Source organism: Halichondria panicea, chromosome 14 (assembly GCF_963675165.1).
Source record: "Halichondria panicea chromosome 14, odHalPani1.1, whole genome shotgun sequence".
NCBI lineage: Eukaryota > Metazoa > Porifera > Demospongiae > Suberitida > Halichondriidae > Halichondria > Halichondria panicea.
In genome coordinates, this window is record NC_087390.1 from 3,993,264 (window position 1) to 4,065,352 (window position 72,089).

Here is a 72,089-nt window from a genome sequence, read left to right on the forward strand (position 1 = left end):
GGCCCCTTCCACACACACACACACCCCCACACAACACACACCCCACACACACACCCCCTCCCTCACACACGGCGTGCACACCCCCAAACACACACACACACCACACACGCATACCACACACAAACAGCGTGCACACCCCCCCACCCACACACATACCACACACAAACACCCCCCCACACACACACGGCACCCACATACCACACACACACACACACACACACCACACACACACACAAACATGGCGTGCACACCCCCTCCCACACACACACAACACACTCACACCCCACACACACACACACACAACACACACCCCCAAACACACACCACAAACACAAACACGGCGTGCAAACCCCCTCCCACACACACACACCCAGCGTGCACACCCCAACCAACACGCGAATGCTCCCACACACACGGACCCCCATACACACACACGGCACACACACACACCACACACACACACACACACACAAACACGGCGTGCACATCCCCCACACACACATACACACAACACACACACACACGCACAACACACACACCCAGTGTGCACACAACACACGCATGCTCCCACACACACGGACACACACACGGCACACACACACACCACACACACACACACACGGCGTGCACATCCCCCCCCACACACACACACAACACACACACACACACACGCACAACACACACACCCAGCGTTCACACAACACACGCATGCTCCCACACACACGGACACACACACACGGCACACACACACACCACACACACACACACACAAACACGGCGTGCACACCCCACACAACAACACACACACCCCCACACACACCCCCATACACTCACACACACAAACACAAACACGGCGTGCACACCCCCTCCCACACAACACACACGCACAACACACACACGACGTGCACACCCCCTCCACACACACACACACACACACACATGGCGTGAACACCCCCACACAACACACACAGAAATACAAACACGGCATGCACACCCCCTCCCACACACACACAACACACACACAACACACACACACGACACACACACACCCACATACACACACACACGACACACACACGACCACACACAACGCACACACCACACACACTCCACACACACACAAACAAAAACACGTTGTGCACACCCCCTCCCACACACACACACACAACACGGCGTGCACACCCCCACACAGTGCACACCCCCACACAACACACACACACACGGCATGCACACCCCCTCCCACACACACACGGCACACATACACAACACACACAAACACGGCGTGCACACCTCACACACACAACACACACACACAACAAACACACACCCCCACATACACACACACACGACACACACACACCACACACACATACCACACACACACAAACACGACACACACACACAAACACACAAACACACACAAACACGGCGTGCACACCCCCCCACCCACACACACACACACACCACACACACCCCCTCCCACACACACACACACACACAATACACACACACGACATGCATACCCCACACAACACACACAACACATACACAAATATAAACACCGCCCCTCCCACACCCCACACACACACACCACACACATAAACACGGCGTGCACATACACACACAACACACACACACGGCGTGCACACCCCACACACAAATATAAACACGGCATGCACACCCCCTCCCATGCACACCCCCTCCCACACACACAGCACACACACGCCTCTCCCACACACACACACAACACACACACACACACACACACACCACACACACAAACACGGCCTCTCCCACACACACACACACACACAACACACACCCCCACACGACACACACACACCCACACAATACACACAGCCTCACACACACACAAACATAAACACGGCTTGCACACCCCCTCTCACACACACACCTCCCACACACACACACACCACACACACAAACACGCTGTGCACACCCCCTCCCACACACACACACACACACAACACACACATACGGCGTACACACACACACAAACACGGCGTGCACACCTCCTCCCACACACACACAACACACACACCCCCACATACACACACACCCCCACACACACAAACATAAACACAGCGTCCACACCCCCTCCCACACACACACACACACACAACACACACACACGGCGTACACACACACAAACACGGCGTGCACACCTCCTCCCACACACACACAACACACACACCCCCACATACACACACACACGACATACACACACCCCCACACACACAAACATAAACACAGCGTCCACACCCCCTCCCACACACACACATACACCACACACAAACACGGCGTGCACACCCCCTCCCTCACACACACACACACACACACAACCCCCACACAACACACAAATATAAACACGGCCCCTCCCACACACACACACACGTGCACACCCCCACACACAATATAAACACGGCCTCTCCCACACACACACACACACACAACACACACACCCCCACACGACACACACACACCCACACAATACACACAGCCTCACACACACACAAACATAAACACGGCTTGCGCACCCCCTCTCACACACACACCTCCCACACACACACACACCACACACACGAACACGCTGTGCACACCCCCTCCCACACACACACACACACAACACACACACACGGCGTACACACACACACAAACACGGCGTGCACACCTCCTCCCACACACACACAACACACACACCCCCATATACACACACACACGACATACACACACCCCCACACACACAAACATAAACACCGCGTGCACACCCCCTCCCACACACACACATACACCACACACAAACACGGCGTGCACACCCCCTCCCTCACACACACACACACACACACAACCCCCACACAACCACAACCCCCACACAACACACAAATATAAACACGGCCCCTCCCACACACACACGTGCACACCCCCACACACACACAACACACGTGCACACCCCATCCCACACACACATACACCACACACACCACACACAAACACGGCGTGCATACCCCCTCACACACACACACCCACACAACACACACACAAATACAAACACGGCATGCCCCACACACACAGTGCCACACACACACACGGCACACATACACACCACACACACAATTACGGCGTGCACACCCCGTCCCACACACACACAACGCACACACACAAACATAAACACGGCACACACACATACACGGCACACACACATACACCACACACAAACACGGCCCCTCCCACACACACACACACAACACACACAAATACAAACACGGCATGCACACCCCCTCCCACACACACGTGCACACCCCCCCACACACACACACGGCACACACACACACACAATTACGGCGTGCACACCCCCTCCCACACACACACAACACACACACAAACATAAACACGGCATACACCACACACAAGCACGGCGTGCACACACACACAATACACACACAAATACAAACACGGCATGCACACCCCACACACGTGCACACCCCCCCACACACACACATACACACCACACACACAATTACGGCGTGCACACCCCCTCCCACACACAAACACGACACACACACACACAAACACACACACACAAATACAAACACGGCATGCACACCCCACACACGTGCACACCCCCCCACACACACACACGGCACACATACACACCACACACAATTACGGCGTGCACACCCTCTCCCACACACACACAAACATAAACACGGCATACACCACACACAAGCACGGCGTGCACACACACACACAACCCCCACACAATACACACACAAATACAAACACGGCATGCACACCCCACACACGTGCACACCCCCCCACACACACACATACACACCACACACACAATTATGGCGTGCACACCCCCTCCCACACACAAACACGACACACACACACAAACACACACACACACAAATACAAACACGGCATGCACACCCCACACACGTGCACACCCCCCCACACACACACACGGCACACATACACACCACACACAATTACGGCGTGCACACCCCCTCCCACACACAAACACGACACACACACACACAGATGTACAGCTAATATAATTTTTATCATAGACGATAATTATGACTGAGTAGGTGGATTGACAGCTTTGAGGATAAGATCGCCAAGTTTTTCTCCAGTGAAAGGTGCATGCGGCAGTGGCTGGAAAACGCTCCGTCTTCCAAATAGCATCTTCGTATAAAATGTGACAGGCTCTGGGAAAAAGGCCATATTGGAGCAGATATTAGTATTGAGCAATGGCCAGATTTATGGACTGCAGTGTATAATCTCATAATCATTTTTATTAGCTTATAGTTATCTACCTTATAGTTATCTACAGTCTTTCTACTACCTCTCTGTAAAATCTGATGCTCTGAATCCAACGCGTTCCACTGAAGCGCTTTGTCTAAGCATCCACCATTACCTTACTTTTCCCAATTTAGCAATCTTTAAGTGGGCGTTTCTCAATATCGCTATTTCAGAACTTTGAGTTTCCAACGCGCATAACTCAGGCATGAAAAGAGGTATGTGCAAACTAAGCATATCAATGTATAGGCAATTCTTTTGCTCTATCATCTGGTATTTAAATCTCAACAATTGTAGCCTGCTCCAATATGGCCACAAATAGCATACAAAATAGGACAGATACCTTCAACACAACAAATGTGGCAAGAGCATCGGTACCCGGAAGAGCTCCTGGCGGTTCTGCACAAAGACTGACGATGAGCTATTAATAATAAATTCTTCAATAAATTAAAATTAATTATACTGACTCCATGCACTTAAGGCCTGGGCCTTGTACTGATAGCATTAATTTTATTCATTACCTAGTGTCATAATCTTTATCAGTGCATGTGATGTCATGAGTCAATGTGTTTGCCTAGCGCTGGAACTATTATACAATATCTTTAGCAGCTGAGTTAAGAGTAGAGTAGAGTAGAGTAGCCCTCAAAAGATAGAGTATGTTGTCATGATTATGTTTCCCAAGTGGGGAGTCAATATGTGTCTTAGCTATACTGGCTTCTTTAGCCAGGCTATGTTGTGTATCTCAAGAATACAGTAACTGCTACTCTCCCCATTTATGATACTAGTACCTAGCAATGAATTGTTCATCTAGCCTTGTTTTTGAAGCTTGCCATCTCGTTTTGCAGTTTTCTTACTAAAAGTGGCATGACGTCTTTTTTTAACTCTCTTCCCTTTGCAGTTCGCTAAATATAGCCACCACGTGGGAATGTCATATACGCAAATTGTTGCAAAGGTATGAGATGAAATCCTATATGATTGATGAATATGTTATTTTTTGTGTCGACTCATTGAGTGTTGAGAAATATATCGTTGAAAAAATACCACTTTTGTTGCTTCTCAATGAATTCTATTCGACCGTGTACTTGCATTCTGTGTGGTAAGAAAAACAATAAATACTACTCTCATTATCAAACATGGGGTCCAAAAGAGAGAGATTTTGTAGAAGCTCATTATAATATTATTCCAAAATGGAGTAATGTTATTTATACACATAAGTGTGTGTATCCTGAATGCCCCAGCGACAGTCACCATCATTTGCCACAGTCAGTGAGCTCAAAGGTTTTCTAAATGTTAGCAGTAATGTGTTAGACTACTGTGCAATGACCACTATCATTATGTGTACAAAGGTACAACGTACCGCTGTGGGATTCAACCCCAGTCTTTCAAAAACTTAACAGACACTGTCCAGACGTCCTGTGTGGAGAGGAGAGTATTACTGATAACGTGTCATATGTTTAGCTTGCTACAGAACACAGTTAGCAATTTGCAAATCTTACTGTGATGGAAGCAAAGGCCAACTTGAATTTTTAATGGGAACATACTCAACATACACAATCTGATCCAAGCTGACCAAATGCATACTGCATGTAGCGTTGCATAAATCAAGCCATATTAATTACCGACTTTGTCTAGAATGTTTGTGAGTATGTACATGGACAACTCACCAAAAGAATTAAATTTTCATATAAATGGCTAGATTTCAAGTGCGTGCATAGGCGATATGGTACAGTTTTATATGCAAAAAACGGGGATTTGATAACAAGCCTATCCTGGGCATGGGCTCAAAGCACCACAGATGTCACGTATGAGACAACGCCCAGTAACGATGCTATATCAAGAAGAGCCGGGGATATAGTGAACGATTTAGTTCACACAGAAAGTGACTGGTACAGTCAGCTCGATGCTAAGTTCAACAATAAAACACCTCAATATAAACTGGAATCTCTGATGAACGCTTGTGGTTAAGTCTATCACAAGGACAATGAGAAACACTACCAAAGATGTGAGACGGTTTAACATACTTTGTGGTATAACATACTTTGTGGTATACTGTTTTGCACGAACATGAGAGTGCCTACACCCTCAGGTATATTAAGGACTGGGACCAGCAATTATTGCTGAATCAGCTAATACTAAACCCTGCCTACACGCACGATCACCATGGTTTCCGCCCACGCATTAGTGCTAACTCTGCATATACAAAACCCCGCCGTCACGGTCACCATGGTTTCCGCCCACACACTATTACCTCCGGTGATACTTAGTGCCTAACGCAACAGCCTGAAATCTTCATCTTATGTTTGTGGCTAATTCCTAACTCAAGAGAGTGAAACAAAGGATCAAAGAACAAGAGCGTATCCTAGGGCATATTATTTTAATTGAGCTTTACCTAAGGCCTACTTCTACTTAACTGTACACTGACATTAGCTAGCTGGCTGACATATAAATGATACATAGCTGCTGTAGCTAGCTAGCTAGCTTAGCTATCTGTCTGTCCGTGTCTTTTGTTGAGTTTTCAAATCTGGGATATTGGAGATAGTCTACTGATCGATAAACAGCCTAGGATAAGATATCCATGCAAGCCCTGTGCATATAGCTGTACATATAGCGGGCCTGTGTTTAAAAGAATAGCTACAATGTAATAATAAAAGCAAACTTGACTTATTATGTTTCTGTTTTTAGGTATCTGGCACACTGCACTGGAAGGCAATGTACATGTATATGTCTACCCGACGACACCGATTATCAGACTTAAAGGTAAGCTGGTTTTTACGTTCAACTTTGTACTATTATCTTTTCAAGGAACTTAGTATAATTTGAACTCCAAACTCCAAACTCCGTTGCGTACGAAATCAGCTTTTATAAAACAAAATAGTAAGGGTGTTAGACCATTAGAACGGAAACAGTTATAGAGTACAGTTAAAAGCAAGGCCAGGGTGAACCCCAATATGTAAAAGTTATGTAACATGTTTGACTATGTAACATGTTTGACCTTGGGTTTTGATTGAGTAGTTTCACAAATCATCTGTGTAGATAAGATCTTAATACTGTGAGTGGATACAGCAAATTAAAAACAAATGGCAATATAAATTACCTACTGTACTGCAAAATCAGATTTCAAACTTGTGCCATAGAGTCAATAGTTTTCGTGTGTAGATTTTTCATGGTATGATGTTGGAATGGTCCCGTATTCAATGTAATGCGTCTTGACGTCAGCTTAAATAATCTGAGTGTGCAGATTTTCTGAGTGTGCAGATTTGCTAAGAGTTTATTATATTGTTCTCGCTCATGTGAGGTTATTTTCTGCGTGAGGTTATTTTCTGCCTTTTATCTGCCTTGTGTTTTAGCTGCTGTCGCATACTATCAAAAGCCGCTAAATGATCATTTTCACTAAGTAATGTCCCAATTTGTTTAGCTGCCTTCGAAGTATAACACGGTATATAGTGCTTGACAGCATAACTGCAACCAAATGGTACTCAGCAATATTAATGTATAACTGCCTGCAGCATCATCCAAAAGCTTTTATACTTCTCACATAGGTTGGGGACAGAGGGGACATTAAGGTGGCACTTCCAGTTTTTGCATTCCATTGACCGCAACTATGATAATCAATTAGTACCATGAAGAAGGAAAAACTCAACAAAAGGAATTTACTGACTTCCTGTTCATTCCTCAGGCTTCCAAATTTGGGCATGTGTAGTACTACATGGTGCAAATGATGTGGCCAGACAGTTTCTTTTGATCTATTTCCTACTAATTTTCCCACGGTACAATGTGATTATGCACTACCAGATTTCAGTGGAAGTTTTTACAGGTACACTTTAGAGAACATCAAAACAAAATACATGATCATAGACAGAAAAGTCTACTGTTTAAAATGTACAGAAAGAACAGCCATAAAAACTAAAAGTATAGGTACACAAAAATATTGTTTTAGAGGGTATTTTAGTCGATATTCTCAAACACTCTTCTATGAGATTTGTATTTCTTGAGTGCATTATCCATTTCTTTGCCAGGCTGAAAACCTTCCAGATAACCTTGTTCATATTCCCTCACTTTTCGAAAGAATTTCCGCATCAAATCGACGGGCACCGATTCTAAGGCAGGAGGGATAATCTCTTTCAGTCTTTGAAGCGTGAAGTTAGTGTAGGCTCTACAGTACACCTTTGATTGGCCCCACACCCTCTCAATGGGGTTTAGCTCACAGTGTAACTTGGGGAGAAAGAGACAATTGAAACTCCTTTCTTCTACATAATGTTCAACCTGAGTTTTTTCCAATCGAAAATCGTCGTGAAAGGACAAAATTATTCGCATATCGTCGGCCTTTAGTGTCGTTGGATTGATTCCTCTTTCTGTGAGGATGGTCTTTAAACCCTTTGCTGTTCCATCAGGATTAACCATGAGCTGAGCTGGGGAGCTCTAGCCCACGTGGTATCTCTCACTCTCCTGGGACCTCCATCTTTGACGAGAATATTTTTTGCGATCAGTGCATGCTCCGCAAACTTCTTGTGACAGCTGCTTTGGTCGAGAATGAAGACAACTGTATGCGTTGAGGGTGGATATTTCACTTCAGCAATGTCACATGCATTCTTCATCTCCTCAAGAAACCTGTCGCCAGTAAAATACCCATCTCACGTTGTGCTCCATACTCCAGAAAAACACGAGCGTTCTTTGCAATACTTGGATCGACCTTTTTGTACGCCTCGTCTGAGAGATGCAAGTAACCGTCGTATTCGTCAATGAAGTCGGCTATCATAACTCCACTGCCCTTTGTTTTAGGCAATATTGCTGGCTTATCTTCTTCCCCTCACATCCAAGTTTGACCTTCATTGCAGTTGTATATGGACTCGTCGTGGTACAACAAAACGAGTCGCTTCTTGTCATCGTCTTGTTCGACACGAATTCTTGGTGGTTCGCCAAGACACAGTGGTGGGGGCTTGTGAGTCTTGCGGAGATCTTCCATTTGCTTCAAGTACTTTTCACGATGGTCCACAACATCTTTCCTCTCATGGCCATCTATATATACGCCTTTCTTATGGTTGCGTGGCTTGAATCCAAGGTAGTGTAACCAACGTATAGCTGTTCTGAGTGAGATTTGTCGGGGGAATTTGGGAGGAAGAAAACTAAATGGCAGGAGAAAGTCATTAACGTATGTACAGAAACTCTGAGCAGTCATGTTGGGCTTTCCTTTGTTGAAAGCATTCTCCCTCACCCACTTCCTTGCTTGACTGTTGATGTTTTCATCGTGATACACCGTAGCTCTTTCGTACTTGCCCTGCTTTCGCTCCTTAAATGTCCCCTTGTTCTGGAAAAAATCATTCCTGTACTTTTGGATTGTCGTCTGGTGAAATCCAACAAAAGAGGCAGCTTCTTGAGCTGCCTCCTTGACATTCATCCCTTGTCTTTTTTTATAGTTTTCCATTAACGCAATAGCCAGCATCTGTCTAGTATTGAACGAAAGGGCAACCATGAAGTCGTCGAAGCACTCCTGAGCCTTCTCATTGGTGAAAACGTCCTCATCAGGATCACTGTCGTAGTCTGTTTCACTGTCAATGCTATCAATGTTCAATGTGCAGCAGGTCTTCAATATCCCATGTAGCCAGTAGGGGCATATTCGTTGCAAGTGTGCCTGCACACGACCTTTAAGGAACGCTTCTGAGATGGTTGTTCCATTGTATGCGGGCACCTTGTTAGCTACCTCAGTAACCATAGTGGTTTGCTTCTTAAGGCTTGTGATGGTGCTATTTCTAAGCAATACAGTGGCTAGAACGTTGGCTGAATTCCCGCTCCGTGCTCTCAGCGTTCGTTGAACGTAAGCACACTATCTGATATTGTGGCGGAGCATGAACAACTAGATCATGGAAGTATGCTCCATATAGTCTGTCTTTAGGCTTTGGTATCAACTCACGACAAAGCTCATGGTGTAGCCAGCTTGTGTTATACAGTTGTAGAACTGTCTTAGGTGTTCGTAAAGAGTCTGTTAAGTACAGAATCTGTGATATTTTTACAATTGTACAGAGCAGCTGCTTGATTTTTTCCGACACATCAAGAAGTTTCACCAACTTCAAGTAAACTTTGATGAGTGCTACACGCATACGCACTCCACTTGATCCGTCTTTCAATGTTGATTGAGTGAGTTGGTAGTATGTGTGGTAGTTCATTTAGAAGGTTTTGCCCATGACCTTTGAGGTCATGGAGAGGCTCACAATCCAGTACTTCGTATTGTTGTAGGTTCAGCTCTTGTAGTGATTGCTTTGGGTTAAGGACTAGTAAAGATGGTACCCTTTGTGCACCCTTAAGCAAATTTACCAGTTTAGCTTGCATGCCAGTTTAGCTTGCATGTCTGGTTTTTTCATTGACGTTATGTCTACGTGTCTAGCTTGAAGCTCTTGTTGTAAATCAGCCACTAACAATTTGTTCCAGTGGTTTGAGTAGCCCTGCTTGTCCACCAAACTTTCCCTCAAGGATAAGTTTTTGTAGTTGCTCAAGACTTCTTGGAGGGCAGAGTAAAGCGTAAGACAAGTAAGACAAGTCTTGCATGAGAGTGTCTATGCATCCACACCCCCCACATTTATAGGCCCCACCAACCTGAGTACCACGCTCAAACTGCTGAGCAGGCTTATCTCCTATAAAGAATCTGATTTTGTCTGTGACTGGGATACCTTTTTCGTCGTAAAGTAGTTCCTTTAAGCATTCAACTCTGTCGGGAATTAATGCAAGCTGGTCTGCTAATGAGGAAGTGCTTGGGGCTATCATTGGCTGTTCAATTTCCTCTTGTAGGTTGACAGCAACTCTTTCTCTGTCAGAAAAATGGCACTATTATAAATTACTTTAACAGAAATGTATCCCTGTCTCAGGACTGTTGAGTGATCATGCCATAATACTAGGCTGCGTGTTCTTTGTAAGGCAGCTACCTTTTTCTTTAACTCACACAGAGTGGTGTTGTATGTGAAAAAGGGCAGTGTGCTAGAGTTGTTTCGTCAAGCTGATCAATTTCTCTGTCGGTCGTATGTTTTTTGAGCAGTTTCTTTCGAATTTCAAGCAGAGATAGTTTTCTCCCAAATATCTGAACTTGTTCAGTGTGGACATCACCTTCATTTGTAACCACTGTTTTGTGCGCTGTGTAGGGTATACATGGTTCTCCTAAGGTTTACATACCACAATTTCTTTATCTTGTGTAGCTACCTATAATCTGACGATGGCCTGAAGGCTTCCGATTACTGTCCTTCGGTACAGTCTCTTGACGAGCCCAAAGCACCAGTCCGGAGAAAATTTGGTGTGTCCAACTACCAGAAATGAGAGAGTGATGTGAGAGTGGTGGTTGGTCATCGAGCGCCATAGCAGGTACTGAACCATTGTGTTGTTTTTATCGGCATGCAAATACACTGTCTTCTCGCCTGTAAATAGGATAATTTATTTTGGTTTGTGTCCCTTTCACATAAAAATTATTGGATAGTGTGTGTTGAATCTCACCTAGGCCATGATGCTCAAAGTAGTAGTGAAGCTGGCTAACCACAACGTTTGCCCCCTTGCCACAGTTTCCCGCCTCATCACAGAGGAAATTGACTTGGCGGGGAATTGCCTCACAGCACACCCCAAACACCAAACAAAGAGCACTTCCGAGGTACTAAAAAGTAAATGGGGCCTGGTTGCAGGGGATTGCTGGGATAGTGTACCTGTGAAACCATAAAAAACAGTCATTTTTAGCAACTAGTGATACACACTATACATTATTATGCACGTATTATTATGTTTATGTCTATTATTACAGATCCCTACCTGTTGAGCGTAATCGAAAGAGTAATGACTCTCGATATCCAAAGAGTTCGGAGGAGTGTTTGAAGACAGCGGCGGTGGGGTGAATTCTCCGTCTTGCTCAAAGTGTGAGCGGATAGTCACTCTGCACTGGTCGCATACAGTCTTGTAGTATGATCTCTCCTTCTGAACTTTGTCCAGATGCTCCATGTAGGCTGTCAGGTTCTCGGCAAGTGGCGTGTTGACTGCACGAGAGAGTGCTGTGCTGTTCTGCTGGCAGGTCCAGCACAGATCAGTCATAGGCTTCGTCACAACCAGGTAGGGAAGTAGCTGTCTCCACAGTTTGCAAAATGTAGCCTCACCGCCTCCATCTGCCCCTTGTACAGTTTCCATACTGACCTCTTTGAGGTGCTTGAGGGTAGCAACCTGATGTCAGTCTTTCGGAACCCAGGGACTCTACCGGGTAGGACAAGAGCATTCTGGAAAGGTGTTTTGGCACTCGTATGACAAAGTGTTAGCTGCAGTCCATTTTCCTCGTAACTCGCATTGAGAGTACTGAGCCGGTATTTCCCTAAATTGTGTCATGCATCAGTTAGTAATGAGTGCGTACAGATTTCTTTATGTGTACTCATGTAAGCGTACCTGTATTATTTTTAGCGGGAGTACACATTCATACACAAAAATACGCTGTTCGTGTTTGCGTGTGGATTTGGATGTGTACTCGCAGCTAAAAATAAATGCACAATACCTATCAAGAAATACATACGCAAATACACACAAGTATTTTTAGTGCGTGTGTTATGTATGTGTATTTTAATTTACAGGTACTAAACGTACCTACAAAATGGGTAAATCTGAAAAACCGAGTACACACGGGTTTCCCCTGGTGGCTGTAGCTGTTCTTCCTCTCTGCCGCTACGTGTCGAGATTCAACCACCACACCATCGCTGAAATTTGTCCCAAAAGAGCCATGTCAAGTTCGTCGTGTGAAAGTTCATTGCAGGCCATTCTCATCTTTGTTATGTGAGTAACAGTGAATTGTTTCAAGCAGGGGCTACCACGCCAATTTTTGTTTTTACCCGCCCCTTTTCTTGACGAGGGTGTGCTCAATGGGACGAGGGGTGCTGATTCGAAGTCCCACACAAGCGACATGATGTTGTTTTGGAAACTCAAAGACTACGGCACACCTTCACCTTGTCTACAATTTCCATACAATCGTGTGGAGATACGACATTGAAAGAGGACATACAAAGGACATACTCTTCAAGGCAAGTTGCATGTATCATTGAAGTTAAGATGGAGATTGGCACACAGTATGTGGACGAATTGCCTTAGAGGATAACACGTCATGTAGTGGCTAGCTATAGTTGAAGTGACAATTACAATGTGAGTTAGAGCGATGTGTGTTGAGGGTATCAGAGGCGGATCTAGACATTAGAAAAGGGTGGTTCCTAAAAAAAGCAATTGGTAAAAGGATAACGAGCCCGAAGGGCGAGTGTTAAGCCGTGCGCAGCGTGAAAAATTGGGACACGCCCACTTCTGGTATAACCTCTGCCTATTTCCGGTGTCGTTTCCTGTCACCTGAGTGCTAGGCCAAGGAGGCTGTATGGCTGGCAAGCAGTTTGTAACACAATATGACGTTGATGTGCTTTACAGCATGAGCCCTCACGTCATGCTGTAAAGCACGTCACGTAATGTAGGATGTGCAAGGAACCGCGTATGCGCAAAGTGGAAAAGGTATGTGGATGGAAAAGGTATGTGGACCTCCTGGACCTCCTTGGGGCACGAGTGTTACTGCAGTTATACATGGTGGCTGGATGTCCCTCTATATCAGAGACTGTTAACTCTCTTTCCTGATGTCATGGTGTTGTGAGTGTTGTGAATGATGCAAAAGGTGTAAGCGGCTCAACTTTAAATCATAACCGTTGATGTACAAACAGACAGTGGAAGCCTTACTCTCAACTCTTCACAAGTGCAGTGCAGTTCATTTTTCCCCTCAATCATCACAACACTGATGTATATACTAGCATTGGTGAATGTGCTATTTGGCTGGTTATTAATCTCAACTTCTAAGAAACCTTTTACAGTAGCTTTCTCAACTGAACAGAGCCTCTAAAATCGGCTCCCTCTCTGACTACTCCCTCTCTGACTACACAAGACTGTGGTGATCTGAATGATCCACGGAGGAGAACACTATCATGAGGTGGGTATAAATGTGTCATCGACTCGCTATTCTGGCTCTCTGAAGTACCGGCCACCTCAATATATACCCGCCATTTGGTTTGGCACGGATTGCTAGCTATAGTTGTTTATACTACCACACTTGCCCTGAAATGCATACCTGCCAGTTCTGGCTGCCCCTAACTATAGATTATGTGATATATACGGCCGGATGTGACGTTTTGGGTGTACTTTGGCAGTACTTTGGCAGACAAGAGCATTATCTTTGCACCGCAAAATCATGCAGTCATTAGATTCGAGGTAGGGTCGTTATAGCCGCGGCTATTTTCTGAAATGTGGTTACCTCGCTATTCTTGCCAAGCTCCACTGTCTAAGTGTGGCTGGATTAACAATGTATGTGTGCAAATTAATAAAGTGTGTTTTCCATTCAGGTTTTTGAGTTGTTTTTGAGTTGATTGAATCATAGATTGAAGAGTTAGAGGGATACGGAGTGGTGCACGTGATGATTTTACATTGAATCTGCAGTGGAGCCTCGAAAATTACTCCCTATGAACGAGGCTATTAAGCAGATTTTTGCCGGGTAACTGTGTTTCCTCGACACGCCTACGCCTAGTCCATGAGCCACGTGTAGTAGTACTTGGACCACACCAGTAAAAAGAGACTTTCCAATTATTTATATATCTTCCCAAGGCTGTTTTAGAGCTATTGGAACATGTAACGTGTAAGCGTGCTGGTTATGACTACTACAATAGGTATAGACCTTGAAATATAAGATAAGTGAGTTGCACGGACTAAGTACAGTTACTTGTAGTTTATTTTGCACACCCATCATCCAATGAATGGGCAAAAGAGAACAGCATTTACATATCTGTAGAGAAATACAATGACAGAAAAAGGCAACCATTTCTCACCTAGCCAAGTTACTCTGTGAAGAGTAACATTCTTCACTATTTACAGTTGATCTCTGACCTCGCAATAGTATAATTTACACGCTGAAAGATAGGGCAGTCCAAATTAAAATGACAAGGAATTTTGTTATAATGAGATTCATACACAGCGTCATCGCATTAGAATGTTTATCACGTGCTAGTGGGGGTGGAGCTTCGGTCACATGACACTGTCACTGAGTTGACTGTAGCTAGTTGATCGAATTTGTTGTAGGGTAGGCCTTAACTAAGACTAGTAGAGAACTTGTTTCCTGCTGCGCGCAAGACAGAGTGCAGCTAAACAAGAAAGTTAGGAGGAGATCTCATTACACATTTAAATTATTATGACAAAACAATATGTGCAATTACTATGTTTAATATTGAATACTTTTCGATGTATGTGACGTGATTCTGGACGTGCCTTAATATGGAGCGCCGAATGGGACATAATTCTAAGCATTGCATCTTCAAATCGATGTTCCATCATCCATGTGCTTTTTGAATTGATCATCGATCAGGAATGCAAAATTTGAAGCGATCATTGTCATTGAGCTTGACCTTCCGGTCTTCTAGCAGCAATTGTTGATTCGATTATAGAAGTGACCAACGTGATCTTCAAGCAAAAAAATTGCAAAAACAGACCACGCCCATCTAGTGTACATGTACTTTGTACTTACCATCATAATACATCCAAGTTTGTGTACAGCCGTACGTCCATAGATATATAGTACAGCCCTAATACCCTGGACCAAAATGGTGAGTGTAGATGTGTATAATTTTTATGTGTGTGTGTAGCCTGGCCTACATCGGGTACTGTAGGATAAAAACTAAATTAAAAGATGAGTGTATAATTATGGTATATAGGCAGTGTGTTGTGTATTAAAGTATGTTGTGTATTAAACTGTATCATTGCACATGTGTAAAGATACAGATCTTGTATTGATTGGATATCCCTTGACTTTATAGAAATGATGTCCACTAGCACTGTGGATGTGATCAGAATTTTGAACGAGGCTGAAGATGTCATTGAAGAAATTCGGGTTTGTGTCCAAAATGACTGTGAGAAAGCGTTGGAAGATGCCGAGACAATGTTAAGAGTGATTGTAAGTCTTGAAGATTTGTTACCTCCCACCTGTTACCTCCCACCTGTGGTGAGTTACTACTTAGAACTTTGCAAGAAGTAGTTGTTGAGTTAAGGGACCTTGTTGATAATGACATTCGTTCTCATGTCAGGGGAAGGCCCAAGCCCATTTTTCGTCAACATCTATTGCAAGAATGCTTGGGGTAAGCACTCGTACAATAAGAAGAAGAGTAGTGCAGTATGGAATGAATGATGAAACTGCTTTTTCCACTATGTCCGATACTGAACTGGATGCCATTGCCAAAGCATTTCATAGATGATCATCCAAATTCTGGGGAACGAACATTTAGTGGCTATCTACGAAGTATTGGCATAAATGCACAACGTGCTAGAGTTCGAGAAAGTATGTCCAGGGTTGAAGTATGTCCAGGGTTGACCCCAGAGGTGTTGCTTCCGACAGGTGCTGCAAGTATAATGTGTGCATGCCCAATAGCTTGTAGCATATTGATGGTTATCACCGACACCGACTCATCAAATGGCACATAGTTATACATGGGGGTATTGACGGGTACTCTCGGTTACTTGTATACCTTCGTGCTTCAAGTAACAATCAATCGGACACAGTGCTGGACTGCTTTATGAATGCTGTGCGAGAATATGGTCTACCGTCTAGAGTACGTAGCGACAAAGGGGGTGAAAATGTCCTGGTTTCTCAATTCATGGTTTCTCATGCTTTATCACCCAAGAAGAGGACCTGGTAGAAGGAGCTTCATCACAGGCAGGAGCGTGCACAATCAACGGATTGAACGTTTATGGAGAGATCTGTACATGGGATGCTAGAAGAGGATGGCATGTTGGATAGTGACAACACTCTGGATTTGTATTCTCTGCACTTCTCTGCACTATGTGTACCTTCCTCGAATTAACCACCATTTGCAGGAATTCCAAATCATCACCGGTTGAGAACTGAGAGAAATCAAACACCATATCAATTGTGGACTCCATATCAATTGTTAACAGGTGATCCAGCTGCTTTACATGGTTAAGTGCGTGTGTGTGTGTGTGTGTGTGTGTGTGTGTGGAATATAGTACTGATGTGCTTATTGACTTGTGTTAGGTGAAAAAGTATGTGTGCGCTTTCTTAAGCGCGCTTAAGAATGTGTGCGCTTAAGAATGTGCATATGAGTACAGTGTATGTATGTAAGTGTATGTATGTAACTATGTGTGTAGAGGTGTAATGCGTATAGGCATAAGGTCATTTGTTATGACATCATTATTATTATTTCATTATTATTATTAATAAATAAGAGATGCTGGAGAGAAATCTTGTGATTGATGATACTCGAGTTAACCCAGAGGAGGTCGGACATCACTCAGGGTTCATTAATTATTGCTTACGTTTTTGCTGACTCAGCAGTAGAACACGACTGGATGTGGTTATTATACGCTCATATAGGGGTTAGGTCCATATAGGGGTTAGGTCCAGTAACCATCACAGACACCTACTACATCTATGTCCGCAAAAACGGTAAAGCAATTTGGTAATTAATTAAAAGGTCAATAATTAGTGAAACCTAAGTAATGTCCGACCTCTAAGGCCAGAGGTGGATTGTTTAATCATAAATCTGCTTCCGGAGAAATCTATAATTAATGTTAATGGCATGGCTAATCTGCAGGATGCATTTGGAATTGATTGGGATGGTCCTGTGAGTTTGGAAGAGGACAACATAGAGCAAGTTCGTGTACCAGATGGTCTAAGCGAAGGCAGGAAACAGAGCTGTCCCACCCAGTGTGATGACCTAGGTGTCTCCTTGTATGTTTTGACCAGGACCTTTGTTTATGCATGTCAACAATAAGTTTTTCATTGTAAATAATTTTCATTGTAAGTCAATGGAACACATGATCATGATTTATGAGAATGAATGACGAATAAATGTACTGATTCGCTAGCAAGGAGCAGGAAAAAAAACAAGTGATAAAATAATGATGATAAACATAGTTCATACAGTTCATGTTATAGAGAGTTAGCACATTCCAAACCCTCCATGGCATCTTATGCCATAAACCATGTTGTTTCGAAATTCGTGTTTGTTGTTATAGAATTTGGTAGGGAGAGTCAATTGGAGAGCACAAGTAGATGCTGTTGGAAACTTCGAGTCGGCATTATTGAAATGAATAGATATCTTATTATCAAATCCGAGTAGTGGAGGGTACTCACTCCCAGTGAAGAAACCCAGTACCTGACCCAGGCCCACACTATCTTCAACTCCATCTGCAATAAGTGATACTATAATAATATTAATTCATAATTACACAATGATCTCCTTCACAAGCTGAGAAATGGATGGGCCCTATCAATGACTTCATTATGTCTATAGAAATGTATTAGGAAAGTTAAACACGTATGCCCTAACCAACAGAAGTGGTCGCACTCCTGTGACAAATAAACGCTCCATGAGGTTCGGATAGTTGCACATGGCCTCCCCAAAAGCAAGGATGAGCAAGGATGCTCAGTCCCTCCTTCAGCTGGGGTAGCACAGCTTTCACTCTGCGTGCAAAAGGATATTTCGAATGAGATTAGCCTTGTCACTTATTCGTATAGATGCAAGTGACCTAGTGTACCCACTGTCAATTATGGTTTCACATCCTGTCTGACAAACGAGACAAAGAGCAGTATCATCTTCAGCTCCTTCAATACAATAATACATATCATACAGACGGCTAATAAAAAGTTAGGGGGGATGTATGGCCCCTCCTTGAGACCACACATTACATGTTATTATAACCCGAATGTTTCATCTTTTTATTATTGGACACGCCTACCCACGTGGCCAAAGCTAAAGGAGTTATAAAAGATCATTCAAAGATAAAAGGTCATAATTAGCAATAATTAGCAGGATTGATAAAATAAAGCATGGATGCTTGCCACAAAACAAAAGTGCATAATTATAGCGGAAGGTACATGTACAGTCATGTACAGTACACTTACCAATTGTACTAACGATTTGACCTCCAGTGTGGGGGGAGTCTTCAATACTAATCTCTGCACTCGTGCCACACAGATATTGAAACACTGGGGGGGCAAGAAATGGAATTCCATTTCCCTCTTGCAGTAATCCCATTGCTACTAAGCGTACAAACTTCTTCTCCTAACATGACCAGAAGGAACAAGATGATATAAAAATTGTACCCAGCATACCTGGAGAGCTGTAATGTCATGTCTTGTCTTGGTGTTAACGAACAGTGAGTTCTTCAAGAACAGACCAAAACTCAAAACTCCCTTCTTAACCCACCACCATCTTGCCCAGCTTCACCCAGAAAGTCCACCTTGAAAACGGGTGTACGTTAAAGCACGTAACAATTTTTATACAGACACTACACACTCAACATCAAGAGGTAGTTGCCACAATGTGAAACTTACAACAAGTGATTTTGAAATTCTCTTGGGCACTCCAAGGCATCTTGCAACACGTTATTCCTTCTCACTGTCAAGATAACCTCTTCATCCTTGATAGACCTACTGAGGTGTAATTAATTCCTCGCTGCTTTCTGGTTTCTGTGGTCTACACAGATAGTGACATAAAAAAGACTGCATGCCATCCAATTGCAAAGCTTACACTTGATTGGATATGTTCAGTGCATGCTTCAACATTTCTTTATCAGTCGCCGTTACATCCTCCAGGTCAGAATTTGAACTTACAGAAATTGGTACAGACATAATTATTCATAAGGGGGAGGGGAGTCCACAAAATCAGTCCACAAAATCATTCTCGGAGTCGCTAGAAAAAAGTCCCTTCTCCAAACTGTAAAACAAAACAACAAATAATGCACATCACACTGTACACAAGTGTACCAACCTTGACTTCTTCCATCTGCATACTCTAACATGCTCACGTAAGTCGGATATATGGATTGAAGCATCACAGTGAATACATTTCTCCTTCAGCTTAGTGAAAAGATTGCGTTGTTAGCATACAAATCAAGTATTGTGTAACACCTACTTGGCTAGCTTTTTTGGAGGGTTTAACGTCAAGATTCTTCTGAATTGGTCGAATGAACATTGCCGATAACACTCTTGAGTAGCTTTGGGGATTGTCCAATTGTGGAAGAAATTACTTCAAGTGATTTGGTGTTAGGCACGCAACGGAGAAGATCATAGCCCCCACATCCATCGAGCTTGGGAAACAGAGATGTAAGGGGAGCAATCAAGATTTGGAAGAACTGCCTTCTTCTCACCCAACTAGTAAGTTTCTGTCATACGCGCTACACGGTTGGCATTTCTCTCACTGAGACACACTAATTTGACAGACCAACTTTTCCCTTTAATTTAGTTGAAGGTGTCTTGCCCATGAGAAGTACTAGGCTCATTGCCACCTCTCCCAAACAGAGCGAATTGCTTCCAAGGCTCGGCTACACGCACCACTTGCATTGGCTTCTGGTGATGATAGAAGCCATAATATAATTATATGTAGATGCGCATGTACACAAGTCTTTAGTTAATTACGTACCTATGTATGTACATAATTATGTATTAATATTTAGCAAAAGAAAATTGCACCAAAGTTAACCTGCTGGACGAGGGGCAGGGGCCGGGCCCGGTGGCTGCTCACTTTTATTCTCAATTGAGGTTAAAAGCTCGATAGCCTGCTTGACTTGATCTCTGCCAGCTAGCTAGCTCTAGGGCTAGGGAACCACGAGGTAGAGAGAACACAGAAGTAGAGAGAACACAGAACACGTGATATTACCACGTGATCAACCTCCCGGTATCTGTACTTGACTTTCAGCTGTACTTACATGTGTATCAATTTTGCCAGATCAATGGTCACTTCAAACTTTGCATGGCTGACTAAGATCAATGGTCACTTCAAACTTGCATGACCAAAATTGCAGAAGTATGATGGAAAATCAAATAAAAGATCAATGGTCGTTTCAAATTTTGCATCCCTGATCAAATGAAGCACATGGATGATGGAACATCGATTTGATACTCCATAAATCCCAAATACTAGCCCACCCACCCCACCTAAACAATAATCAATCTTGACAACTTCGGACCACAAACTGACAAACATTAGCCCGCCTGCCTAAAGACGAAACATCTTGACAGGTAATTGCCGAAAGACGAAACGTCTTGACAACTTTGGACCAATATGACACACAGCTACACACAAACGACGAAACATGGGCCGAAAGACGACCACCTGCCTAAAGACAAAACATATTGACAGGTAATTGCCGAAACATCTTGACAACTTAGGACCATATGACACACAGCTACACTAGCCCCCCTGCCTAAAGACGAAACATCTTGACAGGTAATTGCCGAAAGTCTTGACAACTTAGCTACACACAAACTGACAAACATTAGCCCCCCTGCCTAAAGACGAAAGACATGGTATAGGATACACAAACTTCTCCCTAAACTTTTAATTAACCGGTAATTCGTAATTCTATGAGCCAGAAAGACCTATACCAGGTATCTAGCTAGCTAGACCATGTACCACGTACAACGATCGAACTACCCTCTAGCTAGCGCGCCTAGATTAATAGTTATACGCATGCACAGAATAGAGATTCTGTCAAGGAATTCTTTGTTTTTTCTTGAATTGACCACTGCCTTCTTGTCGTTGAGCTTTTCAATCGTTGAGCTTTTCAATAAATTTATTGAGCTCTGTATAATGCTCTGTATAATTATAACAAGGATTATGCAGGTCAAAGGCTGTAAATATAGCGCCATTGCTGTCTCACTACCATTGCTGTCTCACTACATTTGATGAGTCTGAGTCAGAGTCGGATTCCTCTGTCATGTACCAATTGAGGATTATTTCATACCTTCATTTTCTCCCTTTAGCAACTTTGCTCGGCTTGCATATATATACCTGTATAATAACAGTAGGCGGGGACACGGACACCACACCATACCATGGGCACTACTGACTGAATGATGGCCAAAGCCCTACTCACTCACAGATAATGTGTATTCACATGGTGCAGCAGCACACAACTACAATGCTGTGTCAAGTACTCTTCACTTTCGGCTACTTCGAAGAAAATGTTCGCTGCTGGGTCAAGTACTCTTCACTTTCGGCTACTTCGAAGAAAATGTTGTTTTCTTTAATCGAAAAATGTCGTTCAGTTCAGTTTCAGACACGACCCAATTCAGAAAAATGTCTTAAACGAACATGCTGACTATAAAAGGGCGTGCCCAGGACAGCTCCGACCGGATGCAACGGGAAAATGGGGAAATGAAAAATGGCAAAAGATGAATTTGTTTTTATATAAGTCTTTTTAAGTTTTGCCCTTGACAGTATAATGCATTCTTTACACTTCCTTTGATACGCCTTCTTCCTGAGTATAGCATGAGCTCTCGCACGAGGTAGCTAGGCACGGTTTTAGGTACGGTTTTAGGTACCAACTGGAGGAGGCCAAGAAGACGTTCGGGGACAAGATGGACAGCGTTCTTGCTGCCAGAGGCTTGGACAACAACAGAGAGCTTCTCTCTAGATTGTTGGACGAACTGGCAGCTGAAGGTATAGTTACAACTGACAGAGTTTGCCCTGGCTCTGATCGATCTCATGTCATGCCCATGTTGGAGAATTCAGGTTTGTCATTTCTGATATTTATATGACGAAGAAGTTTGTAATAATTGTATGTATCGTTCAGGAATTTTCACTGGCAATGCCAACGCCAGTGACGACCAGTTGTTCATTTGTGAGCAAAAAACATTTTCCCGTCTGTGTGCTAGTCTATCCCAACGTGCCAGTCATACTCTCGGAAGCCCACCACTACTCTTCAGGTAGCGCCTAATTTATACGAGCGACCTAGCTTTCAATTAGAGACGGATCGTCCTCCGCATTTCCGCATTGAAGAATTTCAATGTGACAATTGCGGAACTCAGGTATATTAAGGACTGGGACCTTCAATTATTGCTGAATCAGCTAAAACGCAGCCACGCCCACGATTTTTAATATGTTTTGTGTGTAAAAATTTTGTGCAGCTACTTATCTTTTTTAGTTCTAAAAACGGTGTTCTAAACCTTCCTTTTAGCTCTTAATTCTTAGTGTAGTAGGTAGTTCAAAGGCTTAAGCAGACATATCCGCTGGGAGAGAGCATCATGTTCTATTTAGAGTAAGTTATTAGCCTATAAAAATAAAAATGTCACTTATTGTCAGCTGTAAGACTAAGTTTTGTGCAGCAGATATGTCTGCTTAAGCCTTTGAACTACCTACTACACTAAGAATTAAGAGCTAAAAGGAAGGTTTAGAACACCGTTTTTAGAACTAAAAAAGATCAGTAGCTGCACAAAATTTTTACACACAAAACATATTAAAAATCGTGGGCGTGGCTGCGTTTTAGCTGATTCAGCAATAATTGAAGGTCCCAGTCCTTAATATACCTGAGAAGGCGTCAGTGGTGGGCTAGCTCACGAACACTAGGTGGACGATACATTGTCAACCAGAAGTGAGTTTGTCATTATTTTGATTACTTGACTTTTGGGTCCAGGATCGTTCATGCTTTCACGTGTGCTGGAGTTCTACCGAGTCAGTACATCCACTTCAGTAGCAATGCCGGCTTAGGAAAAGTCGGTGCATCTTCAGGTTTGTTTATTTGGAGTTTCTCAAATGGCATAATAATAATGTATGGTTACAGTGTATAACAAAGGAGGGTACTTGGACACTGTGGACGCGTGTGCCAAGGCATCCATGCTGAAGGCAGTCGAGGAAGTGAAAGCAACACCTAATTACTGCGAGGTAAATATTTTTTGAGTCTTTTATCGTATTTGAAACAAGCGGACTTTATCAACAGTGGGTAATAACAGATGCTCGCCACGACTCTACAGCCAACGCATATAATACCACCGTTCCTTAGGTATGTCAGTAATTCTCGTCGTAACACTTGTTATCTCTAAGTGTTATCTCTAACCCACAATAGTACAAAAAGCTGCTCAAATGTGTCCAAAACTGAACATCATTGTGCACAGACTCGAGAAGTTGCAAGATAGTTCTTCCGCAGGTTCTGGAAAAAGGTATCAACATGCCCATGCCTTAATTATTGTGTAATTATTGTGCACATAATTATACTGTCGTAGGTCTCAACATAGTTGAAGTAGCTCATGACAATCAACCTGTAGTGAAGAAATACGTGCTGAACCTTGTGAATTCGTACGACACCTGGCACGGTAAGCGATGTAACAACGTATATTCTGTAATAACAGAGTTGGTGTAATTGGTGTAATTGCAGGGACCAAGAATGTAGCGAAGAAAATGGCGAAAAGAGCAGTTGGGACTCAAGGAAAGACCTGGTTTCCAGAGCTTTGTTTGTTGAAATTGCTGAGTCACATAAATATAATCCCCATTAGGTAAAAGTACAAAATCCACTTGTACTACTGTATGAAGAACTGTGCTCAGTCAGCAGAAAAGCTGCGGAAAAGTATTTTAAATATCGTTGAACATTTCAGGTGAGTATCCTTATGTTTACATGTATTATGTATATTGATATAACCTATTATTATTATTGTGTTTCCAGAACAAGCACGAGGGCTGTGACAAAACCTCAAACTTGAGGATTCTGCTGCCTATAAGGCGACACTAATGGAGATAAAAATGCGGAGTCATACTGTCGAGTGAGAATTTTCATTGGAATTATTGCAGTGTCGTGACACGTTCTGGGTCGATCACCAGCTACTCACATACATACCAAAACGTATTCACTTTGGATCAAGTACTTTTGAAATGAGAATGAACCTGGCTATTATGGACTGGGTATGTTGTACTACCTATATGTATTTACATTACAGAACGAGAATGTATGTAGAGAAAGTACAAGTGAACGACTAGTGCTGGTGAAGGACGCTGGTGAAGGACAATATATGGGAGTGCTACATTCAGCAAAGATCCAGCAAAGATCCAACGAGCTCAGCAATGGTGTCGTTTCGTTTCATCCATTTACACATGATGCTGAGTAATGATGATCTGGCGTACGATGGTGCTCTTTTATACTCAGATGTGGACTTAAAGTAAGTGTTATTACATGGCCACAAGCATTTATTGGCCCTTGCAACAGTGCCCTAACCCCCCCCCCCAGTAGTTAATGATATTCATAGCACTACACGCGTGTGGTACGCCCACGTAATGACATTCATGGTTGTTGTGGTTTGTTGGGGTTTGTTGGGGTGACTTGCTGCTGAGGGCACTGTTGCAACGAGAGGCTCCCACGAGCCTTTTCCTCTGCTGTACTGTACCTATGTGCCCCTAACCCCCCCCCCCCCCCCCCAGTAGTTAATGATATTCATAGCACCACACGAGTGTGGTGCGCCCACGTAATGACATTCATGGTTGTTGTGGTTTGTTGGGCTCCTCCCACGAGCCTTTTAGGTGTATGTCGCTCAAAAGGTTCCAAAGATTAGGACAATACGCCCATCACTGATGCACGTAAGGTAACTAGCAAGCTAAAAACTGAGCCAACTACTTCATGAGGTATAATCCCAGGTCAGTAGCTTTCCGTTGATGAGATGATGATGAAGTGTACAAGGGTCGTAAAAGCGGGAAAATTCATATGCCCAAGAAGCCTGTTAAACTGGGGTTCAAGGTATGGTGCTGCTCATGTTCATGCTGTGGGTATCTCTGTGTATTTGATGTATACAGTGGTAAGCTCACCGATTCCTCTGGGAAAAAGATAGCTGTGAAAGGGCTTGTGAAAAATGTAGTCCATCGTTTACTCACTCCTTTTTATGGTCATCAGCATGTTGTGTACATGGACAATTTTTACACGTCCGGTCCATTGATAGAAGAGTTAGCTAAGCAAAATGTCTTTACTGTCGGCACAATTTTGAAGAATGCTGCTGGTTTCCCAGCAAGTCGACTATACGTCCATGACTGTTGGTGATATTTCTTACTCTATGTTTAACGACCGTAGAGTTGTGTCCTTTGCAACAAATGTGTTCCCTGACCGTATGCCCTACACTGTAATGCGAATGCACAAAGATGGTACCCTACGCTCTCAGAGTGTCCCCCCCTGTCTCCCTGCATATAACATGTATATGGGAGGAGTTGACAATACAGGGTGTATGAGGAAAACCTATGGGTACGATAGAAAGTGTCGGCGGTATTGGTTCAGGATTTTCTTTCAATTCCTTGACGTTAGTGTGAATAATGCATACATTCTATACAGGCACAGGCACAACTGTGTCAGGGTGGGTTCAAAGGCCATGCCTTTGAAAGGGTTTCGATTGGAACTAATTCATAGTCTATTGGGTGTGCCACGTACTCGTAGCAGTGCCTCAGGTCTGGCCAGTCTAAATATCGTTTTCCCCCCATCACAGGGCGCACGTGTGAGTGCAAATAGTGTCAGAGTGTCTCGTGGGCGCTGTCAAGTGTGTGTTCGAGAGAAGATCCCTAGCAGAGAGCAGCAACACACTGCAATGGCATGTCCCCACTGTCGCATAAGAATATGCAAAGGACACTCCGTTATTGGACACACATGTGCTAGCTAATGTGCTGTGTGACTGACTTTTCTTAGATGGTACTCTCCTGGTCTAAATTGGCCTTGGGAGGGGTATTGGGAGGAAAGGGGTATTATTTCAATGATTAATAAAATTGTGATAAAGAATTCAGTTGTATGTGAGAGGCCCTAACCCACTCTGTTGTAAATTCTGTTGTATTAATACAAAACTTGTGAATCCAAATGGAGCTGATTGGACTCCTTGACACTGTCAGCGAGCTTGAGCACTGTCAGAGAGCCTCAGAGTCACCACAACCACTTGGACTGCCTCAACTTCTCACAGCAGCAGACGTAAGTACGACAAGTTGTCAAGTCGATAGGTTGCCGCAATAGGTTAGAGCATATTGGGCACTGAAAGTATATCTGTTTCTAGGTAGCTATTGGTATTGGTGGTATTGGTGCTATGGCCTTAATGTGCTTAATAGCGGCTTGATATGATTAGATATGATGGCCTTCCCATTCTCACTACATTTTTTGGCTTCCAAGTGGCGGTGAACATATCAAGCAGCTTGTTTCCTTGTCATCCTACCAATGTGCTCCAGACTTTTTTTGTTAAAATATATTGCATTTTTGCAGGAATGGCAGAATTACCTTTGTGGCAATGGAGAAGATCTCGTCTAAATCTGCCTGGTATTTTGGGCAGCTGTATCTTTAAATTTCCGCGTGTTGCTCATTCATTTCTGCAAATAATAATGCATGCGTGAATTCATGCGTGATTTTATGTTTGATTTTATGTTAATAATACCATAACTTTGAATCTGAATATCTTTTTGTAAAAACATTAGCCATTTACCTGTCTTTGAAATGAAGTAGCTTTTCTTTATTGAGTACTTCACTTCGTGATATGTGATATGACAAAAATAAATGACATATGACGAACAAGGATTTTACCAATGCTGATATGTGACGGTTGCTATCTGAAACTCATGAAAATTACTGCTGTTCAAAAGATGTGTGTGCAGTGCGATGTGTGTGCAGTGCTAAAGATTCTTAGAGATTCTAATTGAAGAACACCATACACTGAACTGTGATACCGAAAATGCACTATATGTGACAACGACTAGGCCAACGACTAGGCCAACGACTAGGCCAATTTAGTAGAAATGAAAAACATGGGCAAACATTTTTTTTCAACCACCACCACATATTGCGATGATATAACATGATATAAGTGTTCAGAATGTTCTCACGGTGACATGGCTCACTCAGGAGGTTCTATCGGCAGACGCTGGGAAATACCTACACATAGGCGGCTCATGATTGTACTAACTAAACCTATAGTGAAGCTATCAATAGTGAAGCTATCAAGACTACTACAAATATGCTACTCTATAGTGACTTACCAAGTTCAGGAAGATGGTCCACCTCAAGTGCGTCCCTCCCAGTCACTGTCCTCTCACTCTAGGCATCGATATTCTCACTCTCTAGCTTCCCCCTGAGGTTGTACTACGAAGATCTTGTAGCAATTATAAAACGGTCACTTTTCTTTCGACAATATTAAAAATACCACGTGGAAGAGCAGCTTGTGCTGATACTCCAACACAATGATTTTTGAAATTTGCTAAAGCGGCTTGATTCGGTCGCTCTACATGAATTCGTACTGAGCGAGTGGTTTGAACTTCGGAGTTGCCATCTGATATTCAGAGCAACACCCAACGGGTCTTGTATGGCAAACCCGAAATTTTGTTTTTGCTACTAGTGGGAATCTTCTCTATGAAACCGGATATTCGAGTAAGCTGGACATCAGATATTGCTCCTACTCAATGTATCTAAGGCAGGCTAAATGTATTACTGTAAAAAATGTTTTTTAACATGACAATTTTGTATTGTATCTTTGCAGGAGAATACTGTGACAGTATCTAGCAACAGTATCTAGCATTGGAGAACACTAACAAGTCAACACTTTCAACACTTTAGCTAGATCAGATTACCATGTTATTGTTTGCATAGTGCTAAATTTTTGTGCAAACAAATCAACTAATTGGAAGCTATCTTACGGTGTTGAACAATCGCAAAATTCAGGCAGAATGTGATAGGCCAATATAAAATCGATTTTTTACAGTTGTCGATTTACACATGAACGACAATCAATCTGATAATCGATTTTTGAAATTCGATTTTTGATAATTGATTTTAGAACTGCTCTGAGAACTGCTCTGAGGTGGGCTTGGGGGGGGCCTAGCCTCGAATCCACGCCGATTAAAATACGGCCTGGTGTTCATTGCATGGGTGTTAGTGCACATGCGCTGAACAATTACCCAGAATCTGGGTAATTGTGCACGCCAGTAAAACTTTTAGTAAATGTTACCGTAAACTAGCTTGTAATACTTTTGTTCCGTGTTACTTTTATTGTTTCAATAACAATGGCATTGACTGAGACTGCGTTTTGTGAAGCTGTGGCTTATGTTCTTCGTTGCGTTGGTCTCACACTGAAGCCACAAAAGGAGGCTCTCATCGACGGTCATGATGTCTTTGCTTGGTTCCCCACGGGCTATGGCAAGTCTTTGTGCTTCCAACTGTTGCCCTTCATGTTTGACTTCAAACTGAAGCGGACAAGCTCGAGCTCTGAGAGAAGTGTTGTGCTGGTGCTGTCACCACTAGTGTCTCTGATGATAGACCAGGTCTCAGGCCTCCGGAAGAGGGGTGTCTCTACTGCTATAATAATTATTGTCTGGCAACAAAGGTAAATAAAGATGTAGATACAGTACCTATAATTATAGAATCTATAAAGTTATTAATGCCTGAACGTAGTGCATTATTACAGTCATCCTTCATTTCATAGATGTCGAGAAGGACCTCCTTGCTAGTGTGAGTGACGTGTCCGAGGGTCGGTTCTCCCTCCTCTATAGTGCTCCCGAGGCACTCCTTGGCAGAGAAACGTGGAAGCAGCTCCTGTCCCCTCTGTGACTCTGTAGTGGCAGTCGCTATTGACGAAGCACACTGTGTGTATAAGTGGTAAGCAAGAGTGTTTATTCAATTTGAGGCAATATTTTAGGCTATAATTATACATGTATTACAATAAGTGGCTACATCGACGCGACATATAAAACAACACAGCAGTTCTACTTCGATATTGTCCTAAGATGTAGTGTGTTGCATATAATTATATATGGAGGGTCTCTTTAAAAAACCAGGTCTCCTTAAAATATGTACACATGTAAACTACAAGATGCCTTTACATGTGCTCTACTGTCTACGCAGTTTTGTATAATGATTTTACAACGTACATGTACAGGAGTAAAGACTGCATTTGATACCTGCGACCTCCTCGTACGCCATTTCTGGCTGCGACTGCCACTGTGACCAAGAGGATGAGGGACTATGTTGTTCAGAACCTTGGCATGGCAGGCTACTATATGGTGTCTGAGTCTCCCAACAAGCCTTATGAGGCGGTCAGAAAGACAACAATTGAGGAAGACTTTACATTCGTTGTGGCAGACTTGTTGGACAACACTGTCAAGGCTCGACGTATAGTTGTCTACTGCCAGTCACTGAACATGTGCGCGAGTTTGTATGAGAACTTCAAGTACACTTTGAAGGATGCTGGCTACTACCCTCCAGGAGCTGAACAGATCAGTGACAACAGAATGTTCGGAAACTCGTGGGAAGCCTGACGGTGTTGTCAGGATTGTGTTTGCGACGATGGCTATTGGTATGGGGGTGGAGGTGGACTTCAAGAACTTCATCATCCACTATGGTGCCCCTAGGTCACTGGAAGACTAGAGCGGCCGAGATAATCAGCAGTCGTTGGCTAGAGTGTACTGGAGGCCAGTTGAAGCTCCTGTACGGGCTGATCTCACCATCCCAAGGAACTTGGCTGTGAGGGACTATCTTGAGAACACTGAGCTGTGCAGGAGATTCATGCTACTTCGATCCCGTTGTTGCCAGGGACATGAAGTCTCGGGACAAGATGTTCTGCTGCGACAACTGTCGATCCATTGCTAAGTGAGGTAATTATTGCAGTTTACTGATTAGTAGTCAATCTCATTATAAATCAGGTGACTAGATCTCATCGTAATGAAAAATCTCTGTGTCTGGTATATTGTCAAGTCCATACGAGGCACTGGTACATGTCTGCATCCTCAGTGTCGGAGCCAGTTCTCATAGCAGTTTCGCTCATTGTGTACTCCATGTGGTCATCTTTTGTCTGTTTAATTTATGCAGGGGGAACTTGGGGAAGTCTTCACGTCCTTCTCGTCTGATCTTTTGCTGTGGGCTGTTGCTAGAGGGTGGATGCCGGTCTGCTTATCAAAACTGACGGAGAGTGTCTCGAGGGCTCTTGCTGCCCAGGTACTGGCTGCTTTCGAAAAGTTCGCACCCATGTTTGAGATTATATCTTTGAACAGCTTGTTGATGTGCTCGTTGTGGAGATCACATGGGACCGTGAGTATTGACGAAGCGGCCCCAGGTCAGCTGATGAGAGAGGTATGGCTGTAGAGTAGCAACTTGAAACTGCAGCCTCAGTGCCTCAAGTGCGTACTTTGTCTTCCTTTCAGAATGGAAGTGGAGCATCATGATCTTCCACAGTCGAAGTACACGCTCACCGTCTCCTTCCTTGCAGTACCAAGGAGGCGAAATGACACAATACTCGAGCATACCTGTACACATAATCTCTATTGTCTACCACAGGCTCTCCAAGCAGCGCCTCAGGGATCACTGTGAACTCCTTGACCACTTTCTGTGCCACACTCTTCAACAGATCCTGGTTGACCTCCTTGTAGGACCTAGTGTGCATAATGTTGGTGGCATAATGTTCTCAGTCAGGTATGTTGTGTACTATTCCACGTCTCCTTGCAGCCCGCTGTCACAATGTGCCCTTTGAACACAATGAGCAGAGATTCTTGACATGAGTGCATGTCATCCTTTGGCTTCTTAGCTTTCGAGCGTCCAATACGTGCGAAGATACTATTGAGACTGCCGTAGTCTTCTTGACTGGCCTTGTACAGCTTCTGCCAGATGAGCTGCAAATAACAGGAAGGTACGTCAAATGTAATCACATGTACATACGTGGGTGTATTTAGATAGTATGTGGACGTGTACATACGTACATAATGATGCATTTAGGTATGTGTATACATACATGTAAGTACAGTTGCTGTACGTATTACTATTCTTAGTGATATCCTCAATAACACGTGTGTGTAGAACAAAATTTTTTGTTAGTGGTAGGCTCTTATAGGAGTACTGGTGGGCACTTATAGGAATACTCATATGTACAGTACTCTACAATCATAAAGTTCATCACACAGTGCCAGTCCTCAATACACGGCTACTATTTGAGCACTGCACATGACGTGAGGTGATCACCCCCAGTCAGTGCTGTGTGCTTGTAGCTCTCATGATCTCCACCATTTCACTGCTCACAATTTCGTTGTTGTGCAGCACATCCAACACAACTACCTTCGACTTTGCTGCCATCTCTTGGTGTGTGTTTGGTGACCAGCCTCTTCAACTCCTCAACTCCTTGAAACCCTCGATATAATCACACAGGATTCTACTCACTAACACCTCAAGGTCTCCCTGGATGACAGTGATATATTCCTTGATTGGTAGGAAGCACTCAACTGTGTCTGTGCATCAACTGTGTCTGTGCAGAGCGAGAGAGGAAAAGGAGGTGAGACACGAGCCTTGACAGCGAATATGCTGAACATGTGCATGAGCCTCCCATGGTGGTCACTCCTTATGTCCCGCACACTGACCTGCTTGTCCACATTGTCACCGACAAACTTTACAAATGCCCCCTCACTCAACCACCACTTGTCTAGCACTTTGGTATGGCCCTCACTGATCTTTTTGACACGCTTCAGTATCGCTTCGTAGCTGAGGGTCACATTGATGTGGTTTAGCCTGGCCCAAGCCTAAATAATACTGTTCTTACCATGTGATCAATGCTCTATTTTATACGCGCACACAATTTATACGCGCACACAAACACGCACAGACCTTCAAGAGGGCACACGAGAGATAGGATTGAATCCCACACATCCGCTCTTTCAAGAGGATGGCCACTGCTGTACACAGTCCTGGGAACTGCCGATCTCCCTTCTTCTTCTTGTTCCTCTTGGACGAGTTGCTGACAGCACAACGTAGAATCTCGTAGAGAGTAGGAGCGATTGCTTGTGTCCACGCGAACCTCTCAGCCTGCTCAAGGGTCATGGACCGAAACATGGACCGAAACAGCGACACTGGCTGGGCACTCTTGCTGCACAACACACTACACTCATCATTTATGATCCTTGATACCCAAGCCACAACATCATTACTGAGACAAGGAGTAGACAAAACAGCCCTGCAAATGGATTGAAGATTTCCCCCAGCAAGTGCCTTTGCGATCTTTTCCAGGTACACTTACTTGGTGAGTACTGTAAGTGTGCGTTTGACTCATGATTATTACCGTACAATGTACTTTATAATAATACCTTGACAGATTGTTTGTCAGTAGCAGTGCTGGCACTCGTAGTCTGTAGTGTGCACTCAATTCCAGCTATAATTATAGGATAATTATAATTATTTATTATAACACTCAGGTATAGATCTACCATTGGGTTGCTGAGTACTGGCAGTCTCAATAGAAGTTGCTTGAGTAACGTTGCTCCGATCCCTCAGCGGCGCAATGACTAACAAATTACAGTAATTTTAGAAACTCGTAATTTTTATCTTGGGAAACAGAGTCGCCTTCCAGCGGTCTGGCGCTTAGCTGATGGTCTTGCTACGTGTGTGTGTGGAGAAACCCCTACCCCCTTTCTCGGAGCCACAACTCGAGTACTTGTTGGGCTGCCAGTGACACTTGTGAGAGGCCTGGGTAGAAGTGCCCTTCTCTTCTCATAGCTAGCCTTGGCTAGAACTCTAAATGACTCTGCTGACAGAAACTTTCTGTTGCAAGGCCTGCAAATAATGGTGGGAGAGACCATCACCATCATCTGGAGTTATTGGAACCTCTGTGATTTTGCTGAGCCTCTCTGCAAGATCTGAGGAAGGGTATCCTTTGGGGAAAACTGCAATGTAATGAGAAGAAGACAAGAAACTGCAGCAAGTCCTGCATGATAAGGATTCTGCGGTAGCCATTTCTCAGTTGTTTAACCACTGTATTTTTCCTGCGAACCATGCAGTATAACGTATTCTCATTCTGTTTATTTTCCGTTTTATTATCAACAATAAATTTCGCGCATGTGCACTAACACCCGCGCACTAACACCCCTGCAATGAACACCAGGCCGTATTTTAATCGGCGTGGATTCGAGGCTAGGGGGGCCCCACTTGGTCAGTGGATCTTTGGATCAATTTAAATTTGTTTTGGGCAGAATTTCAAGGGCAGAATTTCAAATCGATAGAAATTTATATATTTATATTTTTTGATTATGCAAATGAGTTCATTCTATTTTCAATTCTTGGAGCAGAAAAAGCAGTTTCAGCACCCACAGGGGTTAGCTTATAAAATTAATTATTAATCATAAAATTTTAATGTTATAAAATCAGTATTATGTGCACCTAGCTTGTATGCGTACAGATTAAGTACAGGTTAAGTTAACAGTTGTATCCCACGACAATGACGTATAGGTGTTCCAAGTACTGACGGTACTATACATATAATCATACAGTTGTTCGATTGCACACCATAATTTAATTGATCCTTCAACATTGAAATATTAGGCAACGAATATTAGGCACGTCCGAAGAAAATTGAACTGTTTGCCAATTGGAAAAAAGGCTGGATGTCCGTCCAACTACAGAATGGAACACACAGATAGGATGAGTCCAAACTCATGTAATGAATCGGTGGAGGTGTTCAAAAGCAATAGTTTTTATATACATTATATATTATCTGATAACATTTTAAATTTTGCTACATGTGTGAATGTGTGAAGGAAGTCAAGGATGATTTCCTTAGCGCCGGAAAATATTAACTTTTGTAAACAAACTTAATTATACCGTTAGGAGGCTCTCATCTATCTCTACGATGGTTGTATGGTCACCTGTGTTTTTTGTGTATACGAGGCCCCGGACAGCCCCGCAAACTTGAGTGTAGCTCTGGGACGATATAGAGAGCAGAAAAACGTGGAGGTAAAATGTACTTTTGAGTTTCGTTACCATTTAGTCTTTTCAATAGGGGTAAGGCATCAGAGTGTTTAGTTCTTATCAGGAGCTTCAGGTAAACACATTGTTATGTTGTATCATAGAAAGGAAAAACCGAAGACATTGCTGTCTGTCTCTGGTGACAAGACTGTCTTAAGAAGTCTTAAGAACAAGACTTTAAGAACCCTCCCACCCTCCCAATCCACTCTCTCAGAACGACACAGACAGTGACTACACCAAAAAAAGCCAAAATGTTCAACAATGCCATACGTGAGAATGCCATACGTGAGCCCTTTTTCAAGGAAATACATATTAATACTTACACTCTTTAATACACCTTTCTACAGGTGTGTCTGCTTGGCATCTTCTTATTGAAAATGAGCTTGATCTTAGGGTCAGGGCAGAAGACAGTGCTCGAGCCAGCTATGCACATCATGTTCAAGCACTGGATAGAGTGAAACAACTCAAACTTGAACTCAAACTTGAACTAGATACGTGAGTAATTACGGTAATACAATATCTACATGACTTAATTTATAAACGGTACATGACCAGGCTCAACGAGAACATAGTATAATCGGACCACCGTTTTACTAATGTTGTCAATGATAACTCTCCCTCAAACGATCCCTAATTGTTGGACCTAATAAGGGAGGCCAGTAAGCAGAAAGACGATGCTTCTAAACTTGTAAGCTATAGGCCGAAGAGATTTTGTCAGGTTCTGTGCTACTTGTGTGTAAGAACCATTGATTCTGTTCCCATAATTGGATTAGCAGAAGGAATTACCAGAAGGAATTACGAGGAAATTTTTGGTTGCTTTCCAGCTCGCGACCGAGGCAACATTCAGAAATTGATAACCGAGTGTACTCTACTTCTATACCCTACAGAGTTTCCCGAGAAACATACCAAGAAACATACCATTCCTTGGCTGCGTAGATGGGGTAAAGCGTAGATGGGATAAAGGCTTTGGTCCACCGGCGAAACAATGGCAGATGCAACTTGGCTGCATAACTTGGCTGCATAATGAAAGAGAATGCATGCATAATGAAAGAGAACTTCATTCACGTGGCTCCTACCAATGTGGCTCTGAACATCTGTGAAACGAAGAAAATTAAGAACTGACGATACGCACACATAGATCTATACACTTACGTACGTATACACATGTACAATACCAAGTGCAGTACACCGTGCTTGCAGTATGTATCCTGGTACCTGATACAAACACAAGGCAGCTAGCTAAGTAGCTACTACTTGACTATATCAGTCATATCTCCTCTCCTTTTAAAAAAGTTAGCCAACTATAAAAAATATATCGCTTTTAACTTACTGCAAGCGACTAAGAAATTGTTACACTGGAGATACACAAGCACTGGAGATACACAAGGTTAGCAGATAAGAGGGTTGTGTAGCTACAACTTGGGGAACAATTTCTTGAATTGCACTTCCTTTCGTTTTTGAAAACACTTCCTGTTAAAACTAAGTGTTAAAACTAAGTGGTGCGATTTCACCAATAATTATCGACGAATTCTTTGAGGCTAGGTTCGGGTGGTTTTTCTACTAATGTGTATTCATACGCTAGCTGTTCCATAGCTAGTTGGGTTTCTCTACCTCCAATAACCTCCAATAACCTACTCATTTACTTCCATCATTTGCACAGTTAAGGCCTGGGTCAGGCACTGATAAGATTAATTTTATTCATTGCCAACATTTTATGTAGATCATGTAGATCATGTAGTGTTAATGTTATTCATTGCATGTGACGCCATAAGGCAATGTATTTGCTTAGCTAGCTGCTAGAACTATTAACAAATACGGCGGACTTAAAACAAGGTAAGAGTGGTAAGTAGTGATTATGTTTTGCTAGCTTCTTTAGTGAGGTAGGCTATTTTGTGTATCTCAAGAATACAATAACCCCATCAAGGATACTAGTACCTAGCTATGACCGTATTTGCACTTCTCTTTCTGAAAGTGGCATGACGTCATCACCATTTATGGGACTAATTAGCATAATTGAATTAACCCTTTAACCGTCGGATTCTTTATTAACCATATATCAATAGAATGCCCATAGAATGCCCATACAACAAGGGTGCAACATGACGGTTATTACGCTCACCTGTTTTTATCATTTAAGGCCAGCGGTGAGATAAAATCCAAAAATTTTTTTATGGATCAGCCTATCACAATTATGGTATTGATTTTCACATCATATGAATGTAGATATATCAATTTGAAGTACAATACGTACATATATTACTATATCGGTGAACAACTATGAAATTTACAAGCTTACATAAAGACTGTATACTATACTATACTATACTTACACTACTAACTACTGATATTCTAGCTATACTATACTACTTGCCAGAGTCACACCTCTCCTGGTCTTTCACCGTCCTGGTCCATAGCGCTAGCGTCTAGGTCCATGTCATGCATGTCCTCAGTCCCAGACAGTTCATCAGCGTCTGGCATAAAGCTGGTAGCCTTTGGGAGGTATCCTACTATCCCCTCTCCTTCATAGGCACTGTCATCACCAGAGGATACATCGCCATTGCTGTCCTCAAGCTAAACAATCTCTAAGATGCTAATGAAATTTTAACATAGCAACGTGGCATTCTAGACTAAATTGCACGAGCTCTTCCTCTATACAGTGTAGTTTCCTAAGTATGAATTTCGCAAAAAATGTCAGGGCCACGATTGTGGTAATTAGTTTTTTGGAAAAAGAAAACATTTGATGCAGCGTACACTGTCAGAGTGTAAATTTTGGTATTGAAATCTGGACCCGGGCCTTAAGTGCGCAGAGTTCATTTCAATGATTCATACTGTGATAAACAAAACAGAGACAAGCCATCACTATATACTGATTGCTTTACCAAATGTACATCTAGAAACAGCGGTAGGTATAGTCATGAAAAAATTACAGCTGTTCGTTGTTATTCAATGACTTAACTTCCTAACTGGATTTTCACGGAAATTCACGGCGAGCAGTACTACCAGAATGATTTTGTCATCCAGTCATATTTTAGTAATGGTTGAAACGCCAATAATAGTTGCTGAAAGGTTTACAACGTGTGGCATTAACCAATCACCTTCAGTGCTATTTGATTGAGCATACCTATCAGTTTTGTGTATCTCATCTAATTGATCCTCATCCTCTCACTGCCCATACATACATAGGTGACAGAGGGCTTTATTTATATGTGACAGTGCCAATGAAAAGGGACCTTAACGCGGGATCAGTTTTTATTGTTGAATCGGATAGAGCCTCCTTAGATCGACCTCCTAGCTACTTTCTTTCCAGAGATATGCAACGCCCTGCCCTCTTCAGTAAATGACGCTCAAACGTCATGAATAATTGAAGTTCGGGGTCCGGGTACTTCCGTATACTTAGTAAAAGATGTTCTGGAGAAGACAAGTTAGTTCTAGGACTCGCTGGATTGCTTGGGCTTCGAACTCGGGCTTCGAACCTGTTATAAGCTTGTACTTATTATCTGTGTAATGTAAGAGATCCATCACTTGTATGGAGCCTACAGAAAGTGTTTAAAGGAAGCCTAAGTGACACTAGTCTTTCACTTAGTATTCGGCTTGATCCAACTTATTAGTAGCCCTTTAATTTAGTACTGGTATCATTGCCATTGTGCTTAGTAGCGTGGAATTGTTGTATAACATTTATATTGATGGTTCCGTGGTAAGTGTCGGAGGCCTGAGAAACGCTAGTCTATTGGCTAGAATGTAAGTGACATTGATATTGTGTCTTACTAATTATCTGTAGCTTGTTATGGAGGCTCGGGATACGTACATCTAAAGAAACAAGAGTGGATCTACGCCAAGCTAGCTAGCTAGATAGCTGCTCTTTCTAATCTATTTCTGTTGCTATTTCTGTTGCTAAATTATTCTGTTGCTAAATTATGTTTGTTAAGAAGTGGAGCTATAAGATTGTAAGTACTGGGCTGATGAAATAGTACAAGTTGTCATCTTTTATTTGTTAAAAATAATTAACAATAATAGGGAAATTCCTAGGGAATTTCCCCTCACGTAGATTTTCCCCTCACGTAGATAGTAAATTTCATTGTAAAAAACTATCCAGTAATTTTCGTTGAGCACTTACATACGCACTTACATACGCACTTACATACACGCACTCCCGCACTTTTTACAGAGTAAATTGTATAATCATAATAATTATCATAATTGACATCTTTTTCAAGTCTGAAATTTGCGAGCCTCAACTCGACCAAATTGTTCTTGATAGCAGATGGTGCCTTCCATTGAATAATGGCGGCTTATTCGACACCATAAGCGATCTGCTAGGCCTAGGCCTGTGAGGAAAACGCAACCCGTGCGCGAGTCACCGCACATAGTAACAAATTGACAAATTGACATAATTTAACCACAAAAATGCAATGTTTAGATCTTCAATGCGTGCGCTAGTAAGTTTGTGAGAATGTCTTGACAAACTAATAAATCAATAACAAAATAACAGAGCCAGATTTGTAGCAAAGGAGTGCCTTCAGTAGTGTGCCAATAGACCCCAGTCTCGGTCCGAGTCAGCATTAGTCACACAGCAGGTAATACACACTGTCTTCATTTGTGTACGTTGGCAGTGTTGTCCTTTTATGGACCTAATTATTCACTGTTACATGCACATGCACATGTATTGTCCAGATGAATCACCAGATGAATCACTTGGCCTATACTTACAAACACGCTAGGAACTCGTCTGGAAGGTTGGCAATCATTAATTATTTTATGTATCACACTCACAGAAGCTCATTTCCAGATGTCCTGGCGATGGAGGCAGTTACGACACACCTCCCTATTCTGTCTGCTAATAAACTAATAAGCTGTGTGGACCTCACAAAAGCAGAGGTTCCACCAATCTGATGCCCGGGGAAGCCAAGCATTACTGCAGCCCAGACTGGTCCAACTTGCCTGGAGCACAGCACTCTGGTGACTCCAAGAGTGGTAAGTTGTGTATCAAGCTAGCAAAGCTGCAGCCAACCCTGGCAGAAGTCTATGAGCCAGCCAATTGTCAGTGCTGTCTGTAGCCCCAGTATCTCTCTTCAGGCTACTAACAAAATCTTCAACGCACTCTACGTACGCAATTGGGGCGTGGTCTACAGGCGTTTATATCTTAATTTATACTCTAGCGTAAGCCAAAGATAAAAAGTGTTCGATCTGACTATCTACGTACAGCACTATCTACGTGGATGTGCCATCTACTAATGTGCGTGTGAGAGCACGGGTTTGCCTTAGATCTTTGATGAAGAGTAAGCTTGCGCGTGGGCAGCTTTCAGTCAGACAGGAGATTGTAGAGCCCTTGGGTCGTGGGGGAGGTGAACACTGACGCAGGTTGGGGCATCCTGCAGGAGAGCATGTCCGCGCTGAGAGAGCAGGGTAACTTACTAAAAAGTGTGAAGGCCACGTGGAGAGTGGATAATCTGCCCTCGTTGGCTACTCTCCAAATCTGGAGGCGAAGTACTGATACATCAGACTGTGACTGACAAGATTACTCGCACCAACGAGATTTATTGTGCTATATAATATAATGAGCACTTGCACTTTGACCCAATGACCACATAATCTAGACTCCACCCTTTCTGCCTACAAAATTACAGTGTAATTAATGCATATTGTGTAATGTATAATGTACTATGTTGACTTGATAATTGTGTAAGTGTATATGCATGTTGTGATGTGTATATATTATGTTGACATGCATGTTGGCATGCATGCATGCATATTGTAAGGTGCATATGCATGTTGCATGCATGCATATTGTAAGGTGCATATGCATTTTGACATGCATATTGTAACGTGCATATGCATGTTGACATGCATATTGTAACGTGCATATTTGTAATGTGCATTCATATGCACGCGTGTGTACATTGTCATAGTCATTTTGACACAGATAACACCCCATAGAATCGACTATTAAATGAAGTGTCACGTTTTGAGTCATCTACAATAGGATCAATAGGATCAGCACAACTTGGATCAGTCAGCTGGCCACCACTTCTTCTGTACTCATCTATAGCTGCTTGGGGGTTCAGTTTTTTAGCTCGGCAGTTTCTTCTAAAGACTTGCACTGGAATGTGTGTACCAATTGAGAGTTTCTTCGTCCTATATTCGTCCTATAACAATAGACTTAAGTATCATAATAATATATACTGTAGAACAACTAACCAGGTATTGGATGGTTGTTCTACGCTTGGATAAATAACAAGACACCAACAGCTGCTACCTTTCTTGTTAGCCAAGAAACAGGTCATCCAAAGAAAACTGACCACAATTCAACATATCTACGGGTAATTAACTCTGGCGTGCTCAACAGTATGATTCTGACAACAGTATGATTCTGAAAAAAGAATAATCGGTATTGTACGTAGTCATATTATCTTACAAGTTTAGACAAAGTTTGAAGGAAAGGTGGGAAGGAAAGGTGGTCTTGAACGATCCCCTCGCTGTGACTCCAACTGTTCTTGAACTTCTTGAACAGAGAGCATTAGAAACCACTCACGGCCACACCCATTCACGGCCACACCCATACTCGAGTACCATTTTCGTACCATTTTCCTACAATCATAATTATAATCTCATCAAAGCGAGCGCTACTGAAACTGACTTACCTAAATAAGCCTTCATATCATTCCACTGTGATTATCATTCCACTGTGACCATCAATCGCACAGGCATGAGTGCATCCAAACATTACTAGTTTTTCATTCTGATCCACATGAACCTTTTGACCAAAATAATCTGCATAATCTGCTGAGTATGGCACAGGGTTAGTCCTCAGAGTTGTAGCTGATACTCGTTTCAGAGCTGCCGCTTTTCTCCGACACGAATACCTTGAGCTGTTAATAGCCCTTTAGTGGTTTTACGACCGTAGGAAGGTCCAACCTGCAAGGCATAAATTAAAAAGGTTATATCCAGAAGCTGCACTTATTTAATACAAATGGGAGACTGGAGACCACACCTTTGTGCCGTTCTGCCTGGAGGTAGAAAGGATGGTCTCCAGTGTATAGGGTGATACTTGGTCGTATTTTTTAACACATAAGTATACCAGACATAAGTATACCAGCGTCAGAGTGAATACCGTAGAGTTGATGTAATTACAGCGCCAGCAAAAAAATAATTATTTTTGCGAGACTATGTACATAAACATAAAACAAATGAATTTATATGGTGGTATATGACCAACTGGCGCTGTAATGGCGCTGTAATTACATCAACTACGGTACTGGACATTTAATTTGGAGGGGGTAGGAGGGGGACACTCTACCCAGCATACTTAAAAGAGTACATCATTCACCTTAGCTACTGAGTTCCTCACAAGAAGTTTTGTGAATGTTTTCTTCTGCACAATAATACGTTTAACAACTTAGTCCTTTTTGACAAGGAAAGCGCCTCTTTAATTCCTCAATTCCTCACTCACTTTATAAAGCGGCGCCTGATAGTGGGCCTCGATCCGGCCTGGGATCGAGGCTAGAGATGGAGTTGACGCATGCGCAATTGGGACCACGTGTATGTAGATGTGTGTGTGCCCAGAGTGTGTGCCTCTCTAGTGTGTGCCTTTCTCATCTTCTTTCTCATCTTCTCTGTCATCTTCTCTGATCCCAGATAATCGTTTAAAATGAATGTTGGCGCTTCTACCTCATCTGCTGGCACTCGTCGCCATGTACCGGAGCCACCATCATTTGACACTATCTTTTTGGAGAGAGAAGGCCACACTGTTGGCCACACTGTTGAAGTGACGTTTGCCTCCGTTACGCCACGCATTGTGGCTCAAGCCTTCAATGTAATTCAATGTAAATGAACAAGTTGCATGTGTCATTGGCAGCCTCCACGACTCCATAAACACTTTTCAGCTCGATGTATCAACTGTCTGGTAAGGAGCGCGGAGGTCAAAGAACTTTTTTCACTGATGGTGGCAAGTTTGCTTTCACCTCAGAGGTTCCTGCTCTGATTTATGCTTTTGATGTTCAAGGCTCACTGAATTTAGCTGCCTCTGCATCTGGTGTGGCTACCCTACAGCGTCTCCAGTATTGAGTACATTCAGAAGACCGTTGAATACAGCCAAAAACCAATCCGTGGATGTGAAGATAATTCAATGTGAAGATAATTCAAGCAAAAATGACCAAGATCAAGGGGCGACCGAACTTCATCAACATCAGTCTGGAATACGTGGAAGCAACGGCTTCACTTTCCGGCTTCCCTTTCCAGCATTTGCTGATCACATACTCGTCGGCGCGGATGGGCTTCTACTGGAGGAGAGCTCTGCTACTCAAGGTAGTGTCAGTGTCAGTGTCGATGTATAATTATTAAGCAAGGAAGCAAGGAAGCAAGGCATTAGTACGTGTTGTCAGCCATTGATCCTATATTCATATCCCCTGTGGTCCAAGCAAATAGACCTTTTCACCTCACTGATTCAGCAACAATTTATGTTAGGCCACACAAACTTAATTACTGGCCCTCCCGCTTTGTTTTTTTTTACCCCTTTTGGATTCGAAACTAGTCAATGTTTATCAATGAGGTCGATGTTTACCTACCACGATGTTTACCTACCAGATCGATGTTTAGAGACAACTTACCAGATCGATGTAGCTACCAGATCGCAAAGTATTTGGGCATGGTTGCAATAGGTTATAGCCATTGCTATAATATATTGCCATTGAAGATTAAAATAGCACTGGCTAGTTAGCACAATTCTAATTAAGGCGTATCACAAGAAACTAATATCTGCACCATTGTGCGATCTGGTAGCTTTGCTAAACATCGACTAGTTTTGAGACAAAACGGTATTTACATATAATATGGTAATGATCACCAGATTTAAAATTAACACCTCGTGCTTTCCTGACTTGTTGCTTGACAGCTCGGTTAAAAGGTTACTATGTCAGCAATACATAATTGTCTTTAGGACACTGAATGGACCAAAGCAAATGCATTAACAACAAAGCTGTTCAAGTGAGAGGACGGTCCCTTTGTAAAAGCCCTAGATATCGCACTAGATGGCTTCAATGTGTGACGACAGGCCTATTATGGAGGAACGTTTGTGGGAAACCACGTCCACCTAACTCTCAAGGTATAATAATAATCACAACTGTACAATAATTATACTTACAGCTTATGCGCTCTCTCTACAGCCTCTCTACAGCCTGAGAACACGGTGACTCTCTGCAATGCGGTGTTTACAGCAGGACATTATCGTCCTGCTATCATGCAGCGAGCTGAGAGGATACACAGAAAATATTCTGTGGTGTTTGCTCTATTATAACAAGCCATACATAACTGACGAAGAAATTGCTCTTCTAGGTAATCTTTTGTAAATGTATATTGACTTACTTTGTCCACAGGCACACACATCTCTACCTTCATGAGCTTTTATCGGGAGCAATTTCCCGATGCAAGTGTTATTCCCAAAATGCACATGCTTGAAACGCATGTGGTTGACTGGCTTAACGAGTGGCGAGTGGGATTGGGATTGATGGGAGAGCAGGGAGCTGAGTGCCTATTTCAACAATATAAAGGCATCATTCCGAAACATCCCGAATGGTGTAGACAGATTAAGATGCATGATGAGACAGCACTTCGTACATGTTGCACCATCAAACATTGCATGCAGACGTCCCCCTCAAAAGAGGAGAAAGACCAAATTATGATGAAAACAACCCTTATGGAGCAAACTGCTTAATTAAATAAAGCAGTGCTTAAGCTTCAAATTGATTACAATATCACTCACTTTGCACCTTCCTACCCTAAAATATTTTCGGGTGAAAGGGGGACAGTATTGACCTACCGTTTTGAGAAACTAATGTTCCAAGTTCTATCCGCATACTTCTATCCGCATACAAGAACAGCATGAAAAAATTCAATGGCTGCCTTGTAACGGGCTATACAAAAAAAATTTCGGATAAAAAATTTTTTTTTTAAGTTAGAGGAGATATTGAAGTTACTTCTTATGAAAAAAAACTCTAAATATTTTACTTTGTAGTGTACTGAACATTATTAGTTTGCTCCATAAGGGTACGTACGTATGTATGTACGTACTTATCAGACTAGTCATGTATTATAATTATACATGCTATAAAGTGTCATTTGAAATAGTTATAACTTCCCGTTGCCTATTCCAGCATGCGTATCAAAACATACTTCAGGACTTTCTTTTCAAGTAACTGCTGCTCACTAGTTTTAGGAAACACAGATGGTGACAGAAGCGCTTCTTTGCTGGAGGCACTGTACCCCTTGTCCAAAATGATGTAATTGTACAAGCCTGTGCAGTGATCTGTCAATTTTTATCAAACTGGTATCTATGGAAAGCACATGCTCTATACTTCCAGCACAGTCACATTTTTCACATACTTAGGAATCCCCTTCCACAATGGGATGCTCCAAAACCAGCCCCCACTTCCACTGGTTTGTGGTTGTACTACATCCTGATAAACCATAGATTGAAGAGTTAGAGGGATAGGAAACGGTTGGTATCTCGAGTAACATCCGCGCTACGCTGCGGTTTAATCGAGGCCATCACAACAATATCTATTTCTACACTCAGTGATACAAGTAACTGTGCTTAGTCTGTGCAACTCACTTATATTTCAAGGTCTATACCTATTGTAGTAGTCATAACCAGCACACTTACGCTCTAAAACAGCCTTGGGAACATATAACTAAGTCTCTTTTTACTGGGTGTGGTCAGTCATTAGCAAGTACTACACGTGGCTCATGGACTAGGCTCATGGACTAGGCGTGTTATAAGTTGCTGAAAGAGATGATGTCTCGAGGAAACACAGCTTTGGGAGTTACCCGGCAAAAATGTGCTTAATAGCCTCGTAACGCGGATAATTTTGGAGGCTCTACTGCAGATTCAATGTAAAATCATCACGTGCACCACACCGTTTCCTATCCCTCTCCTATCCCTCTAACTCTTCAATCTATGGATAAACTAAGTGGTGAATTTTCATTGTTGTGAAACAGCGGTGATGCGTTTCCAATCCCTTTCCTTTACTATCTATGCCAAGACTATAATACAATGATAATTATGCTTAATTGCTAACTGTATGCTACCTTTTTACCTATAATTATCTTGTATGTCTCAAAGTTCTTCTGTTGTAGGATGTTGGTTTTGCAAATGTAGCTAGCTCAACCTGTAACTTGTGCATGGATATGGCTGCATGCCCGCTTACTTTGCGTGAGAGGGTGGAGCTCAGTATATGCAAAGGGGTGGAGCTGAGGTCATGTGACGTTGGCTAGCTCTCTTAGAGTAGGATCAGGAGTAGGCAGTGTAGTATTGTTTCCACAAATGCGGAGTCCTAAAACCTACCTTTTCAGCTTTTTACTACTTTAGGCTAAAAGAATATACATTATTTTGTTAGTTTAAATCTAGCTGGGGAAAGCTAAAGAATCGGCCGATCACCTGTGATAAGTCCTCATGCACCTGGCTGGAGCCCGCAAGTTTTATTGTACTTGGTCATGATTTAACTTTCCCCAGCTAGTTTATGCTAGTGTTCATTACTAAGAAGGTATTGTAAACGTTTTAGCTCTTGAAAGGGAGTGCTTCCCATCCGCATTTTAGAGTGATACCTGCATGACGTCATCTTATTATTACAGACTTATCAATTAACACAATCAGATAAAAATAAAAATAAACGTAAATTTAATCTTGATTACATTGTATTCACAAAAAATATATGTTCTCATAGAGTGCATCAAAGTCGTTGCTGTTTTTCTTCGTAGAAATTAGACCCGGGCCTTATAACGGTGTGCACGCCGTGTTTGTGTGTGTGTGTGTGTGTGGGGGGGTGTGCACGCTGTGTGTGTGGGAGGGGGTGTGCATGCCGTGTTTGTATTTGTGTTGTGCATGCCGTGTGTGTGTGTTTGTGGGTGTGTTTGTGGGAGGGGGTGTGCACGCCGTGTGTGTGGGAGGAGCCATGTTTGTATTTGTGTGCATGCCGTGTGTGTGTGTGTGTGTGGGAGGGTGTGTACGCCGTGTTTGTGCACGCTGTGTGTATTGTGCATGCCGTGTTTGTATTTGTGTGTGCGCACGTCGTGTGTGTGTGTGTGGGATGGGCCGTTGTGGGATGGGCCGTGTTTATGTTTGTGTGTGTGGGAGGGGGTGTGCACTCCGTAATTGTGTGTGTGTGCCATGTGTGTGTGTGTGGGGGGGGTGTGCACGTGTGTGTGTGTGGGAGGGGGTGTGCATGCCGTGTTTGTATTTGTGTGTGTGTTGTGTGGGGGTTGTGTGTGTGTGTGTGGGGGGTGGGCCCGCCGTGTTTGTGTGTTGTGTGTGGTGCATGTGTGTGTGCCGTGTATGTGTGTTTATGTTTGTGTTTATGTTTGTGTGTGTGTGTTGGAGGGGGTGTGCACGCCGTAATTGTGTGTGTGGTGTGTATGGGTGTGCACGTGTGTGGGGTGTGCATGCCGTGTTTGTATTTGTATTAGCTGTACATCCAAAGGAGCCAGGGAGTGCCAATCATCTGCCAATCATCTTCTCCCAGTCTCTGACACACTAAACAAAACGAGCTAGAACTGCCAACCAACTATATTATATAAAGTTATATATAATATAACAGCCATAAGGTTGCATTTTTGCTTGCAGGTTTTTGCGAGTTGAGCCATGCATCAGCTTTATTGTACGGGAGCTCTGTACAAACAGATCTCAATCACGACTTTCAGAAGAGAATTGCACTGTCAACAGTTTGCTAAACGAAACAACTGACAGGACCACGATGCTTAGCATCCATGCTAAATGCTAAGTGCTCGCATGCAGATCTACCAGTCCAGCTTTGACGAGTCTTGTATACCTAACGTTCACCTTCACCTAACATTCACCTTTTGTTTCTTGGGGGCATGATCCACAAAACTGCTATAGCAAATACTCTATCAGAGAAGCTAAAACTACACTTCTGGTATAAAATGCACATGCATAGCAATGCCATGGCAACGCATAAAAGCGCATCATGATGATGTCATTACCCACACAATTTTGCAAATTTTTGTGGGCAAATCCAAAAAACAAGGAACCCATATCACTCAAAATTTGGTATGGTGATTATGTATACTTAAATAAATATCTTGATGTACTTTTTTCACTGAAATGTTGCATACTTTTTAGTGTACAATTTTGGACATTTTTGCACTATACAAAGACCTATACGAAGACAAACTTTGATGGTTCCAGCACTTCAATTAGCCAGTCAGTTGCTTCCTGTTTCACTGGATCACAAACAATGTTCAAAGACTTCAACAAATGTACCTTTAACATTACATTTAATCAAATTTAATCAAAAGTAACATTATTTTCTAGTCAATTGCATACTTTAATCAATTTCTATTATTTTATTCTTGTTTTTGATGAGAAATGCTGAGAAATGCTGACTTCATTGCTTACACTATAGTGAGTAACCTACAGAGCAATATGCCATATATTTTAGCTTTCATCTACATGGCTTCACTGCCATATATTTGCTTTTGCTCAAACATGCAACAAGTATTTATATCCCGGCGTCTTTGTCGGCAGACATATCTAAATTTTGCTGAATGGGTGAGTCATTATTGGCTACTTCCTGTACCTCCACACTGTTAGACTCGAATCCAGAATCGGTGAGGCACTATGTTGTTTGCTGTGCAGGCCATGGTCAGGGCAAGGTCCTTGTCTCTAGATTATTGTGGTCAATAATACTGAACACGCGCCTACTATTCATTAATGTAGTTAAACGTAGTTAATGGAGAAGGAAGTACGCCGTCTTATCTACAGCGCCGACCTGCGGTGCTCAGGTTCCATGGTCGACGACCCAGACTACATGGAGCGGAACTTCACGAGAACGGAATTTCACGGAATTTCACTTTACGAGAAGCCTGCTTGGAAGCCACGCCTACATCAAGGTAAGCCCCGCCCGGGCGGCTGAGGGCAAGGAAAGCCACGCCTCCGTCCCTTACTTGTCTGTATCGCCGCCCCCGTGAGCTAACCACAGTACCTCGCACGGTTCCCCGTGCCACTCTTTGTGCTGGCCGACGCAGGCTGTTGTTGCCCACAAATTTGCCTCGGACGACCACCTGGCTACCGACATTTCCGTCTGAGTGGAACGCTTCTCCACTATGGCTTCCAGGCCCAGATACAAAAGAACTCAAACCCTCGGCTCTGTACTCCTACTCTTCCTCCCCATGCCGGCTCACAGGAGTTGTGCATCAGGTACAACAAGAGACTGTGTCAGGCATCGGACGCAAGATGCAGGTACACCGTAGCAGATCCCCAGGAAATCTGGAACAGGCCCCGTATAAATTCTATAGTGCAACAAGGCATGTACTTCCGATTTTTGTTTTTGCTGCCTTTACCTTTCTGCATGTCTGTGTCCTACATATTTGGGGTCAATCGATTCCTTTTTGCTTGATCTACACGCCCATGCAATCCAATTTTTGATAGGGGCTATGGTTCTTGTTTTTGAGAGTTGGCCACAAAAATTTACAAATTTTTACAAAAATGTGTGGCTTATGACATCACTCGTGATGCAAGATGACATCGTTACCATAGAAACGCATTCTATTCACTGTTATTCACTTTCCAAGCTATTTGATGATGCCTAGACGTAATAAGAGAAAGAGGCAGTTGGCAGCTAATGCTATACTAGCTAGAGAGTCTAGAGATCAAGAAGTGCTCCTGAGCCTACTGAGGATACTTCCCAGCCATCTTCTTCTAATTCTCTCTTCTCTATTGGCTCTGGAACTGACTCAAGTGATCAAGATTATGATCCAGCCATTGAAATAGAACAGAACCCAAACCTAAAGCTGGAAACATTTTTGGAAGAGTGACATTTTTGGATCGAGATGACACAATTTCCCTCTGTCTTTTCCTTGACTTTCACTTGAAGGCTCTTCTCAGGGAACCGCAGCTGAGTACACTTCTATCATGATGGGCAAGTCAGAAAAGACAATCTGAACGTGGATTAACAAGTATGGTGTAGAGATCAAAGAGAACATGCAAGGAGGCCGATATCAACGCCGAGGATTACTCTGGTCGAATGAAGACTTAAACATGAAAGCTACCAAGTATGTTAGAGAAAATGCTAGCGTCAAGGGTCAGCCAAATATGACAGCAGGCTCTTTCTGTCAGTGGGTGAACGAATGTCTTCTACCTTCATCGTGCCTGGATTTCCCCGTAAGATCTCGGTTGAGACAGGTCGAAAGTGGTTGGACACACTGGGATTTACGGTGCTGCAGGCAAACAAAGGTGCTTACTTTGACGGTCATGAGCGTGTTGACGTAATCGAGTATAGAAATAACTTTTTAAAAACAATGATCACCTGTGGATTCTTACATCCCGAGCAAGCTCCTACTGATGAAGTTGAGCTTTCCCTAACAAAGTGTCATTGTGTGCTGCCAATACAAGACTGTTGTGATTTTTCACGATGAATCAACCTTCCACGCCAACGATGACCAGACAACAATGTGGGGGGTAAAAGGGGAAGGCATGTTACGACTGAAATCAAAGGGCTCTTTTATCGATGAGATATTTGCAATTGACGGATGAGGAGTTTGAACATGCTTCCAAATCTGACATTACCATGAGATGCTTAGGCAGAGAAGGGTACTGGGATTCAGACAAGTTCAAGATGCAAATGAACAATGCAGTAAAAATTGCCGATATCAAGTATCCCAAGAGTGATAATTGGATAATTATTTGGGTGTTCGACCACAGCAGCTGTCACACGGCAATGGCAGAAGACGCATTAAATGCAGAGCGAATAAACGTGAAGCCTGGAGGAGCACAACCTGTACTGTTTGGAAAGGGAAAATTCAAAAAATGAACTTCGCCGTTGGTGTTCCAAAAGGAATGAAATTGGTGCTGGAAGAAACTGAAGGCAGCTGACATGAAACAGATACTAAAGGGTCATGATAAGGGTCATGATGACTTTAAAAATGAAAAGCCTAAAGTTCTGCATTTTCTAGAAGACAAAGGACATACAGCTTACTTCCTACCTAAGTTTCACTGTGAACTTAATCCCATCGAGCGGGTGTGGGGACAAGCCAAGCGCTACTCAAAAGCACATTGTAATTATTCGTTTCCTTCACTTCGGAAGGTGATTAATCCTGCCCTAGATTCAGTTCCTTTGGATTTAAATCAAGAGACTATATGTTTGCTTATTTCGAAGGATTTTCAGCGGGACCCAAGCTAGAGAAACAGATTAAGCAGTACAAGTCGCACAGAGTGAATGAATGAGCATTATAAGAAACTGTCCCTACATTCTTTACCCTAAGTTTTGATTTTATCTTTTTTATATAAATCATTGATTTCCCTTTCTTCTCCACAAAAAATAACAAATATAGAACCAGGACGGAGGAGATACAATTTTAATTAGCGTGGGTGTAAACGATTATTTATATCTGTAACTCTCACCAGAAACACAATTGAGCCAAAAAAATACAAAGTGTAGGGCTTGTTAAGAGGTGTAGATTGTTAATGTATTAAAGTTTATTAAAGTAGATACAAAAAGAGTGGTTTTGAAGAAGCCGAGTATATTATTCGTAGAAAGTGGTTACCATGGAAACTGAATCAGCCAAAGTTTAGGTTTGAAGTACCTTAAGTCCTACACAAAGTTTGAAGCCATTCAGTACTACATTCTTGTGGTAGTGTCCAAGAATGTGTTTTTACCACTTTTGGTAGTACATGCCTTGTTGCACTATACTCATCCGGCATTCGGCATTATTTTATGGTGGTTGACAAGATTGAGATATATAAATTCCCGGGAGGCAACCATAAAATACGCTCATAAAATACGCACACTCACCCCACATTACACAGACTGGCAGCCATTGTTTCCCACCCCCGCACAGTCGCTGAGGGCCCTCTTACACCACCCGGACCGTGCCTTCGTCCGGTACGTCATCCGGGGCTTTAGAACAGGAACATTACACAGACTGGCGGCCATTGTTTCCCACCCCCGCACAGTCGCTGAGGGCCCTCTTACACCACCCGGACCGTGCCTTCGTCCGGTACGTCATCCGGGGCTTGACTAACGGGTTTCGAATTGGGACAGCTATATAGAACAGGAACTCTCGCTGGGTAGAATGCTCGTGCTCGGCCCCCTCTCACCCGAACAAACCCCACCACATACTCACCACCACATACTCACATCAAACTATGGGCAGGGGTACTCTCAGCGTGATGTGGATTACTGTTTGGGATCATCCCAAACTAGCTGAATTACTGCAAAATGAAAAGGGAGTGGTAAGGGAGTGGTAATGAACGCGTGGGTGGAACCATGGCTATCGTGTGGGCGGGGTTTATAATTTGCACTTTCCATCCGACGATGTAGCGATGTTGATGAATGACTCAGTACCCCCCCAAAAACGACCTCAACCTCTAGCGCAACAGGACCCGGTACTGCCAAAATATGACATAATATCCTCGCGGCCGGATATGATGACGCTTCACTATATACCAAAATTAATTTCGTGGGCGAAAACCGCAAACATTTATAGCATTACCTTGAAGGGATTGGAAACGAAAATGTTTGCGTGAAACACTCTGCGTTATAGGGTGTAGCTAAAACTATATTTATAGTGCTGCCATACAATAGTGCTGCCATACAATGTGTTGTACATAGAAATGGTCACTTTTAATCTCAAGGTTAAACAACAATCAACCTACGCAAAGAGTACGTGTAACTGATTTCTACACGTAGAGCCACTCACTTAGTAATAAAAATTATTGAAAGAAATGCAGTGGTTGCCCATAATTTTATGTTGGTGTGTTATGTGTTTGTTAGACTTTAGGCAGAAACACAAATGGAAGAAATGACTTTTAGGCTACAAATTAATATAGGGCAGTAAACAGTTTGATTTGAGTCTCCATTTGAGTCTCCATGTGCAAACATCAATGGGCAACCTACGCACATGCAGAGCTGCATAATTACACAATCTTTTATAGGGACTGTGCATCTGGCCAATACTGACCAATACTGAGTAGAATTCTGCCCTAGCACTGTAATAGGGGGCAGAATTCTACTAAACCTCGAGGTTTTGCAGTTAGGAAATCTAGCCATCGCGGGAGTGTAAAAGAGCAACATGTACATGTAGGTGCTACGTGTAATACGGTGTTGGGCTTCCACTGTTGGGCTTCCACTGTACGTTATAATTCCTATCCCTGGGTGTCAACATCACACACATTTGATAGATTGATAGTTCATACCCCTCTGCCTGTTCAACCTCGCCAATCTACAAGTGCAACTCTGAACATATCAGGAAACAGCGGAAGCATGTGTGTGCCCCACTTGGAAACTGTCTTGTACATACACATATACTTCACGTATACAAGTTGTATATGATGCACGTCATCAGGGGCGTAGCCAGGATTTGGGAGAGGGGGGTGCTGAATGAATGGATGGTACAAATTACCAGTGCGCGGAGCGCACTGGCGGCGCACCATAGGTGCGCTCCAATGGGGGGTCTGGGGGCACTCCCCCAGAAAATTTTTTTTATTACATGCTCTGAGATTGATTATAACGTAATCTGGCTAAAGAAATGACAATAATTATTATACAATTTAAATATTTTGCTTTAATAGAAAGTCAAGAGGAGTCAACAAAAATGTTCAGTAGTTCCATGCGTCGAGGGTGGCGACGAGCAAATTCGTCAATAGCATCAGGGATGCTTATGGGAATATCTCTATGGAGATGTACCAGAGAAAGCCCCGTTAGACGCTCGTGTACCATCTTAATTCGTTTCAGTCCACTGAACGATCTCTCAGAGGAACAACTAGTTACTGGCAATGTGCACAAAATTGCTAATAAAACTCTTATGTTTGGAAACAAAGAGGTGGCATGACGCATTGCTTGACTTGCTGTAGTAGGCAAACAAGCTTGACCATGTGTATCCAACTCTTGTTTCCATTTCATCTGCCAACACTGTGACTCACTCTCAACTGAAGCAGGATGAGGAAGATCTTCCGAATACATGTTAACAAGTTCAGTAAGTTTCACAGCTATCTCTTCTGTTGTAGATTTCACCAGAATGGAAGGCACGAATGATAAGCCCTGTATCGCTGTTTGCTGATGCTTGCTGAACCTTGTGTCTATCTCCAAAAGCAGGTGATCAAGAAGTGGAATTGAGATGGACAAGCGGTAGTATTCTGAAGGCGAAGAGGCTGGATGATTTGATCTGTGCTGCTGACATCCGGTGATTCGTGGTAACTTAGGTTGAGTGTTGACAGCCTGGCACATTTTCTCCACACACCTAAACCACTGTGTGTGTGTGTGTTTGGAATCGATGTTGTCTCGAATATCTTGAAGGACTGCACGAACTGTTTTGATTTCAGCAACAGCCTCAACAATATCTTTGGCTTCAGCTTGTAAGCTGCATGTGAGAGCATAAAGGTGTTTGAGACAAGCATTGGTAATCACTAGTGCACTGATAAATTCAGTGGAAGTGATAGCTGCACAAAGAGACTGGGCATCAATTACAGAATCTCTGCTCCATGCACCGAGTTAGCACTGACTATGCTCTCAAAACAAGCAACTATAGCATTGTGCAGTTGCTGAAATCTCTCAAAAGCATCAAGTCGCTGAATCCACCGTGTACGACAGAGATCTTTCAACTTGTGGATAGTTGATTCTGGCTGTGTGTTATCGATTGCCCTCTCGAGACACTTTTGTCGCTTGGGGTGAGCGGAGAAAAACACTGAAACTCTGTCTGCAACTCCCATCATGTTTCGGACACTGGAGACCTCCAAAGACTTAACAACAGCCAAGTTAAGGCAGTGTGAGGCACAGTGTAAGTACAGAGCAAGCGGATACTGTGCTGTAATAAGGGCTGCTGCTCCCCTGGTATGCCCTGACATGTTACAGCACCATCATAGGCTTGACCTCGTAGCATACTGGGGTCAACATCACATGCATTTAAACAAGACAACATCTTGTCAGCAAGAGCACTACCAGAGACACCAGTGTCACACTCAATGAAGCTGAGAAGATCTTCACGTACAATGCCGTTGACTACAAGGCTGAGCTGCTCTTTGTTAGATGCATCGGTCACTTCATCAGCAATCATAGTGAACCACTTGGCTTTATTCAGTTTGGCAACTATTTGAGAGCGAATCTGATCACCAAGAATGAGAACAATCTGGTTCTGTATGTCAGCAGAGGTGTAAGAGCAGTTTCGAGCGTGAGATAACAAGTGCTCCTCTAGAATAGAGTCACCAGCGGACACTCTAAACTGTAGTAGTGCCCAAAAATTTCCATGATTTGCCAAAGGCTGGGCATCTAGGCTGGGCATCTAAAACGGTTGAACTGTCACTGTGGCCACGGAGAGAAACATTTTGTCTGCCACAAAACACGATGGTCTCAATGATAGATTTCAGTTTCTGGCGATTCACTCGTACTCGCTCAGCCATTGCGCTACTCATTGAATGGCGGATCGTGGGCTGTTCTCCATTCATCACTTTCAGAAAATTATCTGCTGTAACAACGGCATGCTGGTGATAAAGTTTGGATGCATGTTTATCAAGCAGCTCCAATGCCTTATTAAATTAGGTAAGTGGCCTACTTACAAGGTTACCAGGGTCTGACTGGTGAAATGCTGTCTTACTGAACAAAACACATGGTACGCAAAAACCACCATTTTCAACTTCACTATATGCTAACCATGGATAAAGCAGAAGCCATCGGGGCTGGAAGGAACGGATACTTGAACGATGACGATGGCTCACTGCGATTACTTAGTAACTCGTACTTTTCGGTGTCCAACACATTTCTCTTTCCAACATACGAAGCTATGTCATTATGCGGTGCCAGTCGTGCCTGCTTTGAGGGTATTGGTGGTTGAGTTACATCTTCATCTGAAGATGTCCTATAGTATATATACAAAATACATTGTTTGATTATTAGTGTTCATTTTTGAATTGTGCAGCTAATTACCTATCTGTATCAGGTTCAGCTTGTGAATCAGCAGGACAGGGTGGCAAGCCACTTGCAGACTCAGTTACAGTGTTGGTGCTGTTGTGTGAGCTGGGCTCAACTGAAAAATACTCAAAGAGTGACATGGACTGGTGATTATGATAGCTAAACAGTCTGCAACTCTGTGGGGGATCTGGTTTTTCTCTAGCCACGTGGCTTTGCGCATGTGCACTGGAATTAATATTTGGAGGTGGAGCTTACACTGAACTAGCATGGAGGTGGAGTTTCGAGTTGATAATCGTGCTAGTTATCATATCAGCTAGCTAGCTATATAGTTAGTAACAAGAATTTGTGGAGCAGATTCTGAGGCCAGAGGGGGGTGCTGGAGCACCCTCTGCCCCCTTCTGGCTACGCCACTGCGTCATTGCTCAAGTTAGTTTTCAAACCGGAGTATGCCACATATCCAAGTTGCACATGCCTTGATCACTGTTGTGTGCAATTTGCTTATGCCTTGTTTGCAACCCTGGTATACATGGGACACTTCTTGTTTATATGAGTTTGTTTATATGAGTTATAATTATAATTATAGCAGCACATGACTTTAATTCGGAGCAAAGTGATTTTCAACTCAACAAAGTGTCAACAATTGAAGTCAATTGAATGGGATGATAAGTGATGATGAATATGAGATTTACTAATGATTGGTATGTCCATTTTCAAGTCCATTAATTTTGGTTTCAAGTGTTCTGATTCTGGGTACATCCAACGTTGTATTTGAAACTTACCATTTTCCCATGTAGGATCCAACGTTAGGACGTGGATGGCTGGCTGTTTGAGGGATCACTTTCTATGCGGTTCTTCCTTGCACTTGGATTTTTCAGTGTAGCTGTGTGGGTAAATGGATAGTAAATACACTTACCCTGTGAGCACCACTTCAGCTGATGGACTATCAAATTGTTCGGATTACACAGATCATCGGACTCCTCAGACATATCATCTATATCATCCACACATATGTCTTCGGCTTGACCCGATTCTCATGTTTCTGTAAAACACAGATAGCAGCTTTTTCACACTGAAACATACTACCCTTTTGCGACGTGCCCGATATTCTTTCCTTGCTCTGACGAATGTCCCATGTTCTTCGCAGATTCTCATATTTTCGCTGCACTGCCGCTATAGAAACAATTAGGGCCTAAAGTAAGTACACAATGTACATTTTTGCTGCACGCACCTTTGACTTATTCTTTAGCAATCTGGTGATGTTTTCACACGCTTAGTAGTTTGTAGTCTAAAGTTGATCTCTAAAGTTGATCTGTATTGTACAGAAAGATTAAATGATTTGCCTTTGTGACCAGAGAATCATTCACCACAGCCACGCCTACTATAGGAAAACAAAAGAATACCGTAGGCATACCGTTAACTCTCGGCATATCCGAGCACTGCTGCTGGTCATCTCTTTCGGTAGAGTAGTCAGTTCTTTCTCGTGTCTGCATATCTTTTTGGTTTTTCAGCACCAGTCGGCATCCATCCTTCGCTCAAAGGTGTGCTTTGCATTGGGTGCCCAGGCGTAGTGCACGAAGTTGAGTAACGCTATCACTAGAAAGTGAGTTCAACTCATCTGGAAGGAACCACTCTGATTGGGACGATACTGCCCTCTTGTTCTGATCAACTGCCTGGGTACACCCGTGGTCATAGGTCAGCTGTGAGGCCACTTGATCTGCAGTAAGCTTCCTCTTGCAACATTGATGTCGACCTTCTTTCTTTTGTGTAGTGACCAGCAAAGCAGCGAGCTACAGTACACGAGCTACAGTACAGAAGTACAGGCGCCTTTCTAAGCTTGACTTCATGTGTTCATGTGACATATCCTGAATGCTGTATCAGCATAATTATTTGAAGCTAGTCTGGTAGCTAGTTTACTGACTGTCAGGCAGGCTTTGAACATTGCTGTGAAAATGTGACATACTACCAATACATTCTCCTGATCATATCATATTCTGCTGTGTTGTACTTTAAAATTATAGTATTGTTGCCACCACTTTTGGATGGTTGCACTGTACATTTACACTGTACATTTAAAGAAAGCTACGCTTCTACTTACTTAGACTCATAAATTGAAATTGACACTGATGATAGGATGGACGATAGGATGGACGAGAAGGCAGTGATGTCGATCAAGATGAAGATGACTTACCAGATGTTGAAGAAGTACGTTACGATCAGTTAATTTTCTCGTTAAGCACAGGTATACATATACGTATCGTTATATTCAGGTGGAGACAGATGAAGTGGAAGACATGCTTAATGAAGAAGAGGCAACCGAACAAACTTCTCCGGCTGTATATATTTTTCTTGCTTATGTTTCAAGCCCTATCTGATAACGCCCTTGACGTACTGCTCAAATTCCTGTCAATATTTTTCAGGACAATTTCACAGATGCTTGTTCCGCTAACAATGTTTCCTAGACAAACTTCCTAATTCAGCTCGCCTCGGTGCAGGGAACAATTTTAAGAAGTACGTTGTTTGTCCTGATTGTCGCAGTCTCTATGACATAGACCAGTGTCTAAATCAGGGAGATGTGTGTATAGAAGACCCAACACAGAAAGAAGTGCAAGGCAGTTATCATGAAAGAAGTAAAATGGAGCTGGCTATTTCTTTTTACCCAAGATTTATATACTGCTACAAAAGCTCTCTGCTTCAGGTTTTTTGTACTGGTAATGTATACGATGGGGCTGTATCGAGCAGTTTCAAACGGCCATCCATTTTTGAGTTTGACAGGGAATCTCGCGTTTCAGCTAAACATTGACTGGTTTAACCCTTTCAAACATACTCAACACTGGCTATCTATTTGAGCATTTTGAACTTACCCCGAACTGAACGGTACTTGCAAGAGAACATTATCCTTGTTGGAGTTAGGCCCAAAAGAACCACCTCTTCACTTGAACACATTTCTGGAGCCACTTGTGAACGATTTGAGGACTGGTGTTCTCATGAAAAGTGACACTCTGCTTGTCAGAGCAGCTTTGCTTTGTGTCACATGCGACATTCCTGCAGCAAAAAAAGTTTGCGGGTTTATGGGACATGCAGGATGTCTTTTGTCCTTCCGAAAGGGTGATTATTCTAATTATGAGAAGACACAGTGGACTGAAAGAACTATTGAGGACCACAATAGCAAGGCTGATGCGCACTCGAAATGTTCCACACTTAAAGATTGAAAGATCATTGAGAAAGAGAAAGATCATGCCTACACCATTCTGCTGGAGCTCCCATACTTTGATCCAAGTCCTATGCACAATTTGCTCCTTGGACACAGGAGGACAAGGTCACTTTTGTCGAGTAAAGACTATTCAGGAAAAAGTCGATGCGTTTGTATGCTGATGTGTGGGTCGCATTCCCTCAAAATTATCGTCTAAGTTTTAAAATGGAAAAATTGGGTACTTTACTTTTCATTTTCATTGTACGCTCTCAAGAACACCCTTCCATGGAGAGACTACAAGCTCTTTGTCAAGGTATGTTGCCATCGAAGATTGTTGACAATTGTTTTGGAAGGATTTTGTTGATTTGTACGGTAAAGAATCTTGTACAATTAATATGCACACCTTCATGGTCATCTGACCTTCATGGTCATCGGACACACTCTGACTCAGTGTGTCCGTGAATATGGCCCGGTGTATTAATTCCTTTTGGTGTTTCGCCTTCGAAAGGATGAACGGTACCAATAATCGTTACGTCTCCGTCTCCGTTCAGTATATGCGTAAATTTCTTGACAGTAAGAGATACGCACCCTTCAATTGGCCCAAGGAATTCACTGAAGAGTACCTTCCCTTGCTACAACATTTTGTATATAGTTGAAACAGAGATTGATTCACAACAGTAAAACGCCGGTTAAAGAAGGTGCGCTGTCTTTGAGCAGACTCACATTCTCAGGCGTTTGGGAGCTGATGCGGAAAGTGTTAGGCTACATGCTCTCTTATCAATTGGCAGTTATTTGCTTCCAATGTGCTTGGAAGCAAAGGTTCCCGACATTCGAAGTCTTCACTTCTCCTTGCTCATGAGCACACTGAGATTCTTTTTTTTTTATTGAGTGTACAATTACTTATCAACAGTCCGATTCATTGTGTTAACTATTACCCGTGCAAAGTCTGGTATGGACACCCCGTGCAAGTTTGGACCACAGTTCTGTATATTAAATGCACTAGAGACTTTGGTCGAGCTCTAATCTATAGCTCTAATCTATATGTTATTTCTCCTTTACATGTGTGACAAATTTTATTATGTGAAAAAAAATTTGAGTTCAAAGGTTGTCCACATCAAAGTTTTTCAGCCTCTAACGTACCTTGTACCTAGCCTAGCCTGCATATATATATAATGTACTGCATGCTAGAAATTAAGCAAGCTTTGCTACTGGAGAATGCCTCGAGCTCAAAACAGAAGGTACAGCCAGCTAACTTTTCTACAGAGATCGAGAGCAGAGGAAAATACTTGGAGTCCAGATTAATACAGGAGGAGGCCATGCACTCTTCCATACTACTTCAAACTACTTAACGTCATTAGTACTTTACCCCCCCCCGCGTATAAATTATGGACGTATTATAGCTCGTATTATAGCTTGAAGACGGGCCACACCCATTAAACAGTCACAGTTCTAAAAATATACACCTGGTACCATTTGTCAATGAAGGATTCGAGAACTATCTAGTTTTACCTCAGTACAGTGACATGGCTAGTTGCAAGCTTCTTGAGATTCCCCCTCCCTACTCTGCGCACTTAGGCCCGGGTCCAGATTTCAATACCAAAATTTACACTATGTTCATACTGCTGTATTATTTGCAATATACAGTGTATGCTGCATCAAAATGATCCAAAATGAAGCTCAATGATTTCTTTTTCCAAAAAACTTAATTCAATTATGCTAATTAGTCCCATAAATGGTGATGACGTCATGCCACTTTCAGAGGAAACATAATCATAACAACAACATACACTCTATCTTTTGAGGGCCTAAACAGCTACTCTTGTTATCTATAACAGCTAGCTAAGCAAATACATTGACGTCACATGCAATGAATAACATTAATAAACATTATGAATGTCATTAACACTACATAATCTACATAAAATGTTGGCAATGAATAAAATTAATATATCAGTACCTGACCCAGGCCTTAACTGCGCAGAGTAGAAGTGCCCCCTTATAGTGCCCCCTTATAGTTAACCAACGGGGAGGGCATCTTACTGATACGTATAGCCCTTCACTTTTTTCAAGTGTGGACATGCACCACCTAATGACACATTATAATGCATGCCTAATCGGCTGTGTGTACACCCTGACCTAAAACTTCAGGTAAAGTCTATAGGAGAAGAAAGCAATCGAAGGACAGTCACAAGCTGCTTCCCTTAATTATGAAAACATAATTACATGTGGTTGCTGGAAATGTGAAGTGTGCAATTCATGTTCTTGGTTACATCAAATATTAGCTTGCACATGTCATGTGCACAAAAATTGGAAACATGGGATGATACAATCCTACTCCATGTTTGGCAAGAATTTCTCAACTTGGGAATTCGCATATTTCTTACTGTGCAGTGTTGAAAGTGTAAAACCTAAGTATCCGTTTTCTTGCCTCCCACTCCGTCCTGTCTCCTTGGAGGCTGCTCCCTCCCCCAACAATGTGCCTCACCTCGTACACCTCGTACATGTCGGTGAACAGCTATCCCCCCATACCCACTAGTTCTGGATAACCAGCCCGAATCAAAATCCAAGAGAACATGGCTAGAAACATTGCAGTTACAGCAGCAGCTTTACCGTGTCAGCAGCTTTACTGTATCCCTTGTGCGGCTACGCCTCGAGGCATAACGAGTAGGAGTGTTGCTTTTTTTGTTACTCCCTTTTTGAGGTAATGCAGGTAATGCATCAATTTTCTTTAAACAAGACTGAGTTTATATAGATAAGCTAACTTTAACCCTTTAACCGTCGATTGTGGCCCGCAATAGTGACTTTTTTTGCGAAATTCTAATTCTGCGATACTTGGGAAGTAGCTCGAACTACGCACATCCCTGTATAGAGGAAGAGCTGTAGAATCACGTGCAATTTAACCTAGAATTTTCCAAGCCACGTTGCTATGTTAAAATTTCATTAGCATCTTACCGCACGAAGCTATGGCTAGATTGTTTTACTTGTGCCGATGTGCTTGAACAGCTTGAGGACAGCAATGGCGATGCGGGGAGGAGAGGATAGTAGGATACCTCCCAAAGGCTACCAGCTTTATGCCAGACGCTGATGAACTGTCTGGGATGCATGACATGGACCTAGACGCTAGCGCTATGGACCAGGACGGTGAAAGACCAGGAGAGGGCTCACTGTGTGACTCTGGCAAGTAGTATAGTATAGCTAGAATATCAGTAGTGTAAGTATAGTATAGCTAAAATAGTTATGTGAGCTTGTAAATTTCATAGATCGTTCACCGATATTGTACTAGCACTGTTACATTCGTGAAAATCAAGCTTAGCCAAGCCTTTATACCATATAATACGCTGATCCATAATACGCTGATCCATACGCTGATCCATACAAAAGATTTTTTGGATTTTATCTCACCACTGGCCGAGCATTTAAAATGATAAAAACCGTGGTTGTTATGGCAACACATGTTGCACCATTTTATTCCTTGTTGTTGTATGGGCATTCTATTGGTATATGGTTGCTAGGCATTTTATTGCTCTGGAAACCCGATAGAGAATTTACAGACATAAGAATCCGACGGTTAAAGGGTTAATGTAATAGAGACTTTAAGCGAAAGGTCTTAGCACAGCGCAGCTCGAATCGCCTAGCAACGAGTTCTATTATAACTGAAAGAAAAGACTTCTTTACAGTGATATTATGCAAGTCACTGAAAGTTTGAACCATTTAAGGAGCAGCTTTGGTAATTATTATTAAGGCCTGTCCACACTAGACACTCAATGCGCATTGAATGCGCATTCAAACTGAATTGAGTGTGTCCACACCCAATGCGCATTGCGCGAATTCGAATTACAACTGCTTTGACCCAATCCACCCAATCCACCTCTGGAGGTGGATTGAATGCGCATTGCACAGGATTCGCGTGCGTTATTTAGAAATGTATCAATGAATTTTTATGCAGCCTTGCAGGTGCTCTAGCTAGCTATAGATCTACTAGATTAGGCAGACATGGCATGCAGCAGAAGAGGAAGAGCAGTGCTTGTGGTTGGGACAGCGAGGCTACACGCGCTCGCATATCTGTAAAGAGGAACAGAGACATCTTCCTAAAAGTATCTAGAGATCTCCAAGACCTTGGATACAACTGGATCTGGGAGCAGTGTAGAACTAAAATAAGAACGATATGCAATAAGAACGATATGCACTTGGTTTGTAGAGTAGAGATGCCATGTTTCTTTGAATGACATCAGTTGTTTTGTCTTTGAGCAAATCAGTAATAGACAGCAACTCAACATACATGTCACGACCATGAGATGTTGCAGTATTCCTTGTACGTTTTAGCTAGTTCGCCATTTCCAAGGTCGTTAAACCATGAACACCCATCTGATTTTATCCACCAGTATTCATCTGGTAGAACCTTGCACGCATCATCAAGTACCGATCCCTAAAACATTAAACATTAACAAGCGTAGACCTTTATAATTAATTCACAGCAATTTATATACCTGAACACCAGCTTCCACAGTGAAAGTGCTTGGAGCTATTGGTGCGTACTCCGAGGGCTGGGATATTCACTCGAGCCTATACATAATTATGCGACAACATCATGTATATAGGTAGCATCTTCAATCACTTGGTTCCTGGGAATTGAAGCAGGTCCTTTCACGTTCGTTGTTTCCACCTTCCACATAGGACCAGAATGCATGTTCAACCACTTCTTTCCAAATAGTGTATACATTGACTCCAACCATAGTCGATACTCTGCTGGGCAGGCAACCTACATGCATGAAGTGGGAGACATCATTCTAATGTATATATGTATTACAAGTCACACACACCTGTGTTGAAGAGTATATTCAAACAGGCCAGTAGTCAGTTGCTTTGTTGGAAAAACAGTCCATCTGACCCCATCTGACCTCATTGCAACAAACGCACACGCGAACTACTGACCATGGCTCCACAACTGACCCCGAGCAAGCATACCCTCACGATCAAACTGTACCCTCCTAGCACAGACACAAGTCTGGGTACACTGACCGCAACAAAACTACTGACCATGGCTCCACAACTGACCCCGAGCAAGCATACCCTCACGATCAAACTGATTTAGACATGTTACAGGACCCTCATAGCAAACAAAACACGTTGAACCACTACCAACGCCTGCTTAGCATGCAGCCTGTATATCAAAGCCCACACCTAAGGTCATTCATTGAATTCGCACAAGATTCCAAACAAAAAAACCAACCAAGAAGAGCCAGAAACAAAAACATGGCCAGCTCCTAGCAGAACTTCATTCAACACCTCTTCAGCACTCACAACACCCTACCAGTAGAAAGTACATGTCAGAACTTTTCGAAGCTAGCAAGTACCTGGCACATTGAACTCTGACCTGAACTGTATGTAATTATGCTAGCTACTTGGTATTCGTGACTCTATTTTATTTTACCTACATCAACTAGCCCAATTAGCACTATCTCACACGGACCGTCCTTGCCGCGACCATGGATGCAACTTGAAGTGCTGAGCTTGCAATAAACTTTTTGTGCACTAATGGCAGTTTATGCTAAACTAAAAGCAAGCTTATGATCATGCAATGACCAATGGTATAAGCATGGTATTATACATGAATTATCAATGTTATTCCAGTGATTTCTCAGTCCAAGTTCTTGCCACACATCAACACTGCGGTGAATCAGAGCATGACATTGATCTTTAATATTGATATTGCCAAGTCTCGAATATAAACTTATGGAGATGCTACCCCGCAAAGATGGATCAACAAATCGGTCAATAACTCAAGAAGTATGATATCCCATAGCTGAAGCAATAAAATAACATCATGTACTACTAGTAACCATTCATTTACAATAGATGCAATTCATATGTCAGTTCTTACCCCACAAATAAAAAGAAGCTAAGTGTTGTAAAATTTGAAGTGTGCTACCAAGAGTAGTTCTGTACTAAACACATGATATGAAGATTGAGCAAGAAATGGATCTTGTTATGATCAAGCAAAATGTCTACCGCACCAGCAAGGAAGTGGGTACCTTACTGCTCAAAACTCCTTAGTGCTCAAAACGCAAATATATTAAAGCTTTGATGTCTTAACAAGGTATTTTATCAATCTTAATACATCGTTTTATTTTAGCAATTGAGGAAAATAGACTAGATTTGCTTTGATGTGTCTTGTGCCCAAGAAAAAGGATAAATGTGGAGACTTCAGCGTGTTGTTGAAAGTCATTATAATTATAACGAATTACTAAAGTACCTGATGCTAATTGTTACAGATGGTCCCTGACGTACTAAGTCAGCATCTGAAGTGAAAGGACCTCGCATTGGAAGATTCATTCCAGAGGATGGCGATGAAATGTTCTTCTTGTTGATTTTGTACTGTGTAAAGTTGTTGTGTAAAGTGAATTAGAGTAATTTTTGTTTGATACCCGTGTGCAAGAATTTGTTTTTGGCATTCCTGAAGTTCTACGTGACATTCAGAACATTAAACCCTTCCCAACTGTGTTTTTGTGATATAAATAAATAATTATATGTAAGATGACATAATTATTATAATTATTTGTTGAAATAAAAATTCTAAAACAACATTATAATTATTATACATAATTATAATTATAACAATTAAAAAACAATTTTAAATTGTTATAATTATAGTATATAATTATACACAGGGATAATAATTATTGGCAAACTAAAGCTATATAGAAATCCTGGTAAGACTGCAATGTTAATGTTATGCTATATTTTTAGCTCATAAAATTAATGTTCACTCTGGAATAATAAACTGTATAACTAAACTCGTTGAACCTATTTACTTATACATTATTATTATGTATATTTTATCCTCACGTGATTTTTATGTTTATGCCATTTTTGTGTTTATGCCATGCTAGCCTCGTTGTTCGCCTAACGCCTAACTGTTATAAAAGCGAAAACTCGGCCCATGCATGTGTTTTCTGAAATAAGATTTAATTTGTCACTGGTGTCTCAGAACTAATTGTCAGCTCATGCTTAAAATTTTCATTGTATTTGTGTCGGCTAATTAACCAATAATATATTGTATTATGGAAAATTCACAGATACCATATGCCGGTGGAAAATTTCGAGGTGTTTTTTTAATTTCCCGTTTTTTGTGCGTGGCTCACGAAAAATTAGAACCCGTGGAGGCTTCATACCCGTGGAGGCTTCATATGCGCATGCAAGATAGGTGCCACAACACCCTACTTACCCGCGAAATGTTCGAAAATTTTCCACCCATATGGTACGTATAGTATACACTAGAGTTGCCAGTTGTGCTGCAGCATGATTATAGTGACCCAGCTAGGGCATGTAACTTCATGGATGATGATTGAATGCCTCAAATTATGAAGGTTTAGCAGGCTGCTGGACCTCTCTGACCTCTATTTGTAACTCATAATTTATGTTTGAGAAAGGTAGATTCTCTTCATGGCTCTGAGCTGCCAGAAACAACACTTGAATGAACAGGTATACATATACACTCCAGTCCTGTGAGACAAAAAGAGGGTTTCAACCTTACCTCACACTATCCAGTCTCCTCCCTTAGTAGAAAAGAGGAGCACTGTTGGGATAGCTGGATATTATTTTGCAGAGAAGTATAGACATTCTATAATATAGACATTCTATAATAATATATGTGTACATGCGATGTAAATTAAATGTGTCATATTAAACAGGTCATATTAAACAGGTCATTGTCAATCCCTCTGATGATGGCACCACCAAGTCCCCTCTAGCTCACATGCACTCTTCACTTCATCCACCATAAGATAATTATACCAATGATGGATCTAGATCTTTCCAAACAAAAATGACTTGATGTGATACACAACTTGTAGCCTCTTCACTTGTTCTTCTGTCTTCAGAATAATGTTTTCTAAATAATTAAGAGCCATTCCAATCGATTAATGATAAACGGGATATACGATAGTACACGAATATAAATGTGAACAAAAAAATTAATATCCATTAGTCTAATTTTTAATCTACTGCATGCGCAGACAACTAGTGCAGGCCTATAGTTGTTCACTAAACGTTATAGGATCGAGGCTAGCTATAATATAAAGCTACGACAATTCAGATGTAGATTTGTACCTTGCCATGTCTTGAACATGCACACGCATATATTGCATGCAAAACAGTTTTTTTATGCGAGTCTAATCTATAGTATTGGCCACATCTCATTTAACACGCAGGAGGAAACATTAATGATCATTAACTCTATCTGCTGCCATTGACTGTAAGTTGGACTTACTATTCCTGAACTATTATATCTTTACACTATATACTTGTAATAAGTTATACACTTGTACACCTATCCCTGGTGGTGTGTTAATTGTTATTATTGTTGTAACATGCATGATATTACTACATGTTTTACTTCATTGAAAGATATTTTCCCCGTCTAGCATGCAGTATGCAAGGATATCGGGTACACTTACCAGTACTATAGGTTTTGGTTTTGGTTTTGCGTTATTGTGAGAATTGATTAAATTCGCTGATTATATAAGCATGTACCGTGAACATTTATATGCAAGATTAACGCATGCATGCTGCTGCGCTATTCTGCGAAAATTAAATCTGCGAAAAACCTCGTGCGAAGTTTATGTATACCCTATACCCACTACATACGATGCGATGCTCGTAAAAATTCATTTTTGGTACATGTATATTGAACTGTAATATGCATGCTAGCTATTCTTTATGCTCAAGTTAACAGCCTATATTAATTGCCTCCAAAACACGGCCCATGTCGTTGCACAAGTAACACAAACTAATAATGGCCATAATTTATGCTCTATCTATTAATTCTACAATATAATTATAGGAGATAATTACCCACCATGCAGTACCTATAATTATGATTCGTATATTGACCTGTACGTATTTCAAAACCTCCCTATTATTCTAGCTCATAAATGTTATAAAAGTGCCTATTATCAGTGCAATCTGTTGAAGGTGTGCATGCATGTGCTCCATTTATAGGAGGTCTCACCAAAGAAAGTTTTAGGCACTATCAAACTGCCCGTGTTGGTGAAGGTGAATCCTGCTGAGGAGCGTGTTGGGAGCGTGTTGGTGGAGATATTGAGTTGGTGGAGATATTGATCGGCAATATGTCGACTAATCTGCTTCAGCACTTCACAACTGGGAGTTGTCTGTCAGCAGTATCATCGTGCAGTATCATCGTACAATTCAAATCATCGTACAATTCAATCGTCTGAGTGGCCCTGTGCGCACAACACATGTGATGCTTTGCTAAAGCTACCAATCTCGTATGCCAATTATAGCGAATTTCACGGAAAGTGGATGGCAATCCTCAACGACAATGACCTTTGTTGGGTAATGAACTATTTGTAACTTCTTTCTGAATGGACCATGAACTTCTTAATTAAGTATCGTCATTATCATTATGTTACTATTCCCTGAATGGACCTTGAACTTCTTAAGTTTAATTATTTGTGCTGATCATGTCATAATTGTTTTGGCTATATACACAGTAAAAACAGATAATTATGTTATAATAATCTCATGAAATTATTTTAATGTATAAATTTCTGTCATTTTAACACTAAAATACGACCCATATAACATGTGTTTTTGCTGTGACTTACTCTCAGTGTCATCCTTCATTTCAATCAATCACCTTTATGAATGTTCATAATAATTATATGATTATCGTCAATAACTCCCTTTAATGTACTGCATGCATACTCTGCATGCATACTCTCATTTCATGTTGATACTGAGCATCACAATGGATAATAATTATGTAAGAATAACATCAAAATTTAATTATGAGAGTCATCATGGTCATGTTTTATACCGTAATCGTTGACATAAACTGCAAAACTTGTTCATTTGTTCATACAAATCAATACCAAACTCACTCATCAGAAGGTGCTAACGGATTAACAGCTTGCTGTAGGAGAGCAAAATTCTCACCTCAGGCACAACTATAGAACGTCCCTGAGACGGGATGGGGCCTTCCATATCAATTCCATATTCTTCCTCCACATTTCTTCCTCCACATTCTCAAAAAAATCCAAAGCTGCGAGTCGTGCTGCAGTCGTGCTGCAAAAGTAGTGCCCCTGTTGTAAACAACTGGTGTGGAGACTTATGGTGTGCAGTTCGGATTGAGTGATGGTTCCATCCACAATGAACAGTGCAAGTGCCTGATTAATACGTGGAATGAACACATAATGAAGTGAATACAGGTGCATCTCATTCAAACATTCAAACAGTCTAATAGATCCACTTAAGCAAAACAGCTTGTAAAAGAGAATACTATGCGTTGATTATGGACCGAGGCTGCTCCTACAATCACACTCCTCATATCATGTCCTCTTTTTTCTAACATGTGACGTGCGACCAATACATTTTCCCCACCTTGGTCCATTCTTATACGAGATGGCAGCTGATGTTTTGAACTGCACACAAAAATAATTCGTACACGGTTGACGATTTATTATTGCCACAACACTTCAAGAAAGTCACCAGCCTACTGCAGCCGTCAATGCAGCCACGAGTGACGATTCTCCATCTAATAAGCTTATGATGTGAATCTGAAACAACCATAAATTAATTTTAATGTGATGAAATTAGTCAATACTATAATGAAAGCACCGCAGGTGCTGACGCCTCGATGGAGATGCCAAAGCTACATAACATAAAGCACATGATGAACATTTTTGATTTTGCTGCATGCAAACTTAAAGTGGGTAATGATTGACCATGATTATTGTTAAACAATCGATGCCAAAAGTTCAAGTCTAAAATTAATCTCTCTTCTCACTCTTGTAATGCAGCTACCAATAGCTAGCGTTCTAGTGCAGAGCTAACTACTAAGTAGAGTAGCAACACTCGGTAAATAAGTTTGGCTACGTCCTGCAATGGCATTCCAAGTAAGCATAACTAGGCGTAACTCGAGAACGAAGCATTATTTTGCAAATCCACGAATTAAAATCCAGACTATAAGAAGCCTATAGAAACTCTTACTTACACTTGATTGCAGTCTACACACACATAGACACACAAACGTATACAATAATGGTCTAACTGGTTTGGGTTTACGGGGCTGCCCGGGGTGCGTATCACATACGGATCAGTAATTGCACAGGGTTCAAACAACAGCTGCGGCTAAAAATATTATTAAAATTGCTGAGAACGGCATCATAAACGATTAGGTTACTCGTATAATTGCTTGTTACTCGTACTACTTGATCAGAGAATTCGAGAGACCAGAAAGGTGTTCATTACCTCTACTAACGCTCCAGTAAAAATGAGACCGCTTCCTTTTTGCCTTTTGGAAAAGGCTACTTTTAACCGTGCGTAAAGAATCTCACGCACGGAATAACTCTTCTTTGATAAGAGTCACAAATTAATACTCGCGCTTATTTATTAATGTTACCATGCAGACTCAATTACTTACAAACACATCTATGGCTGCTTGTCGCGGCTAAATGTTTGGCATCCATCCACGCATTATGTAATTTGTGGTTAGTTCTACGCTGGGACAACTCTTTGATAAGTAGCATACCAGTTCAACAGGAAGTGGTTTAGCAGGTAAGTTCTTTTCACCTGCACAAACTCAAAGTCTACCATGTGAAAGTCTGCACTAAAAAGCTGCTACTTAGCTAGCAGCTACTGTAGATACCAGTATCAATATGACTCAGAGGTGATTTTACGGTTATTGAGGGTACTTATCTGAGAGCGGCTTTTATCGCACTGAAGATGGGGATTAATTTTAGAGGCTACTATTTGAGTGTGGGCTTCTGATCAAGCATAATTAATATTTTGACGAATATCAAAAGGATGATACCGTATATTTATTCGATCTAAGGTGACACGATCTAAGGTGACACTTTTAAAGCCTAATTTTGGAGGTCGAAAAATTATGTTGAAGTCTTGGTGTTGCATATTTGATCATTGTTTTATAGTTTGACCTCTATTTAGAATGTGACATACAAAAAGATTGTCAACACAGCAGTATAGCCGGACCACGAATATTTTACCCAGCGACCTTGACTACTTCAGTGCAAGCAGAAAATAAGATCCGCTCCCCCCCCTAAACATCTGCATTCAGGAATATGGGCAATCTCAAAACCCACTAGAATTTATCCTAGATCGACCTTCGAATGAACATCATGTCTCTGTTAATTATGGTGACTTTTAGACTCCCCTTATTTCCACTCGCTACTTCAAAGTCCTGTAAATGACACCCTGCTGATAACCCAAAAATAACCTGCTATACAGTACTTTTATGCATAATTATTATGGAGGGTGCATGTCCCATATTTATGAGGTGCCAAATGAGTCAAAATGAATTTGCCTAGGTCTCCGCACAAACTTTGCTAGGACCTCCTATATGCTATATAGGAGGTCCTATATACTATATAGGAACTCTTATATACTATATAGGATCTCCTATAAACTCCTATATAATAGGATCTGCTATTATACTAGGAACTCCTTCTAATTATTATAAAAAATGCATGTATAATAATTGTAATTATTATATGCATGCATCCATGAGTGCGAATTAAATTACGAACAAGTATAATTATAATATACCCTTACTATAAATAATACTATTGACTTAAAATTGTCCCACTGTAAGCAAAGTGTTCATGTATAAATCGGCACCAAAAGAATGTGACTGCTGAAGGGGGTTTACAGACAAAAACAAAGATAACTCGAGATCTGAAAGGGGATTTTTGGTCTGGGGTACATCCACTAATTCATTCCCCTCTTCAACATCATCTTCCTCGACCCCATACTGGTTTGGATCAACATTTAGATCAAACAAAGGGTTTCCAATTGAGAAAGCCGTATACAGTTGTATTGGAGACCAGTTTCCTTCTGTTGACAAGGAGTGGTGGTTCCAGCCCTCACGGAAAGCATCGAGTGAATTTATTTATTCTTGGGATAAAAACGTATTGAAGACAAAAAAGATCAGTATCATTTTCCACATCCAAAACACCACTAATTTCCAACTGCTTGAACACAGTAGCATATGTAGATACAACACTTGATCTCACATCTCTCCACAATCGTTCTATCCGACAATTATGGACACTACTACCAGCAATATAAGCATTTGTGTCTTCACCTCTAATAGCGACCATGTGCCTCCACAT

At 42.1% G+C, this 72,089-nt stretch overlaps 3 protein-coding genes, 6 long non-coding RNA genes and 3 pseudogenes across 15 annotated transcripts in view; 4 read left to right on the forward strand and 8 right to left on the reverse strand.

The window, feature by feature from the left end:
• The first annotated feature begins 4,255 nt into the window (after nucleotides 1–4,255).
• On the forward strand, nucleotides 4,256–13,270 carry LOC135348102 (uncharacterized). 2 transcript variants are annotated; one of them, XR_010398659.1, is made up of 7 exons: nucleotides 4,256–6,328; nucleotides 7,009–7,083; nucleotides 11,508–11,670; nucleotides 11,865–11,950; nucleotides 12,098–12,399; nucleotides 12,468–12,568; nucleotides 12,906–13,270. It is a non-coding gene; the product is annotated as an uncharacterized LOC135348102 (long non-coding RNA). The 2 variants fall into 2 exon arrangements; XR_010398660.1 differs by having other exon boundaries at nucleotides 4,256–5,278.
• On the reverse strand, nucleotides 8,069–10,751 carry LOC135348227 (uncharacterized). The gene has a single exon (XM_064546433.1). The coding sequence runs from the start codon at nucleotides 10,034–10,036 to the stop codon at nucleotides 9,134–9,136; it is 903 nt and encodes a 300-aa protein (XP_064402503.1). The 5' UTR covers nucleotides 10,037–10,751; the 3' UTR covers nucleotides 8,069–9,133.
• Nucleotides 11,508–12,377, reverse strand: LOC135348101 (uncharacterized; annotated as a pseudogene).
• Nucleotides 13,271–18,126: 4,856 nt separating the features above from the next.
• Nucleotides 18,127–20,979, reverse strand: LOC135348104 (uncharacterized). The gene is made up of 9 exons (XR_010398662.1): nucleotides 20,838–20,979; nucleotides 20,271–20,704; nucleotides 20,127–20,215; nucleotides 19,887–20,072; nucleotides 19,691–19,832; nucleotides 19,469–19,596; nucleotides 19,259–19,418; nucleotides 18,684–18,817; nucleotides 18,127–18,541 (listed from the first exon to the last, which is right to left on the reverse strand). It is a non-coding gene; the product is annotated as an uncharacterized LOC135348104 (long non-coding RNA).
• A 1,037-nt stretch (nucleotides 20,980–22,016) lies between these two features.
• LOC135348103 (uncharacterized) lies at nucleotides 22,017–27,596 on the forward strand. 4 transcript variants are annotated; one of them, XM_064546280.1, is made up of 13 exons: nucleotides 22,020–22,871; nucleotides 22,933–23,065; nucleotides 23,773–23,867; nucleotides 23,920–24,020; nucleotides 24,076–24,138; nucleotides 24,202–24,295; nucleotides 24,359–24,448; nucleotides 24,511–24,727; nucleotides 24,796–25,031; nucleotides 25,084–25,285; nucleotides 25,758–25,857; nucleotides 26,591–27,060; nucleotides 27,346–27,596. In XM_064546280.1, the coding sequence occupies exons 1-5, from the start codon at nucleotides 22,718–22,720 to the stop codon at nucleotides 24,136–24,138; spliced, it is 546 nt and encodes a 181-aa protein (XP_064402350.1). In that variant the 5' UTR covers nucleotides 22,020–22,717; the 3' UTR covers nucleotides 24,202–24,295; nucleotides 24,359–24,448; nucleotides 24,511–24,727; nucleotides 24,796–25,031; nucleotides 25,084–25,285; nucleotides 25,758–25,857; nucleotides 26,591–27,060; nucleotides 27,346–27,596. The 4 variants fall into 4 exon arrangements, 3 of the variants coding, with proteins under 3 accessions (XP_064402351.1, XP_064402350.1, XP_064402349.1); XM_064546281.1 differs by lacking the exon at nucleotides 25,758–25,857 and having other exon boundaries at nucleotides 22,017–22,871; nucleotides 24,251–24,295; XM_064546279.1 differs by lacking the exon at nucleotides 25,758–25,857.
• A 1,333-nt stretch (nucleotides 27,597–28,929) lies between these two features.
• LOC135348033 (uncharacterized) lies at nucleotides 28,930–37,191 on the reverse strand. 2 transcript variants are annotated; one of them, XR_010398631.1, is made up of 4 exons: nucleotides 35,761–37,191; nucleotides 35,166–35,287; nucleotides 30,027–31,730; nucleotides 28,930–29,709 (listed from the first exon to the last, which is right to left on the reverse strand). It is a non-coding gene; the product is annotated as an uncharacterized LOC135348033 (long non-coding RNA). The 2 variants fall into 2 exon arrangements; XR_010398630.1 differs by having other exon boundaries at nucleotides 29,997–31,730.
• A 2,277-nt stretch (nucleotides 37,192–39,468) lies between these two features.
• LOC135348034 (uncharacterized) lies at nucleotides 39,469–44,969 on the forward strand. The gene is made up of 4 exons (XR_010398632.1): nucleotides 39,469–39,813; nucleotides 42,475–43,143; nucleotides 43,775–43,939; nucleotides 44,012–44,969. It is a non-coding gene; the product is annotated as an uncharacterized LOC135348034 (long non-coding RNA).
• LOC135348115 (uncharacterized) lies at nucleotides 39,757–41,722 on the reverse strand (annotated as a pseudogene).
• Nucleotides 44,970–54,086: 9,117 nt separating the features above from the next.
• Nucleotides 54,087–56,068, reverse strand: LOC135348035 (52 kDa repressor of the inhibitor of the protein kinase-like; annotated as a pseudogene).
• A 134-nt stretch (nucleotides 56,069–56,202) lies between these two features.
• LOC135348036 (uncharacterized) lies at nucleotides 56,203–58,123 on the reverse strand. Its single transcript, XR_010398633.1, has 3 exons — nucleotides 57,160–58,123; nucleotides 56,977–57,057; nucleotides 56,203–56,918 (listed from the first exon to the last, which is right to left on the reverse strand). It is a non-coding gene; the product is annotated as an uncharacterized LOC135348036 (long non-coding RNA).
• Nucleotides 58,124–68,651: 10,528 nt separating this feature from the next.
• LOC135348038 (protein rtoA-like) overlaps nucleotides 68,652–72,089 on the reverse strand; it is a 10,713-nt gene continuing 7,275 nt past the window's right edge. The window contains exons 7-8 of one of the 2 annotated variants that reach the window (XR_010398634.1): nucleotides 69,340–69,515; nucleotides 68,655–69,125 (exon numbers count right to left, since the gene is read on the reverse strand). Coding sequence is in view for 1 of the 2 variants with exons in the window: in XM_064546182.1 (XP_064402252.1) it covers nucleotides 69,503–69,515 (13 nt within the window). In the remaining variant the exon portion in view is untranslated. Of the gene's footprint in view, nucleotides 69,516–72,089 lie in introns of both variants that reach the window. The other variant, XM_064546182.1, reaches the window with a different exon arrangement.
• Nucleotides 71,464–72,089, forward strand: part of LOC135348039 (uncharacterized) — a 5,234-nt gene continuing 4,608 nt past the window's right edge. Inside the window, exon 1 of the long non-coding RNA XR_010398635.1 lies at nucleotides 71,464–72,089. This exon is cut by the window's right edge and continues 856 nt beyond it. This is a non-coding gene — a long non-coding RNA (uncharacterized LOC135348039).

Bases quoted from the DNA above. Each gene is read 5' to 3' on its own strand.
- LOC135348227 (XM_064546433.1), bottom strand. From the start codon at position 10,036: ATGGTTACTGAGGTAGCTAACAAGGTGCCCGCATACAATGGAACAACC.
- LOC135348103 (XM_064546281.1), top strand. From the start codon at position 22,718: ATGGACAGCGTTCTTGCTGCCAGAGGCTTGGACAACAACAGAGAGCTT. The intron at 23,066-23,772 runs GTAGCGCCTAAT...TTTTGGGTCCAG, and splicing joins AGCCCACCACTACTCTTCAG to GATCGTTCATGCTTTCACGT. The intron at 23,868-23,919 runs GTTTGTTTATTT...GTATGGTTACAG, and splicing joins AAAAGTCGGTGCATCTTCAG to TGTATAACAAAGGAGGGTAC.